General features: G+C 36.2%; 7 protein-coding genes and 1 pseudogene across 7 annotated transcripts; 2 read left to right on the top strand and 6 right to left on the bottom strand.

The window, feature by feature from the left end:
- Positions 1-4,756: 4,756 nt before the first annotated feature.
- Positions 4,757-5,290, bottom strand: LOC112001053 (uncharacterized). The gene has a single exon (XM_024033216.2). It carries the CDS (start codon positions 5,090-5,092, stop codon positions 4,823-4,825), a length of 270 nt encoding a protein of 89 aa, XP_023888984.1. The 5' UTR covers positions 5,093-5,290; the 3' UTR covers positions 4,757-4,822.
- Positions 5,291-17,935: 12,645 nt separating this feature from the next.
- On the top strand, positions 17,936-18,417 carry LOC112001052 (uncharacterized; annotated as a pseudogene).
- Positions 18,418-19,904: 1,487 nt separating this feature from the next.
- Positions 19,905-20,535, bottom strand: LOC112001059 (uncharacterized). Its single transcript, XM_024033222.2, has one exon. It carries the CDS (start codon positions 20,312-20,314, stop codon positions 20,048-20,050), a length of 267 nt encoding a protein of 88 aa, XP_023888990.2. The 5' UTR covers positions 20,315-20,535; the 3' UTR covers positions 19,905-20,047.
- Positions 20,536-26,627: 6,092 nt separating this feature from the next.
- On the bottom strand, positions 26,628-27,072 carry LOC111986378 (uncharacterized). The gene has a single exon (XM_024018004.2). The coding sequence runs from the start codon at positions 26,962-26,964 to the stop codon at positions 26,695-26,697; it is 270 nt and encodes an 89-aa protein (XP_023873772.1). The 5' UTR covers positions 26,965-27,072; the 3' UTR covers positions 26,628-26,694.
- Positions 27,073-28,821: 1,749 nt separating this feature from the next.
- Positions 28,822-29,465, bottom strand: LOC111986377 (uncharacterized). The gene has a single exon (XM_024018003.2). The coding sequence runs from the start codon at positions 29,240-29,242 to the stop codon at positions 28,976-28,978; it is 267 nt and encodes an 88-aa protein (XP_023873771.1). The 5' UTR covers positions 29,243-29,465; the 3' UTR covers positions 28,822-28,975.
- Positions 29,466-30,347: 882 nt separating this feature from the next.
- Positions 30,348-31,438, top strand: LOC112001056 (uncharacterized). Its single transcript, XM_024033218.1, has 2 exons — positions 30,348-30,387; positions 31,065-31,438. The coding sequence occupies exons 1-2, from the start codon at positions 30,348-30,350 to the stop codon at positions 31,436-31,438; spliced, it is 414 nt and encodes a 137-aa protein (XP_023888986.1).
- A 756-nt stretch (positions 31,439-32,194) lies between these two features.
- Positions 32,195-32,695, bottom strand: LOC112001058 (uncharacterized). The gene has a single exon (XM_024033220.2). The coding sequence runs from the start codon at positions 32,576-32,578 to the stop codon at positions 32,312-32,314; it is 267 nt and encodes an 88-aa protein (XP_023888988.2). The 5' UTR covers positions 32,579-32,695; the 3' UTR covers positions 32,195-32,311.
- Positions 32,696-56,365: 23,670 nt separating this feature from the next.
- Positions 56,366-64,487, bottom strand: LOC112004695 (diacylglycerol kinase 1). The gene is given in 14 exon segments (XM_065776617.1): positions 56,366-56,913; positions 57,040-57,156; positions 57,309-57,396; positions 58,738-58,812; positions 59,634-59,701; positions 60,235-60,317; positions 60,672-60,720; positions 61,255-61,378; positions 62,353-62,438; positions 62,927-62,936; positions 62,938-63,053; positions 63,226-63,352; positions 63,475-63,678; positions 64,183-64,487. Coding segments are annotated over 14 exon segments (1,713 nt in total). The 5' UTR covers positions 64,425-64,487; the 3' UTR covers positions 56,366-56,589.
- Between the last annotated feature and the right edge of the window lie 7,420 nt (positions 64,488-71,907).

Genomic DNA, 71,907 nt, shown 5'->3' on the forward strand with positions numbered 1-71,907 from the left:
TTACACGTGGCATTGATCTCGCCTCCAGCTCGAGGCCCCATCTTTTTTATTTATGAAGTGCCCTTTGTCTGTTCGTGTTTCGCGCTGGACGCCTCAGTGCGCGAAACGCGCCTTCATTAATGTCCTCGTGAATTAACACAAGCCCAACGGTCTAAGGCCTCCTTGGAAATTGGCAGCTTCATTATTAGCCCAGCTGATAATTCTCTTTTCGAACTCTGCATAAATTAACTCTCACCAACCCCCAACCCCTATATAAAGTGGGGAGATGGTTTCTCCACAACCCATGGACCTCTCAACACAAACAGAACAAAACACATTCTTCCAACTTCCCAAGCCCTTTTAACAACCCCGCCGGAATTGTTACCGGGATTGACAAAAACCGGTATGGCCGCAGCCCCCACTGGGCTTTCGGTGCTGCAGAGTCTAGGCGTAACCCCCATGGCGCCCTTAGAGGTGTCCCAGAGGGGTGTTGTTAGAGAACCTAACGTCTTTCCTCGGAGCACACCCCTGACGAGGAAGATGTGCGAATTCACCTCATGGGCGATGCTCGAGTGTTGCCGTCTCCAACGGCCAACACTCATGAGGACCGGAGAGAATCGAGGGAACATCATGGGGGAAGGTATCCCGGAGCCCCTGCATCTGCTCCTCTCTTTGTTCCAACTCCGCCTGGCCGAGAAGGGAGTTGTTGGTGGCCTGGAAACATGATTGCCCTTCCCCTTCTCCGCCTTTTGTCAAGCTCTCCCATTCTCTTTATACCAATAAAGGGACGGCTTGACACTTCCCACCGGTTAGTTTTCTCTTAGGGCGGCTCCACCTGGGCCTCTGATTGTAGAAATAGCTGGTAGTATTAGCTTGTAAATTTGTATGTAAAACACACCTGCCTAAGCCTCTGATTGTAACTTGTACTTTTTTTATTCATGAAATAATAAAATCAAGATCTTTCTTTTTTTTTTTTTTTTTCTACTGTCAAATCTTCTATATTTTTTTTTTTCTTTCAACCTACTGTAAAACGAATACTTAGAACACTCGCCTGGTGCGCCGGCCAGCACCCTAATCCTCCCCACAGACGACGCCAATTGTAGGGACTCAATTTGGATTGACCCTGTTTTCAGCCCAATCAAGCCCAAACAATAAATTTATAGAGAGTGGGTTAAAGGTTTAGGCGCTGGCCGTCGATCACCAAGCATGAACTTTCTTTATAAAAAAAATACTAAGAGTTTTCTTTACAAATGGGGGAATGCTCCTCGGCCTGTGGCCGAGGAGACCTTTTTGTTCTCTCTTTCCCCCCCCCCCTCCCCCCCCCCCACCTTTACTTTACTTGCTTTACTTATATAGTCTTCATCTTCCTATCTCCTTCGTCCATCTGTTGATCATCCACTTGCCTCTTTTCTGGTCGTCTGTCCCATCAGAGGCCTTATCAGTACTCAAGTGGTTCACTCTGACCAACATTGCCCTGCTAAGGGGTTATATCCCCATTAATGCAGCCAGAGGGGTTAGGTGAATGCATTAAGTGCGAATGTGACAGCTTGCTCTGAGCTTGTCCCCTCCCAAAGATTATCCTTAGAATGCCGAGGACGAACAGGTCCTCGGCGTGGGTCACAAAAGAGGCTTTGTCTAACTTAGCCTTGACTGGTCAGTCCTCCTCGGCGTTGGCCTTGGGCCTAATACCCGATGGGCCGAGGCTATCAGGCCTACGGGCCCTACACTTCCAATTCCAAATTATTATATCATAAATGATTGAGTTGAAATGTATTAAGAAACAATTATTTGTTTTTTTTTAATATATTTTGTGAATACTAAATAGATACTATATTTATATTTCATGAATTAATTTGTTTTTGAATCTTAATTATTTCTTAATGGCATAAATACACTTTTAGTTCCTACATTTTAGTTTTTTTCCATTTGCTCCCTACATTTTAATTTCACCACTTTTAGTCCCTAAATAAATTAGCGCATGTTATTTTGGTTTTTTCCGTCAGTCAACAGTTGGAAATATCTGAGGTGGTTAACGGAGAACTTAAATATTATTAAAAATTCACATCACCCATGACACATCAGCATATAAATTTAAAAAATTAATCTATTAATTTTAACTAAATAAAAAAAATAAAAACAGAATTAAAAACCAAAATTCACAAGAATTAAGATTTAAAGGTTTCTTGAACAAGAACACCAACCCACATCTATAAGTTTCTCCCATTGTTTCTCTTCTTGCATTTTTTGAGCAACCAAACATGCAAAACACACAACAATCTTCAAATGAGACCAAAACCCAACAATCACAAAAATATCAAAACACAACATCTCAACCAAGACACTAAAGCATCTCTACCGGACCCAACCAACTAAACACCAAACATCAAAACCCAACCAAACACAACAATAGACCAAGAAAATCCTCCATCGATCCACCAACTTCAAACCCCACCAATGGCCAAAAAATCTAGATCTACCAACCACCTATGAGCCCAGTTGACCACTGCCACCTAAACCCATAAAACCTAACCAACACCATTGATCTCCACCTCTACTGAGCTGAGTCTGTCTTTCTCCACCTCCATCACTAGTCTCCAATGTTGATCTGAGCCCCTCCACTACCTTACTACCAATCTGCAACCACCACCTCCACTACTAATTTGCAACCACCACTTCCACCACTACCAATCTAACCCTCATTCTCTCTCTTTAACCCAAATCAAACCCATATAGGAAAAAGAGAGAAAGATAGAAAACTAAAAGAAAGCTGAGAAAGAGATCGAGAGCCAAAGAGAAGGGAAAATGAAAATTAACCCACTACCGAGAGAGAGAGAGAGCAAAGCACCGATCTAAGCAAGGAGCTTGGGGCATTTGGGTTTAGGTTTGGGTTTGAGCATAATCAAGAGCTAAAGAGAATGGGTCAGTCAGAGAAAGAAAAAAAAGCACCACAACCATTTGTGGTGGTGGTGGTGGCGATGAGCAAGGAGGTAAAGCTCGAAGCCTTCGGCCATGAACATGTTTTGGAAGAGACAGATCCCTGTGTTTTGAAAGAGAGAGAGGAAGCTTTGAGTTTTGGAAGAGAGGGGAAGCTTGGAGAATGTTTTAGAAGGGTTGGGGGAATCGGTTTTTAATAAGGAAGTTTTGGGTTAAAGTTTTTATTATGATTGTATGAATTTTTTCTGGGTTTGTAATAAAGTTTAACTCTTATTGATCTAAGAATATGATTCATGTTCAGGGGATGAACACGAGGAACATGAACACGTTCCTTAAAAAAAACAATGAAAGAATTTTTTTTTTTAATTATCTTATTTTGTTTTAAAAGAATTTAGAAAAAACATGAAAATGTCTTTTTTTAATTATTATTTTATGTTGACTTGGAACTTATTAAATAACAAATAAAATTTTTTATTATTATTTTATTCGTCACGTCAGCATTTACTGTATCAACAGTGCACTCCGTTTGCCACCTCAAATATTTTCAACTGTTGACTAGCGAAAAGGACCAAAATAACACGCGCTAAATGATTTAGGGACAAAGTTTAGCTACAAAATTGGTTGTAGCTTAAGGCTACAAACTTATTCAATAAAATAAATATTACGACATATTTTGAAAATCTAACCATTGAATTGCATGTTCTTTACGCCCTTAATACACATGTTGAATTTTGTGTCAATTAGATATCATTTACTATATAATCTATATGCTTATATGTTGTGCATAATTTTAAATTATAAAAACTTACAATTTAAAAAATTTATTGATGATATAGTTGTTGATCTTTAATTTTCTTAAAATTTTGCAAGCATTGAGAATATAAGAAAAAGATGTAATCTAATGGTGGATTTGTCAAAATTCACCATCAATAAAAAGATATTAAATAAGTTTGTAACCTAAGTCTACAGCTAATTTTGTGGCTAAAAATGGTAAAATTAAAATATAGGGACCAAAATAAATAAATTTAAAAAAAAAAAAAAACCAAAATGTAGGAACTAAAATGCATTTTTGCCTTTCTTAATTGTATTATCAAAATTTGTTGTTCTTGTTTTGACTTTCTCCAAGGCAAAATTCTGGTTCCATCCACAGGATGGCCCTCCAATTTTTTTTTTTTTTAATAATTTTTTTCCAGAAGTAATACAAAAAATTATAAATAAAATTCAAAAAATTATAAATAAAATTTTATATTCTTGTCTTTGGCCCCAAATTTTTATGAGCTTTCAAAACGGAAAATGTTTTGAATTTTCTAAAGTTTACTAATATTCAATAGGTGCTAACCTTCAAGAAAGCAAATGCAACACCCTTGTCCTCACCTTTTTTTTTTTTTCTAAACAATACCCTTGACCTTACTGATGACGGACAAGGTGGCTATTTTCATAAAATAATTATCTGCTTCTACAGAAAACCCCCCTTTACAATTTTTTTTTTTTTTTCCCTTTACATTTTTTGATTGCAATTTATTTTCACTGGCAGAAATCAAAGAAAGATTTAATCACGTTTCTGTTAACAGATACTTTAAAATGGCTAAATAAAAATCATTTGAATCTCTCTCAGTTCAGCTTTATCCTGTTCAAATCCGACCAAATTCAATTCATTCTATAACCCAAATATACCCATAAAAAAGGAAGATAAAAACAAAGAGGAACATGTCACAAATATACAAATATTAGCAATTCTCGGCAAAAACGACTATTCAAGTTGAATACTAAAAAGCTCCGACTGCTGTCCTAAATCGACCATTAGTAAAATGAAATTGGTAGGGATAAGTATAACAGACAAAAATTTGGGATGAAGCAATTTATATTGATTCAAAACTTGGCCTTATATTTACAAGAAGTGTAGGGGGGATCAGTTAGGACCCCAACAACTCAAATACATGACATTTCTCAAAGACTCTTCACTCTGCTTTAGCTTCTCGTTGTTCACTTTACTACATATAGCCGAGGAAGACTGGGCTGAGAGTTTCTTGGCTTGATAGTATGATCTGATATTGTTCTTCGCATGCTGTTGCAGTGACCTTAGAGGATAGTTCCATCTGCAAACACCTTGGTCTTTCAAGGCCTCAACTGCACCAATACTAGCTGCCACCATCCAAGAAGCTTTACTTGTTGCACTCATACTGCTTTCTTGCTCTAAATTGGATCTGAAATAAATGGGAATTTGGAAGTTCGGAAGATGTAAAATAGATTTTGGGTTTCGAATTTTGATGGTGCCCAATGTAAGGAAATGGATTTTATATAATGGGTGAAGATAGTGGCGGGTGAGAAGGTTTTGGGAGCAAAACTATAGGCAGTTTTGCCAGCAGTTTGGGAGAAAACCCTGGTATTTGGACTCCAAAACCATTTGCTTAGCTCATACGGCCCCTCAGAACAGACAAAAACGGAGCCTATTCGGACACTAGCGGTAGTGGGTATGACAAATGGATAAAGAAATGATAGGTGGGGTTGCTATTATTCGTTTTATTATGAAGCAGACTTAAAGGGGCCTGCTTTCAAGTTGAAACTTTTAACCCACGGATTCGATAATTTTTGATCTAATCAAATCCTACCGAGAGTCGGGTTAATTTTTCAAGGATTTTTTTTTTTTTTTGGGAGAAACAATTTTCAAGGGTTGATGAGTTGAATTGATAGCAAACTTTTGAAGCTCAAGTTTAGGTTGGCGAGATTTTTAACCCAAGTAATGGACCCAATCCATTCTGTTAATATTTTAAAAATTATATGCTTTTTAAATTTGTTCATTAATTTAAATTATATGTGTGGGGATAAAAGCCCAAATTCACATATTGGGCCTTGGGCCCTATATGAGGATGGGGGTCCGTCCGAGAATGAGTAAATAATTGAAAAAGACTCTAGAGTGGAAAATCACGTAAAGAAGTGATAAAGAAATATAGTCCGAAGAGATTATCCTTCTCGGATATGAAGAATACTGGTAAAGCAAATACTTGGGCAGCTTGGGCAATCTTCCAGGAAGTTCTAACGATAAGGATGAACTTCATACACGTATAACATGTATAAAGGTGATAACAATGGAGAAATATCTAAAGAAAAAACTGTTACCACCGCATTAAATGTACTGCAACAACTTTTATGGTCACATTTATGTGGAAAAGACTCCTGAACAGTGCAGCCTCAGCTACCACCACTCATGGAGAACCAGAGAAGATACCTGATGGGACATATACTCAAGTGAATACTTGGACGAAGAACAAGTGTACGATCAAGATAGACAAAAAGAAAACGATATAAATGTGAAGGGCTTCTCATGAGTGGGGGATCGGGAAAAATTGAAAGTAAAAAAGAAGGAAGATTGATTGTAGTTCTAACTTCTAAGAATCGTATTAACTTTTAATCTCCTCGGACATCAATATATTGAAGTTTGAAGTTTTTTTTTTTTTTGCGTTTATTCATCTTTTAAAACCTTAATTAACTGTTGTTTAGTTCACAAACCGCCCAGTTCTTTCACCCACTCTCTACAAATTTATTGTATTGGGCTTATTGGGCTTACATCCCATATCTTTTGGGCTAGAGCTACAAATCGAGACCCTACAATATGCTTTTTAAATTTGTTCACTAAATTTATTCCCTTCTAATTTATTAGCCATAAGAAAATTGTCATTCAGCAAAAAAAGGCATAAGAAAATTGTCACAACTAAAAATGACACAACTTAATCCAATCACTTCATGTTATGTAGGGTTGGGGATTTACAAACTCAAAGGGTTTAGATTAGGTTGAAAAGTACCTTAAACCCAATCCCCATATGATCAATGCACACCAATAATGTGGGAGAGGATATCTTATGAGACCACCCTTTGATTAAAGCCATATTTTGTTTTTTGTAAGTAATAAGAGGAGGTCTTGGAATGTATAGATGCATTGCTTGTAAAAAACCAAATTGATTCCATCACTGTAATTGAAAATCTATAATCCTAATTAAAATAATTTTCAACGTTTCATTAAGAAAAAAAAATTAGTGAAAAGAATAACCCAGTATAAACTATAAAATCTAGCAGTCAATTTTAATTTTGAAATAGTAAAAGGTTGTATCAAATCATCTCTATTCCTTGGGTCTATTTGTAGAAGAACATTTTTTTTTTTTTAAACACGACATTAAATTTTGCCTTTTGGAAAAGTGATTTTTAAAATTACATATAAGTGTTCGTTCAAACTCATGAAAAATGTGGTATTTTTGTCAAATGAGTATTTGGAGAATGCTTGTCTAAAACTATTGTTTCAGGTGCAAATTACTTAAAAGGACTAAACTACAACACCAATATTTGGTCATAACCAATCTAAGACTAAGTGTTTAATTTAAAAAAAAAATTAAAAATTAAAAATTAAAAAGGTTACACATGGAGAGTGAAGACACCACACCTCGAGAAGTAAGTATTTGACAATTATTTTATAGTTGGAAAATATTTTTTGTCAAACCAAACATGGCCTAAAAGAAAGAAAAGTCAGTGCTTCATTTGGTTGGATCGTGGAGATTGGAGAAAAGATAAAGAGATGAAGAAGTTGTGGTTAAATGCGTCAATTAGCAACTGAGCTTGAGCCATTCAGGCATGAGCAAGTTGTTGGTTAAGTAAGGCAAAGAGAGATCAAAGAACAAGTGCATGACGACAATGATGTAACATAAACATAAGGAGAAGTAGAGGTGAAATAGAGGCAAAGGTACAACAAGAACACTAAGGGTGTGTTTGGTAGGGGGATTTTAGGGAGGATGAAAAAAAAAAACTTTTTGGAGGATTTGGTTGGGAGGAAGAGAGGGAAAAGAAAGGGTAGAGCCCGAGTGTTTACTCCCCGAGTCCACCAGATAGTTTTCTCCCCAAAATGGGGAGAAAACTGTGGGAGGGGGGAGAGTCTAATTTGTTTATTAACCAGGATGCCCATGTGCACTTGCACATAGGCTTTTGTCCAGTATGTTGGCTTTTTTTTTCCCCCTATTTCCAGTTTTAAGTATTTGTTTTTTGTGCTTATGAAAGTTTAATGTTGAAGCTAAAATATGTGGCCTAATATATTGCTAAAAGAGTGAATAATATTGTGGTAACGGGAATCATTTATAGAACCTAGTTAACCTAATCATTTTTCCTCAAAAAAAAAAAATGTTAATCTAATAATAGTCTAATAATAATACTGATACAACAATGTAGTTTGATAGAGATTTGGATTGAAAACTCATACTCCCCTAACCCCCTCCCCCCCCTCCCCCCCTCCAAATTGGAAATTAGTCCCTCAAAAACCAAAAATATTGAAGTGTCCACCTAACCCATATATATGATCCATCGCTCTCTTTCGAAACAATCAAACAAACAAAAAAAAAAAAAAAATCTATCTTTACTCATAGAACTATATGTGTGTGTGTGTGTGTATATATATATATACATATAAACTTTTCTTTATATATAAGAACTATGATTTCATATGATATTTGGTTATTTACTTATTTAGGACCAAAAATTAAAAGTTTAGAATTTTGAGATATGGGTGTTGATGTGCTATCTAACTCCACTCAAAGGATTGTTTAACACTTATTTTTCTCCAATGAGTAAAATGGCTTTATAATTGTGTATTATTATTTATTAGATTTTTATTTTGTAGTAAATTCTAAATTACAAGATTTAAATCTCCAGTTTAGTAAACATAGACTTATTCTTAACTTTGAATTCTCGAGAGGTACATGAATCTAATTAGAATTGATAATATTTGTTTACCAGTTAATAATTTTTATTTGCAAGGATTCACAAATTATGAAAAAAAAAATAGTATTGAAAATGAAACTTCACCACGAAAAGCATATGTAGTAGGACATTTGCACTTCAAAAAAAAAATTAATACTTTTTAAATCGTGCCAATGGCTGCTCAAGAATTGAAAATCAATAAACTATTACTATATTTTCAAAGTGGTTGCATTAGTATTTATTCTTACAATTTCTATTGCAAATTTCGAACGAACATTTTCACTCATAAATATTATCAAAACTAACTTTTCCAATAATATTTTAACAAATCGTTGATTTTGTAGTACATCAAAAGAGAAGTTGTTGAAAATTTTAATACAAAGTTAATCAAATATGATTTTGAGAATTTAAAATAACTTCCAATTCCAATTTATTATGTCATAAATGATTGAGTTGAAATGTATTAAGAAACAATTATTTGTTTTTTTTAATATATTTTGTGAATACTAAATAGATACTATATTTATATTTCATAAATTAATTTGTTTTTGAATCTTAATTATTTCTTAATGGCATAAATACACTTTTAGTCCCTACATTTTAGTTTTTTTCCATTTGCTCCCTATATTTTAATTTCACCACTTTTAGTCCCTAAATAAATTAGCGCGTGTTATTTTGGTTTTTTCCGTCAGTCATCAGTTGGAAATATCTGAGGTGGCTAACAGAGGACTTAAATATTATTAAAAATTCACATCACCCATAACACATCAGCATATAAATTTAAAAAATTAATTTATTAATTTTAACTAAATAAAAAAAAATAAAAACAGAATTAAAAACCAAAATTCACAAGAATTAAGATTTAAAAGTTTCTTGAACAAGAACACCAACCCACATCTATAAGTTTCTCCCATTGTTTCTCTTCTTGCATTTTCTTAGCAACCAAACACGCAAAACACACAACAATCTTCAAGTGAGACCAAAACCCAACAATCACAAAAATACCAAAACACAACATCTCAACTAAAACACTAAAACATCTCTACCGGACCCAACCAACCAAACACCAAACATCAAAACTCAACCAAACACAACAATAGACCAAGAAAATCCTCCATCGATCCATCACCTTCAAACCCCACCTGAACGGTTTTAGACCCCTTAAAACAACCAGATTGGTTAGCCTAGATTAATTAGCCAAGTTGTTACTTAGTCAAATTATGCAATTCTAGGTTAAAGCAATCAAATAATCATATCAAAAAATGGTTGTGGTGCTTTTTTTTTCTTTCTCTGATTGACGCCATTCTCTTTAGCTCTTGATTATGCTCAAACCCAAACATAAACCCAAATGCCCCCAAGCTCCTTGCTCAGATGGTGCTTTGCTCTCTCTCTCTCTCTCTCTCTCTCTCTCTCTCTCGGCGGTGGGTTAATTTTCATTTTCCCCTCTCTTTCGGCTCTTGATCTCTTCTCTCAGCTCTCTTTAGTTTTCTATCTTTCTCTCTTTTCCTATATGGGTTTGATTTGGGTTAAAGAGAGAGAATGAAGGGTTAGATAAGGTGTGGTGGTGGTGGTGGAAGTGGTGGTTGCAAATTAGTAGTGGAGGTGGTGGTTCAGATTGGGGATGGGTTCAGATCGGAGTAAGGTAGTGGAGGGGCTCAGATCGGCGGTGGAGACTAGCGATGGAGGTGGAGAAAGACAACTCACTCAGTAGAGGTGGAGATCAATGGTGTTGGTGGCAGTGGTAGTGGGCTCACAGGTGGTGGGTAGATCTGGATTTTTTGGCCATTGGTGGGTTGAGTGTTTAGGTTTTGAGTTTGTAATGTTGGCAAACCATGACAAAACATGACAAAAACTAAGTCTCATTAGTTTAGAATGGTCTACATTGAAGCCCAAGACAAAAACTTCAAGTTCAGGATAAAAACAAATGAGTTACAAGCTGGTTGGTTCGATCGATCCAATCTAATTTTCGATTGATCGAAAATCGCGTATCAGGAAAATCAGCAAACGTAAAAAGGCCATAACTTATTCATTTGAAGCTCAAATCGCGAGTTGTTTTTTCCAGTATTTAAAGGACATCATAAGCTAACCCTAGGTAGGGTTTTTAGAGCTTTTTAGAGAGATTAGAGTGCCTCTTGTGCCTCTTTGAATTTTTAGGGTTTTGTACCTAAAAGCTCTCTTATGTTTTCTACCAGTGCTATTCCTTGAAGAATCTCAAGATCCGGTATTGTAGAAGTTGTTGTCTTCTCTAGTCATCAAAGGTGTTGATGATCTAAACCTTCAAGGGTGGTATTGGAGTCACAAACAGGAGAGTTTGTATTGATAAACCTTTGAGTGAGATCTCAAAGTCACAGACGTGGGTGTTTGTGTTTTGCAAAGGCCAAAGAAAGAAGGAGTCCGTGGATTCGGCAGCTTGCACGTGGTCGTGTCAGTAAGTTCTACTGGTGGGTAGCATTAGGAAGTCGAGCGGGGAGCTTGTAGTCCTTTTGTTTGAACTTCGATTCTTTCTAGTGGATATGCTTTTTACCTTGAGGATAGCTAGGTCAAATCCTCCCCAGGTTTTTACCGTGTGTTTCCTGAGGTGATCATATCATTGTGTCTTTTATTATTCGCTGCTTTATTATTTTGATATGATTATTTGATTGCTTTAACCTAGAATTGCATAATTACTAAGTAACAACTTGGCTAATTAATCTAGGCTAACCAATCTGGTTGTTTTAAGGGGTCTAAAACCATTCAAGTGGTATCAGAGCAGGTAGCTCTTCTTGTTGTAGATCTTTTGATCTAAGAGCTGATCCTTGACCCTTGTTGTTATGGATAATTTGAATTGTCTTTCTGATCATGTTTCTGCTCATGCTTCTGCTGATTTTATTGATGCCTGTGATGTTTTGAATAAAAAGGACACTATTGTTTCTGTTGATTTTTTTGATGCTTTTGAAACTCTTCGTAAGGAATTATCTAAATCTTTGAAAATTTCTAAGAAATTTAAAGAAGAGTTAAAATTGGCTAATCTTGAAAAGAGGATTTGATTGTGAGATTAGATGAGTCTAATAAAAAGAATGAATTTTTGAGAAATCAAATTTCCTCTCAAGATGAGAAGATGAAAAGCTTGGACATAAGAGTTAGTTGAATCTATAGCTAAAATTAAAGATTTGACTAGTGTCAAGCCTGCTGTTGATAACAGAAGTGTTTCTGTTTTTCTTAAGCCTAAAACTGAGAAAGTTTATATCCCTCCTTTCAAGAGGAATAATAAAGAAAATGATTATTTTGCTAGTTAGACAAAGGTAAAAGTTTTGATGTTAACGCTGAAGTTTCTAAACCTATGTCTAAACCTGCTGCTAGTGTGCAAAAGAAATCTGTTTTTGTGCCTACCTGTCACCTTTGTGGTGTTGTTGGTCATATTAGACCAAATTGTTCTTTGTTGAGGCAAAAACCTAAATCTGGGACTAGACTTGTTGTTAGGAATACTGATGTTCCTAAATTTGTTCCTGTTTGTCACTTTTGTGGTGTCTCCGGTCACATTCGTCCTAATTGTCATAAATTGAAATTTAAGCATTCTGTGTTTCAATCTAGGATATGTGATGATATTTCTCCTGCCATAAGTCCATATAAATTGTTTCATATTCTTTTGAAAAATTAGAGCTTGTTGGCTTGTGAAAAGAATTTGCAGGATTTCAGTCTCTCTCAGAAGTTTGGTATAATCTCTCAATACACTCTGCTTCACATGGATTTTCACCTACAAAGCCGAAGACTCGTGCTAGATGGGTGAGAAAAGATTCTCCAAGGTGAGTGTTACTAACTTGTCCTTGATTTAATTCTTTCAATTATTTGTGGACATGTTTTGTTTTTGTTTTTGTTTGTGTTTTTTTTTTTGGTTGTTTTTATTAAAAAAAAAATCCAAAAACATTGAAAAATTTCAAAAAGACAAAAATATTTTATTTTGTGTCTTGTTTTATTTTTCTTGAGGATTACATGAGTTATAATATCTCTCTCTTGATTTAGAACATGCTTGACATTGTGGAGAAACTTGAATGGTTTGTGCCTAAGCTATTTCTGATTTTGTGTGAGTATGTACTAGTTTGTACATGTACTCAAGGGTTAATTAAGAAATTGATATTTCTTGTTTGTGTACCCTCTATAACTTAGTTAAACATTGTCATGCATTGTATTTGCATTGTTCATTAGCATAATGTGTGCTTTTTGTTTTTGGTCATAAATTTTTTTTAAACCAAAAAGAATTTTTGTGTTTTGTATTTCATATCATGGATTTGAAATCAAGGTTGACCATCTTATCTTTACATAACAAGTTATGTACCTTGTTTAGCTCGGATGAGCTTAATTATTGCACTTTACTAGTTGAAACTTTGTAGTGCATGTTGTGTGGGAAAGATGTTTATGGTGTTTATCACTTTGTCTTAATCTTGAAGTCACATGTTATTTGACTGTCAAACTTGATCCTTTTGAGAAAGGCATAAATAACCATCTCACCACTGTTCACTAGCCAATCATGAACACCTTAGTGCATATCATAAGATTCTGTGCTCGAGAAAGTGTAGCACATGCACAAAAAGAACATAAGGTGTAGCCTCAATTAAATTAAAACTGGTGTTTACTATTAGGCTTGATGCCAATTCACTTAATTCAAACCGGTGTGTACTATTAGGCTAAATGCCATTTCATACAAATAAGAGGCAAAAATGCAAGAAACTTACATGATTGCAAGCTTTTGTTCTAGGAGATGTGGAAGTTATAGGATGTAACTCTTTAGGTGATAGTCTCTTTTAAATTCTATGTGATGGATTGTGTAGACTTTGTGATTAATTGCTATTCACATATCACCTCACATGTATCTCAAGCTTTTGCTAGTTGCACACACTACACAAGTTACTCTTTGTTAAACTTGGTACATTTTATTGTATGTGATCTTGTTGTGGCCATCCAAGATTAAAAGTTCCTTGATTTTAATGCACAATGTGTTTAATGTTTGCGCTTTAAGGACAATTTGATTGAAAATCTTGATTTTGGAAGATCTTGATTGAATTCAAGTATTTTTGAAAAACTTTTCGTCTCATACTTATGCATTTTTTATAAAACAATGTGCTTTGAGGAGTTTCAGCATTAAAATGCTCTGTTTTCCAAAAATCTGATTTTTCCAGATTTTCGATCGATTGAACTTGTTTTTCGATCAATCGAAATTGCAATTAAAATTTTTGGTCTGAGTCTGCCTGACTCGATTGATGTTTGATTGATACTTGATCGATCGAAACTGAAAAATTTTCAGTTTCTGTGTTCTTTACCAAAATTTTTTATGCATCACTTGTGTTTAGGATTCACATGCATTGCATTGATTTTGTATCTATCTTGCAGTTTTACAGTTATATCTCTCATTGTTTTCACACATAGCATGCATACACTTTGCTAAATTGGGTACTCAACTTGATTTAAAAATTGGTTGATTAATTTCTAAGTTTTGTACATTCTAGTATATGCTATTTCTTATGTGTGAATTGTAGAAAATATTTTTCTTAAGAGATATGATAGATAATCAATGTGCAAATATTTTCTCTACTCATGCAATTGTTTATGGGTCAAATAGTGCCATGTTTGCATTTTATTAAAAGAGAGAATATTTTTTCTTCATGTGTATCCTCACCTTGTTTTTAACTTTGGTTTGTGTGTTTTTAACTTTGGTCCTGCTGGTGAGAATGTACCTGATCCTGTTGGTGCTGCTGCTGCTGCTGATTTTCCCCCTCCTCCTTTATTTTTCCCCAAAACTGTTTTTCCCAAAACTTGTTTTGTTTTTCCTATTTTTTTAGGGGGAGAAATTTTTTTTAAACCTTTGTGATTCTTAGGGGAAGTTGTTGCTCTCCATAGGGGGAGTTGTCTCTATTTTCTCTTACTCTGTTACGTATGTTTTCTGTCTATCTTCTAATTAGGTAGTCTTTGTCAATACGTGACAAAAAGGGGGAGCCATAGATGACCTGTTTGTTTTGTTTAGGGGGAGAATATAAAAACATTTTGATGCATCTAACTTAGGGGGAGAGTTAGAATTTTTTTTAATATTCTGTTTGATATTATTGTTTATATGTCTTCTTTCCACACATGCGGTGATGTGTTTGTTGAGTGTTTCAGGAAAGACAGGTACATTCTGATCAAGACCTTCTACCTCTTCTTGCAACTTCTAGGTTAGGAGTCTTAGATTGGGATGTGTGATGTATTTGGGCATTTTATTGTATATGGGCATTATGTTGTATGTGTGTTTTGTCACGGATTGCCAAAGGGGGAGATTGTTAGGTTTTGAGTTTGTAATGTTGGCAAACCATGACAAAACATGACAAAAACTAAGTCTCATTGGTTTAGAATGGTCTACATTGAAGCCCAAGACAAAAACTTCAAGTTCAGGATAAAAACAAATGAGTTACAAGCTGGTTGGTTTGATCGATCCAATCTAATTTTCGATTGATCGAAAATCGCATATCAGGAAAATCAGCAAACGTAAAAAGGCCATAACTTATTTGTTTGAAGCCCAAATCGCGAGCTGTTTTTTCCAGTATTTAAAGGACATCATAAGCTAACCTAGGTAGGGTTTTTAGAGCTTTTTAGAGAGATTAGAGTGCCTCTTGTGCCTCTTTGAATTTTTAGGGTTTTGTACCCAAAATCTCTCTTATGTTTTCTACCGGTGCTATTCCTTGAAGAATCTCAAGATCCGGTGTTGTAGAAGTTGTTGCCTTCTCTAGTCATCAAAGGTGTTGATGATCTAAACCTTCAAGGGTGGTCTTGGAGTCACAAACAAGAGAGTTTGTGTTGATAAACCTTTGAGTGGGATCTCAAAGTCACAGACTTGGGTGTTTGTGTTTTGCAAAGGCCAAAGAAAGAAGGAGTTCGTGGATTCGGAGCTTGCACGTGGTCGTGTCAGTAAGTTCTACTGGTGGGTAGCATTAGGAAGTCGAGCGGGGAGCTTGTAGTCCTTTTGTTTGAACTTCGATTCTTTCTAGTGGATATGCTTTTTACCTTGAGGATAGCTAGGTCAAATCCTCCCCAGGTTTTTACCGTGTGGTTTCCTAGGTGATCATATCATTGTGTCTTTTATTATTTCGCTGCTTTATTANGACGGACCAAAAAAAAAAAAACAAAAGTAGAGAAAATTATCAAATGAAAGAAATAGAATCAACAATCAAAAGCAAAAGAAAAAGGAAAATAATCAAAATACCTGATGAAGCAGAGCACAGAGGACGGACCAAAGAAAAAGAAAAACCCAGATTTCAGAAATTTAGAATCAAGTAATGAAAAATCAAAAGCAAAGGAAAAAGAAGATAAGTTCAATACCTGATGATTGATGAAGCCATTGAAGCATAGAGGGTGAGAACGAGACACAAAAAAAAAAAAAACCAAGATTTCAGAAATTCAAAATCAAGTAATCAAAAATCAAAAGCAAAGGAAAAAGGAAAATAAGTTTCATACCTGATGATTGATGAAGCCACTGAAGCAGAGAGGGCGAGACCGAGACCGAGACAAAGGAAAAAAAAAAAAACCAGAAGCAGTCTAGCAGATCGTGATTATGAGGATGAGAAGCAGAATAGAGGCTATGAGAAGGGGAAAAAAAAAAAAAAATTAGGCCTCACCTTGAGCTTGAGAGTTGAGTGAGGTGAGATTCTCATCATGAGAGTGAGATAGAGGCGTGAGATAGAGATTAGAGAGGCGTGAGAATCTGAATAGGTGTTTAGGATAATTTCTAGGTTTCCTTTGTACAAATGATGCAGTTTAGGCTGAGAATAAGTCAAAAAAACTGTGTAGTTTAAGTGGACAACCCAACTAGCCCTTAACTGATTCGACTGTACCGGTTCTCGATTTTTCTGTTGAACTGACCGGTTTCTGAATTTTCCCAGTTTTGATGGATTTTTGGTTTTTACCTATAACCGGATTGAAGGCCGATTCTCAGTTGAATTGGTTAGACCGACCGATTTGGTCCAGTTTTTAAAACCATGATTGTTTGTGCTAGAGTCGACTAATGCATTGATTCTATGGGCACAAAAGAAATATCTTGGGTTCCAGCTTTCCAGGTAAGTCACTTAATTATTCTATGGGTCCAAAAGAAATATCTTGGGTTCTAGGTAAATCACCTAATTAAGGATGTCCACGAGTTGGTTTTGGTCAGATTTATGCCTAACTTGTGACCATTCGACCAAATCGGGTGAAATGTTTAACACCTGCCGGAGACTGGTGAAGTAGTTGGTTCGAACTGGTCAGATATGCATCAGGTGGTGTCCATCTTGGTTGGAGTTAAGGAGGAGAAGATCTGGCTGGTATTCCCCAGAATTGGACAAAATTCGGTCATATATGGCTAAAATACTCTAAATTTGGAGAGATCTTGTCATATCTCGCAAGATTTGGAGAGATCTCAATGAGGTCTCACTGGATCTACACTAGACCTTGATGGATCTCGGCAAGATCTCGTGGATCTCGCCAAGATCCCATGAGATCCTGGTGGATCTGTTGAGATCTAATCGAATATCTCTTCATATGACGGAGAACCGAGGCTATTGGTGGTGTGGATATCGGTTGGGTTGGTTAGAATCTAATTTTTAAGCCACAACCCGCCACTCTCTAAAATGGAGCTCAAAATCTAAATTGAGAAAAAAAAAATAGTGGGAGTTGAGTGTAATTCTTCAACATCTAATCTCCGTATTTGGTACATGATTGTATTATGAAATCCAAATAGAACTCTAGATTTATTATTATTAATCATTTTAAGATAATTCTAGAGTCTAGAGGTCATGTCTTGGTATGATAGTAAAGGTCTTCACCAAAATACAATAATTTTGGGTGCTGGGAACAACTTTTCTAAATTTGACTCTATTTTTATTTATTTATCAAAAGATTGAACTTTTTTCCTTTTTACTTGGGCTTAAAATTTTTCTATTACTCTAATCAAATAAAAATGTTTTCGAATAGTATGCAGCTATAATTCTAATCCCCCATACCTCCTTTTATTACTCGACAAAAGCAAAAGGCAAAACAAAGCGAGATGAAGCAGCCCCGCCAACCTTTTCAGCGCAAAAAAAAAAAGAAAAAAAAGAAAAAAAAGAAAAAAAAAGGATAAAAGGACATAGCAACCCCACCTATCATTTCTTTATCCATTTGTCATACCCACTACCGCTAGTGTCCGAATAGGCTCCGTTTTTGTCTGTTCTGAGGGGCCGTATGAGCTAAGCAAATGGTTTTGGAGTCCAAATACCAGGGTTTTCTCCCAAACTGCTGGCAAAACTGCCTATAGTTTTGCCCCAAACCTTCTCACCCGCCACTATCTTCACCCATTATATAAAATCCATTTCCTTACATTGGGCACCATCAAAATTCGAAACCCAAAATCTATTTTACATCTTCCGAACTTCCAAATTCCCATTTATTTCAGATCCAATTTAGAGCAAGAAAGCAGTATGAGTGCAACAAGTAAAGCTTCTTGGATGGTGGCAGCTAGTATTGGTGCAGTTGAGGCTTGAAAGACCAAGGTGTTTGCAGATGGAACTATCCTCTAAGGTCACTGCAACAGCATGCGAAGAACAATATCAGATCATACTATCAAGCCAAGAAACTCTCAGCCCAGTCTTCCTCGGCTATATGTAGTAAAGTGAACAACGAGAAGCTAAAGCAGAGTGAAGAGTCTTTGAGAAATGTCATGTATTTGAGTTGTTGGGGTCCTAACTGATCCCCCTACACTTCTTGTAAATATAAGGCCAAGTTTTGAATCAATATAAATTGCTTCATCCCAAATTTTTGTCTGTTATACTTATCCCTACCAATTTCATTTTACTAATGGTCGATTTAGGACAGCAGTCGGAGCTTTTTAGTATTCAACTTGAATAGTCGTTTTTGCCGAGAATTGCTAATATTTGTATATTTGTGACATGTTCCTCTTTGTTTTTATCTTCCTTTTTTATGGGTATATTTGGGTTATAGAATGAATTGAATTTGGTCGGATTTGAACAGGATAAAGCTGAACTGAGAGAGATTCAAATGATTTTTATTTAGCCATTTTAAAGTATCTGTTAACAGAAACGTGATTAAATCTTTCTTTGATTTCTGCCAGTGAAAATAAATTGCAATAAAAAATGTAAAGGGAAAAAAAAAAAAAATTGTAAAGGGGGGTTTTCTGTAGAAGCAGATAATTATTTTATGAAAATAGCCACCTTGTCCGTCATCAGTAAGGTCAAGGGTATTGTTTAGAAAAAAAAAAAAGGTGAGGACAAGGGTGTTGCATTTGCTTTCTTGAAGGTTAGCACCTATTGAATATTAGTAAACTTTAGAAAATTCAAAACATTTTCCGTTTTGAAAGCTCATAAAAATTTGGGGCCAAAGACAAGAATATAAAATTTTATTTATAATATTCTTTTGTTTTTTTTTTTTTTGGTCCGTCCTCTGTAATGTTATTATGTTAAATTCTATAAAAAAAAATGTTATATACTTTTATGTTTGTTAAGGAAACATATTTATTACTATTAGTTTGTTAGTTTTAGTATTAAAAAAAATTATTAATTATTTATATAAATAAAATAAATAATAATAAAATTATTTATAACATCATCGTTTCAACCAGAAATTCAGTAATTAGTTTCTTTTTTGGCTCTTTCCAAGTATCAATTTTTAAAACCATGCAAACAATGTTCTTTTTTCGGTGGATACCATACCACCCCCAACCAATTTTGCCAAGTTTTGGAATTTCGGGTTTTTTTTTTTTTTCCTTTTAAATTAATATCAGTACCGTCTTTCTTTTTTTTCTTTTTTCTTTTTTTTCCACCCAATGAATTAGAAAATCAAGATCTCGTTTTCCCTTTTTTTCCTTTTAACAGAATGATGTCGTATTTAATGACATTGTAATTGAAGCAATTTAGAGTGGGAACCGGATACCCGCTCCATAACTCTTCACAAAACAGGTCCGGAACTTGATAGCCTATTTGTGTCATTACACATTAGGGATATTTCTGGAAAAATCTATTACATTGATCAGGAAATGGTTTCATGATTCATATTTTCGGCACATCTTTAGATCAATCCAACAGAGTTGAAGAACAATGCTACTTGTGATGTGCTTCACACAAAACCATTTTCTCCATCATGGCATTCACAATCACATGGCCAAAAATCTGTCAATTATATGTGTGCGTGTATATATATATATATATATATAAAGAATTTATAGGAGGAATTTATAAGAGAAATAAGAAGTAAAAATTACATGAAACAAAGATGTGGGGAGGTAATTAAGCTCATATAATAGAAATTTGACCATTAATTTGCTTTAATAAGATAAACAATAATGGCAAGTACAGACATTTTTAAAATCTCTAATGAAGCTAGGAATCATCTCACGGAAAAATGGGATTACATATCTTGAAACAACACACTAAAATCTAATGGTATTGGGACCCCAGCAGCTCAAATCCAGGACTTTTCTCATAGACTCTTCCTTGGACCGCATAATGGTATTAGAAATAGCAGAAGAAGACTGAGCAGACAGCTTCTTAGCCTGATAATAAGACCTGATATTGTTCTTGGCATGTTGATGTACTGACCTCATAACAAAATTCCACCTGCACACCCCTTGGTCTTTCAGGGTCTCCACTGCAGCTATGCTTGATGCCACAATCCAAGCTTTGCAAGCTGAATTCATATTTGTTAAGTTTAAGCTTTTTTTGAATTTGGGTTCCTGGTAATGAATTCAATTCAAGGTTGTGTGTAAGAAATTGATGGTTTTAATTTTGTTGTTGTTGTTGTTGTTGTTGAGGGGTTAATAGTAGGGGGGTTTCTTTCCTTATATAGGTAGGGAGGTCAATATTTTAAGGAGGGTAACCTGGAAAGTAGAAAACCACAGGCAGTTGGCAGTAGAGGCCCTGGTATTTTTAATAGCAAAACGCCAAAACCATGGGCTAGCTAAGCTAGAAATGGCAGGTTACATATTTTTGGTGAGCGCACTAGTTTTATTGATTCGGACGCCAAAGTCCTGAAATAGCTACCGCTTGGACGCATTATTAACAGATTTTTTGGCCATTGGTAAGTGTACAGTGTAGGCTAAATTTTCTAAGGGTAATGGGCCAGGCTTTTTATATGTCCTCTCTCACTCTCTCTCTCTCACATATGGGACCACGGAAGGTGAGGGCGTATCAGCCCAGGTGACTTGTACATCTAAAGTGCTGCCTCTGCCTTTTTCTTTTTCTTTTTCTTTTTCTTTTTTTTTGTCGTTTTCCTCAAACCGTGTTCATCCTTGATACAAGGAGGGTGAAATACAACTTACACGCAAGAGGCCTTTATAAATTATATGGCCAACTTAGACCATTTCCATAAATTATATACTCAAGTGAATGCTTGGATGAAGAACAAGTGTACGATCAAGATAAACAAAAAGAAAACCATATAAATGTGAAGGGCTTCTCATGAGTGGGGGATCGGAAAAAATTGAAAGTAAAAAAGAAGGAAGATTGATTGTAGTTCTAAGAATTGTATTAACTTTTAATCTCCTCGGACATCAATATATTGAAGTCTAAAGTTTGTTTTTGCGTTTATTCATCTTTTAAAACCTTGATTAACTGTTGTTTAGTTCACAAACCGCCCAGTTCTTTCACCCACTCTCTACAAATTTTTTATGTTGGACTTATTGGGCTTACATCCTATATCTTTTAGGCTGGAGCTATAAATCGAGACCCTACAGTATGCTTTTTAAATTTGTTCACTAAATTTATTCCTTTCTGTTTTATTAGGCATAAGAAAATTGTCATTCAGCAAAAAAAGGCATAAGAAAATTGTCACAACTAAAAATGACACAACTTAACCCAATCACTTCATGTTATGTAGGGCTGGGGATTTACAAACTCAAAGGGTTTAGATTAGGTTGAAAAGTACCTTAAACCCAATCCCCATATGATCAATGCACACCAATAATGTGGGAGAGGATATCTTATGAGACCACGCTTTGATTAAAGCCATATTTTGTTTTTTGTAAGTAATAAAGGGAGGTCTTGGAATGTATAGATGCATTGCTTGTTAAAAAAAAAAAATTGATTCCATCACTGTAATTGAAAATCTACAATCCTAATTAAAATAATTTTCAACGTTTCATTAAGAAAAAAATTAGTGAAAAGAATAACCCAGTATAAACTATAAAATCTAGCAGTCAATTTTAATTTCGAAATAGTAAAAGGTTCTATCAAATCATCTCTATTCCTTGGGTCTATTTGTAGAAGAACATTTAAAAAAAAAAAAAAAACATTAAATTTTGCATTTTGGAAAAGTGATTTTTAAAATTACATATAAGTGTTCATTCAAACTCGTGAAAAACGTGGTATTTTTGTCAAATGAGTATTTGGAGAATGCTTGTCTAAAACTATTGTTTCAGGTGTAAATTACTTAAAAGGACTAAACTACAACACCAATATTTGGTCATAACCAATCTAAGACTAAGTGTTTAATTTTAAAAAAAAAATTAAAATTAAAAATTAAAAAGGTTACACATGGAGAGTGAAGACACCACACCTCGAGAAGTAAGTATTTGACAATTATTTTATAGTTGGAAAATATTTTTTGTCAAACCAAACACGGCCTAAAAGAAAGAAAAGTCAGTGCTTCATTTGGTTGGATCGTGGAGATTGGAGAAAAGATAAAAAGATGAAGAAGTTGTGGTTAAATGCGTCAATTAGCAACTGAGCTTGAGCCATTCAAGCATGAGCAGGTTGTTGGTTGAGTAAGGCAAAGAGAGATCAAAGAACAAGTGCATGACGACAATAATGTAACATAAACATAAGGAGAAGTAGAGGTGAAATAGAGGCATTTTGGAGGATTTGGTTAGGAGGGAGAGAGGGAAAAGAAAGGGTGGAGCCCAGGTGTTTACTCCCCGAGTCCACTAGATAGTTTTCTCCCCAAAATGGGGAGAAAACTGTGGGAGGGGGGAGTCTGATTTGTTTATTAACCAGGATGCCCATGGGCTTTTGTCTAGTATGTTGGCTTTTTTTTCCCCCCAGTTCCAGTTTTAAGTATTTGTTTTTTGTGCTTATGAAAGTTTAATGTTGAAGCAAAAATATGTGGCCTAATATATTGCTAAAAGAGTGAATAATATTGTGGTAAGGAGAATCATTTATAGAACCTAGTTAACCTAATCATTTTTCCTCAAAAAAAAAATGTTAATCTAATAATAGTCTAATAATAATACTGATACAACAATGTAGTTTGATAGAGATTTGGATTGAAAACTCATACTGCCCCAACCCCCCCCCCCCTCCAAAATTGAAATTAGTCCCTCAAAAACCAAAAATATTGAAGTGTCCACCTAACCCATATATATGATCCATCGCTCTCTTTCAAAAAAAAAAAAAAATCTATCTTTACTCATAGAACTATATGTGTGTGCGCGTGTGTATATATATATATATATATATAAACTTTTCTTTATATATAAAAACTATGATTTCATATGATATTTGGTTATTTACTTATTTAGGACCAAAAATTAAAAGTTTAGAATTTTGAGATATGGGTGTTGATGAGCTATCTAACTCCACTCAAAAGATTGTTTAACACTAATTTTTCTCCAATGAGTAAAATGGCTATATAATTGTGTATAATTACTTATTAGATTTTTATTTGTAGTAAATTCTCAATTACAAGATTTAAATCTCCAGTTTAGTAAATGTAGACTTATTCTTAGCTTTGAATTCTCGAGAGGTACATGAATCTAATTAGAATTGATAATATTTGTCTACCAGTTAATAATTTTTACTTGCAAGGATTCACAAATTATGAAAAAAAAAATAGTATTGAAAATGAAACTTCACCATGATAAGCATATGTAGTAGGACATTTGCACTTCAAAAAAAAAAAATTTAATACTTTTTAAATCATGCCAATGGCTACTCAGGAATTGAAAATCAATAAACTATTACTATATTTTCAAAGTGGTTGCATTAGTATTTATTCTTACAATTTCTATTGCAAATATCGACCGAACATTTTCACTCATAAATATTATCAAAACTAACTTTTCCAATAATATTTTAACGAATCGTTGATTTTGTAGTACATCAAAAGAGAAGTTGTTGAAAATTTTAATACAAAGTTAATCAAATATGATTTTGAGAATTTAAAAGAACTTCCAATTCCAATTTATTATATCATAAATGATTGAGTTGAAATGTATTAAGAAACAATTATTTGTTTTTTTTAATATATTTTGTGAATACTAAATAGATACTATATTTATATTTCATGAATTAATTTGTTTTTGAATATTAATTATTTCTTAATGGCATAAATACACTTTTAGTCCCTACATTTTGGTTTTTTTCCATTTGCTCCCTACATTTTAATTTCACCACTTTTAGTCCCTAAATAAATTAGCGCAAGTTATTTTGGTTTTTTCCGTCAGTCAACAGTTGGAAATGTCTGAGGTGGCTAACGAAGGACTTAAATGTTATTAAAAATTCACATCACCCATGACACATCAGCATATAAATTTAAAAATTTAATTTATTAATTTTAACTAAATAAAAACATAATTAAAAACCAAAATTCACATGAATTAAGATTTAAAAGTTTCTTGCACAAGAACACCAACCCATATCTAAAAGTTTCTCCCATTGTTTCTCTTCTTGCATTTTCTTAGCAACCAAACATGCAAAACACACAACAATCTTCAAATGAGACCAAAACCCAAAAATCACAAAAATACCAAAACACAACATCTCAACCAAAACACTAAAACATCTCTACCGGACCCAACCAACCAAACACCAAACATCAAAACTCAACCAAACAAAACAATTGACCAAGAAAATCCTCCATCAATCCACCACCTTCAAACCCCACCAATGGCCAAAAAATCCAGATCTACCCACCACCTGTGAGCCCAGCTGACCACTGCCACCAACACCATTGATCTCCACCTCTACTGAGTTGAGTATGTCTTTCTCCACCTCCATCGCTAGTCTCCACCGCCGATCTGAGCCCCTCCACTACCTTACTACCGATCTGCAACCACCACCTCCACTACTACCACCAATCTGCAACCACCACCTCCACTACTAATTTGCAACCACCACTTCCACCACCACCACCGATCTAACCCTTATCTAACCCTTCATTCTCTCTCTTTAACCCAAATCAAACCCATATAGGAAAAAGAGAGAAAGATAGAAAACTGAAAGAGAGCTGAGAGAGAGATCAAGAGCCGAAAGAGAGGGGAAAATGAAAATTAACCCACCGCCGAGAGAGAGAGCAAAGCGCCAATCAGAGAATGAAAAAAAGCACCACAACCATTTGTGGTGGTGGCGGTGGCGATGAGCAAGGAGGTAGAGCTCGAAGCCTTCGGCCATGAACATGTTTTGGAAGAGAGAGATCTCCGTGTTTTGAAAGAGAGAGAGGAAGCTTTGAGTTTTGGAAGAGATGGTTTTTAATAAGGAAGTTTTGGGTTGAAGTTTTTATTATGATTGTATGAATTTTTTCTGGGTTTGTAATAAAGTTTAACTCTTATTGATCTAAGAATATGATTCATGTTCAGGGGATGAACACAAGGAACATGAACATGTTCATCAAAAAAAATAATGAAAGAAATAATTTTTTTTTTTAATTTTAATTATCTTATTTTGTTTTAAAAGAATTTAGAAAAAACATGAAAATGTCTTTTTTTAATTATTATTTTATTCGTCACGTCAGCATTTACCGAAAAGGACCAAAATAACTCACGCTAAATGATTTAGGGACAAAACTTAGTTACAAAATTGGTTATAGTTTAAGGCTACAAACTTACTCAATAAAATAAATATTACAACATATTTTGAAAATCTAACCATTGAATTGCATGTTCTTTACGCTCTTAGTACATATGTTAAATTTTGTATCGATTGGATATCATTTACTATATAATCTATAAGTTTATATGTTATGCATAATTTTAAATTATAAAAACTTGCAATTTAAAAAATTTATTGATGACATAGTTATTGATCTTTAATTTTCTTGAAATTTTGCAAGCATTGAGGATATAAGAAAAAGATGTAATCTAATGATGGATTTGTCAAAATTTACCTCCAATAAAAAGATATTAAGTAAGTTTGTAGCCTAAGTCTACAGTTAATTTTGTAGCTAAAAATGGTGAAATTAAAATGTAGGGATCAAAATAAATAAATTTATATAAAAAAAATAAAAAATAAAACCAAAATGTAGGAACTAAAATGCATTTTCACCTTTCTTAATTGTATTATCAAAATTTGTTGTTCTTGTTTTGACTTTCTCGAAGGCAAAATTCTGGTCCCATACACAGGATGGCCCTCCAAATTTTTTTTTTAATAATTTTTTTCCTGAAGTAATACAAAAAATTATATATAAAATTCAAAAAATTATAAATAAAATTTTATATTCTTGCCTTTGGCCCCAAATTTTTTTGCTCCTTTCTTTCAAAACGGAAAATGTGTTGAATTTTCTAAAGTTTACTAATATTCAATAGGTGTTAACCTTCAAGAAAGCAAATGCAATACCCTTGTCCTTAATTTTTTTTTTTTTTTTTTTTTTTGGCTAAACAATATCCTTGACCTTACTGATGACGGACAAGGTGGCTATTTTCATAAAATAATTATCTGCTTCTACAGAAAACCCCCTTTACATTTTTTGATTGCAATTTATTTTCACTGGCAGAAATCAAAGAAAGATTTAATCACGTTTCTGTTAACAGATACTTTAAAATGGCTAAATAAAAATCATTTGAATCTCTCTCAGTTCAGATTTATCCTGTTCAAATCCGACCAAATTCAATTCATTCTATAACCCAAATATACCCATAAAAAACGAAGATAAAAACAAAGAGGAACATGTCACAAATATACAAATATTAACAATTCTTGGCAAAATACCTATAAAAGTTGAATACTAAAACGCTCCTACTGCTGTCCTAAATCGACCATTAGTAAAATGAAATTGGTAGGGATGAGGATAACAGACAAAAATTTGGGATGAAGCAATTTATATTGATTCAAAACTTGGCCTTATATTTACAAGAAGTGTAGGGGGGGATCAGTTAGGACCCCAACAACTCAAATACATGACTTTTCTCAAAGACTCTTCACTCTGCTTTAGCTTCTCGTTGTTCACTTTACTAGATATAGCCGAGGAAGACTGAGCTGAGAGTTTCTTGGCTTGATAGTATGATCTGATATTGTTCTTCGCATGCTGGTGAAGTGACCTTAGAGGATAGTTCCATCTGCAAACACCCTGGTCTTTCAAAGCCTCAACTGCACCAATACTTGCTGCCACCATCCAAGAAGCTTTACTTGTTGCACTCATACTTCTTTCTCTCTCTAAATCGGAACTGAAACAAATGGAGATTTGGGAGTTCGGAAGATGGAAAATAGATTTTGAATTTTGAATTTTGATGGTGCCCAATGTAAGGAAAGGGATCTTATATAATGTGTGAAGATAGTGGCAGGTGAGAAGATATTGGGTGCAAAACTATAGGCAGTTTTGCCAGTAGTTTGGGAGAAAACCCTGGTATTTGGACCCAAAACCATTTGCATAGCTCATAGGCTGTGCCTTTGAAAAGAAAAGGTTGGTGGGGTTGCTAGTCCTTTTCTCTTTTTCTTTTTCTTTTTGGCGCTGAAAAGGTTGGTGGGGGCTGCTTCATCTAGCTTTGTTTTGCCTTTTGCTTTTGTCAAGTAATAAAAGGAGGTATGGGGGATTAGAATTATAGCTGCATACTAGTCAAAAACATTTTTATTTGATTAGAGTAATAGAAAAATTTTAAGCCCAAGTAAAAAGGAAAAAAGTTCAATCTTTTGATATATTAATAAAAAATAGAGTCGAATTTAGAAAATTTGTTCCCAGTACCCAAAATTATTGTATTTTTGGTGAAGGACCTTTACTATCATACCAAAACATGACCTCTAGTCTCTAGAATTATCTCAAAATTATAATAATAATAATAAATCTAGAGTTCTATTTGGATTTCATAATAGAATCATGTACCAAATACGGAGATTAGATGTTGTAGAATTACACTCAACTCCCACTAATTTTTTTTCCTCAATTTGGATTTTGAGCTCCATTTTAAAGAGTGGTGGGTTGCGGCTTAAAAATTAGATTCTAACCGACCCAACCGATATCCACCACCACCAATAGCCTCGGTTCTTTGTCATATGAAGAGATATTCGATTAGATCTCAACAGATCCACCAGGATCTTGTGGGATATTGGCGAGATCCCACGAGATCTTTCTGAGGTCCATCAAGATCTAGTGTAGATTCAGTGAAACCTCGTTGAGATCTCTCCAAATCCTGCGAGATATAACAAGATCTCTCCAAATTTAGAGTATTTCAGGCATATATGATCGAATTTCATCCAATTCTAGGGGAATATGTTTGCAAGGTTAGGGAAACATATTTATTACTTTTGGTTGGTTAGTTTTTGTATTTTAAAAAATTATTAATTATTTATATAATTTAAATAAATAATAATTAAATTATTTATGACATTATTAGTTTGACTAGAAAATCGGTAATTAGTTTCTTTTTCAGTTCTTTCATCGTACCAATTTTTAAAACCATGCAAACAATGTTCTTTTTTCGGTGGATACCATACCACCCCCAACCAATTTAGCCAAGTTTTGGAATTTCGGGGTTTTTTTTTTTTTTTTTTCCATTTAAATTAGTATCAGTGCTGTCTTTCTTTTTTTCTTTTTTCTTTTTTTTTCCACCCAATGAATTAGAAAATCAAGATCTCGTTTTCTTTTTTTTCTTTTTAACGGAATGATGTCGTATTTAATGACATTGTAATTGAAGCAATTTAGAGTGGGAACCGGAAACCCGCTCCATAACTCTTCACAAAACAGGTCCTGAACTTGATAGCCTATTTGTGTCATTACCCATTAGGGATTTTTCTGGAAAAATTTATTACATTGATCAGGAAATGGTTTCATGATTCATATTTTCGGCACATCTTTAGATCAATCCAACAGAGTTGAAGAACAATGCTACTTGTTATGTGCTTCACACAAAACCATTTTCTCCATCATGGCATTCACCATCAAATGGCCAAAAATCTGTCAATTATATGTGTGCGTGTATATATATATATATATATATATAAAGAATTTATAGGAGGAATTTATAAGAGAAATAAGAAGTAAAAATTACATGAAACAAAGATGTGGGGAGGTAATTAAGCTCATATAATAGAAATTTGACCATTAATTTGCTTTAATAAGATAAACAATAATGGCAAGTACAGACATTTTTAAAATCTCTAATGAAGCTAGGAATCATCTCACGGAAAAATGGGATTACATATCTTGAAACAACACACTAAAATCTAGTGGTATTGGGACCCCAGCAGCTCAAATCCAGGACTTTTCTCATAGACTCTTCCTTGGACCGCATAATGGTATTAGAAATAGCAGAAGAAGACTGAGCAGACAGCTTCTTAGCCTGATAATAAGACCTGATATTGTTCTTGGCATGTTGATGCACTGACCTCATAACAAAATTCCACCTGCACACCCCTTGGTCTTTCAGGGTCTCCACTGCAGCTATGCTTGATGCCACAATCCAAGCTTTGCAAGCTGAATTCATATTTGTTAAGTTTAAGCTTTTTTTGAATTTGGGTTTCTGGTAATGAATTCAATTCAAGGTTGTGTGTAAGAAATTGATGGTTTTAATTTTGTTGTTGTTGTTGTTGTTGTTGTTGAGGGGTTAATAGTAGGGGGGTTTCTTTCCTTATATAGGTAGGGAGGTCAATATTTTAAGGAGGGTAACCTGGAAAGTAGAAAACCACAGGCAGTTGGCAGTAGAGGCCCTGGTATTTTTAATAGCAAAACGCCAAAACCATGGGCTAGCTAAGCTTGAAATGGCAGGTTACATATTTTTGGTGAGCGCACTAGTTTTATTGATTCGGACGCCAAAGTCCTGAAATAGCTACCGCTTGGGCGCGTTATTAGCAGATTTTTTGGCCATTGGTAAGTGTACAGTGTTGGCTAAATTTTCTAAGGGTAATGGGCCAGGCTTTTTATATGTCCTCACTCACCCTCTCTCTCTCTCACATATGGGACCACGGAAGGTGAGGGCGTATCAGCCCAGGTGACTTGTACATCTAAAGTGCTGCCTCTGCCTTTTTCTTTTTCTTTTTTTTTTCTTTTTTTTGTCGTTTTCCTCAAACCGTGTTCATCCTTGATACAAGGAGGGTGAAATACAACTTACACGCAAGAGGCCTTTATAAATTATATGGCCAACTTAGACCATTTCCATAAGTGGACGCAAACTTTTCGTCCATTTTACACTAAAAATTATTTTTTTTATTTTATATAATTATTTTTACAAAACACTCATATTAGTTTATTTATTCTATACATTTATTCAATAAAATATTTATTTTTTTATAATTTTTTATTATTTTCTCACTCACTAGCTCTCTCTCTCTCTCTCTCTCTCTCTCTCTCACAGACCCAACCACCGTCATCATAACTACCCTTCTCTCTCACAGACCTAACCATCATCACTAGATCACTCCACACCCAACCACCATCATCACCTACCCAACCAGCATCATCAAGGAAAACCAACTCATTCAAGCCGAAACCCACTCAATTCAAAAGCCAAATCATCACCCACCCAACCCAAAACCCATTGATCAAACAACGAGAAATCAGTGGCGATCGGCGATTAGAGAGGCTTTGTGGCGATGGCGGTGGCAATCGGAGATTTGATCAGGCTTTGTGTTGGTCTGATGATTTGATCGGCAACAATGGTTTGATGAGTTGACCAAATGAGAAAAAAGGAGAGTGAGAGTAACCAGAGACAATGAGAAAGAAAAAATTACTAAAATATTAAATTGAAGTGCTACAGTAACCGTGCATATATGCACGGTTATTATAGCACTTGTATATTTATGCACAATTTTACACATTGATGTAAGTGTTTTTTTGGTCAAAATGTGTAAAATAAATGATTTTTTACATTTTGCAAAACTTTACATCCACTGATGTGAATGCTCTTAGTCCTCAACTGTTATTCTTTTTTTTTTTTCATCTTACTCATAGTGTCATTGCGTTTAGAGTTAGAAAGAACTAGTTTGTCAGTTTTGAAAAATTTTAAACTTGTTTGACTTTCTACTTTGCTAGCTAGAAATCTTAGAAAAAATTGCTAGTTATAGTGTGAATATTTAGTTACATCTCATCCCATATAAACGAAATAGTATCTCATGATACTACAATCTCACAACATATGAGACACACATATAGAACTCACACATGTTGGGAGTCTCATAAGTTTCTTTTTCTTTTTCATATGATCACATGGTGAATCACATCGTAAAATTTATTATTAGGGTTTAGGGTTTAGGATGGTCAGTGGGTTGCTGGTTTTGCAAAAAAGATTGATGTAAGTTCTAGTCTTGCAGCTGAGTTGTGGGGCTTGCGAGAGGGGTTGGCTTTGTGTGTTGATGTTCATGCCCAAGCGGTTGAAGTGGAGCTTGATGCAGCAGCAGCAATCTCCCTTATTTCTTGTAACAGTAGGTCTAATGGAGATTTTTCTGGACTTGTTGATGATTGTAGGGACCTCCTGCTGCAGTTGCCTCAGGCTAAGGTGGTTCATTGCTATAGAGAGGCGAACTTCTGCGCTGATGCTCTTGCTAAGCTGGGAGCTTCTTCCTCTGATGGTGGTTCGCGTTTTGCTGCTTCACCTGTTGTTGTAAACCCCTTTTTGCTTTTTGATTCGCTGGGTTTGTATCGTAATAGGCTATGTCCTAATGTTTGTGAAACTGTCCCAGGTTGATTTTTAATGAAATCCTTTGTTTACCAAAAAAAAAAATTTATTATTAAAACTCACTATTATGTAATAGGACATCATAAATTTATTATTAAAACTCACTATCATGCGATAGGATAGTGTAAGAACTATACTCTCAGACTATTCTGCATTGTTATGTAGGAACAAGTAGGGGATCAAGAAGTTGCCTCAGTCAAGTAATTGGGTGTCCCTCTTTTTTCTTTTTCTTTTTTTTTTTTGTCGAACAATAGATCCAAAGATTTTATTTTATTTTATTTTATTATTCGTTAGAAAGAAGCTGGAAGCAAAAACAAGTGCAAATGCAAGAATTTTTCTTGGATGGATCGAGCAAATTTGATCAAATCAGTGGCCATATGTCCACCCTAATTTAAACATACGAAGGGGCTATGTGAAGATTCGAGGCCAGTAAAGGCTTCATCATGAGCTTGGAAAGCCTTAAAAGGGGTGAAGTCATTGCTTGCAAAAGGGACCAGTAGAATGGTAGGAAATGGGGATAGCATTTTGGCGTGGGACGATCCTTGAACTCCTAGTACTCCCTTCTTACAGTCTTTGTCCTCAGCCAGTGTTCAGTGATGGAATATATCCCCTATATGATTGTGTCTCAGCTGATTAACCAAAGCAAAACATGTCGAGATATGTTTAAGCTTAATTAAATTCGTAAATAATATACGTATAAAGAATTTATAGGAAGATATTATAAGAGAAAATAAGTAAAAATCACATAAAACGAAGATGGAGAGGTAAGCTCATATAATACAAATTTGACCATTAATTTGCTTTAATAAGATAGACAATAATAGCAAGTAAAGGTAGGAATCATCTCACGGAAAATTGGTATTACATTCTTGAATTAACATACTAAAATCTAATAGTATTGGGACCCCAGCAGCTCAAGTCCATGACTTTTCTTATGGAATCCTCCTTGGACCGCTTTATGGTATTAGAAATAGCAGAAGAAGACTGAGCAGAGAGTTTCTTGGCCTGATAATAGGACCTGATATTGTTCTTGGCATGTTGTTGCATTGACCTTATAACAAAATTCCACCTGCACACCCCTTGGTCTTTCAGGGTCTCCACAGCAGCTATACTCGTTGCCACAATCCAAGCTTTGCAAGCTGAATTCATATTGGTTTTCGAGTCTTTTAAGAATTTGGTGGAGAAAAGAGATGTGCGTATGAGAAATTGAGGTTTTGGTTTTGATTTTGATTGTTGGGGCAGAATAGAAGGGGGTTCTTTCTTATATACTAGGGAAGTAGAAGTGGTCATAATTCATAAAGTAGAAAACCACAGGCCATCAGTGGTTTATGGAAAGTGGCCCCTGTATTTGTAGCAAAACGCCAAAACTATGGGCTAGCTTGAAATGGCAGGGCACACTATTTTTTTTTTTTTTTTAAGAAAGAAATGGCAGGGCATACTAGTTTATTGATTCGGACAAGAAAGTCCTGAGATGGTAAGTTTGAAGCGTAAACAACAAATATTTTGGAATCAAAGTGTCGGCCTCATGTGCCTTTAGCCCATTAGAATCTAGAGGTCGACTTGCACATCCGCGTATCAATTCAACCTGACTCAGAGGTTCTGCTTCCAGTGCCGTGTTCATTTTTTTGTTTTCCCTATAACCGGGTTCTTCTTTAACATTAGGAATACTACTATACTAGGAAAACAAAAATTCTAGAAATACAATTTATTCCATACATTTTGCTACAATTTTTCTACTTGACTTTTTACGAATAGTTGAGAAAAAAAAAAAATAGTGGTTTCATGTAAAAGTATCAAGCAACCAATTACAACCTATCATATATAATAATTGTGATAAAGTGTTAAATAGGTTGTAGTGCTAAATTATTCTTAAGAAAAATTATTAGTTGCTAACGGAATACTCAACAATATGATACTCTCTCCTTCGTTTAAATCGTGAATTATATCAGTGGGTTCCAGTTAGCTTAACTGATAAAGTTTCTGATAGTTGTATAAGAGACTTAGGCTTCAATCCCTATCTATACCAAAAACTGATTGATATTTTGGTCTGATAATAAAGAGCTATTATCAAGAACGGATGCTATAAGTTGAAACTTCCTTAAGGTTGAGAGGAGATGAGAGAATAATACATTAACGTTACTCTCAAAATGTTGAGAACATGAGGTAATTAAGTTAAGAGCCTGTCTTGTTCCACTATTTTCAAGGTGTTTTTCTTTTCAATTTTTTAAAACAGTGGGCCTCAATGGTATTTTTGTTTGGGTAGTATTTTCGTTTTCAATTTTTCAGAAAACTAAATCTAGATTTGGGTGAAAAAAAAAATGAAATAGTTCCAACATTCAACCAAGTTGTATGATATAATATGATTTGAACATATAACGTTCATTCCACCATGATAATTACTCTTTATCACCAAGAAAAAAATTAATTAGTTTCTTTTTGGTGGATGCAACATTGGATCTCAAGTTCCTAATTCAACGATAAAATATTTTACTAATTAAGCTAACTGAAACATACTGCCTAATAATATGATATTAGAAAAATGATTATAAATCGTATTTGTAATATTAAAGTTTTATAGACATTACTTGAATTTTTGGTTTTCTATGCCGTATCTCCTACTTGGACAAGTGTTTCGTTCCTCTGCCTATGCAATTTCAATTGTGGAACCACAAGCCAATATTCGCTTACGCTTCCTAGTAGTAGGAATGACCGAATGAGTAACTGAAAATTGGAATTGTGTGCTGTTGATACATATGAATGAGTTCTGCAAGTTCCAGAAGTGAGGGATCAAGAAGCTGTCTCAAGGGGTCTAAGTTTTTGGGTTTACCTCTCTCTTCGTCAAACAACATATTGAAATATTTTTTATTCGTTGTAGAGAAGTTGGAAGCAAAATAAGTGGCTGGAAAGTGGAAATGCAAGAATTTATGTTAGATGGATCGAACAACTTTAATCAAATCAGTGGCCATGTCCCCCGGATCATGTGAAGAGTCGGATGGTTTAGTTAGCAGAATTGTGGAATCCTAAAAAGCCTGGTGAATTCTTTTAGACTTTTGTGTCATAGTTCATAGTGTTGGGTCCCAAACCTAGTCTTTTTGTAAATTAAGAAAATGATTAACGATTTTAATAAATTTCAAAAATTATTGTCAAGCCAAAATATCAATTACACACAAAAATTTACATGAAAAACACTTTCTCCTTGAAGGGAAAAACCATGAAACAAACTCCTAATAAATTCATAATTATAAAAACAGTTACAATATCATCTCAAGTTTTACGTCTAACTTGAGATCCACACCAAATACAATAAACACAAAAAACTCTGGTATAGTCGTGTAGATAGCATTTTATTTGGCACATTTTAAGGGGTGTGGTGGTCCGTTCCCAACAATCTTGGGCTTTTGGGCCTCGACCTCCAATTTACTTGTACTCTAGGTTAGGCTTATCCCACAATGGGAGGTCCAAAAAGTGGCTTCTCAAGTTACTGATGGAGTTAAGATGTTACTTTGGCCCATAACACTCTTGATCTTGTCTCAACCGAGATGACTTCTAGGCAATCGAGCCATTTCCTCAAAATACGAACAAGATTCCTTAATTCTGGGGATGCATTTTTCCTCACTACTCTCGTGTTTCACTTTCTCCCAAAATTTTCAACCCCCAATTCCTACCTCTCCTCTCCTATTTATACCCTCCTCTTAGTGGGGTTATCATGATGAGGGGATCTCCCCCATGTTAGTGGGTCCCTCCATATCGTATTACTGACTAGAGAGGACCCACCTCTTACTGCTGATATGACTTCCTAATAACTTGTGCTTGACGCCGATTATTTCTCGGCAGGCGACTTCTCCCAAGGCATTCGAATGTTCGGCCAGACCCATCTTAGCTCAAATAAGTGGACTGAGAAGGGCTGAGACCATTCAATGAGTGGGCCTATAGATCGGGGCCGGATGCTACTCTTGGTTCGTATAAGGGGCATTTGTATTAGATTAATAGCCATGATAAATATTGACTAGTATGCTATGATAAATATTGACCGGTAGATTACGATATTAATAGCATTGTTCTTTCTTCTTTTTCTTTTTTGCATAAACTTCAATATTATTTATCAAACTAAAATAAGGGAACTACAGTCAACCTCACAAGTTGTCCTTAAGACATAGTATTGTGATGAGAGAGAGAGAGAGACATCCCACCTATTGTGTATTACTAGATTAGTGGCCAGTATGATAAATATCAACTAGTAGTATAGTATTACAACATTGATGGCATTTTTTTTTTTTTTTTGATAAACTTCAATATTATTTAATCAAACTAAAACAAGGAAACTACAGTCAACCTCACATATAGTCCTTAAGATATTGTTTGATAGTAGTGTGACGTGGAGAGAGAGAGAGAGAGAGAGAGAGAGAGAGAGAGAGAGGTCCCACCTATTGTGTATTTGGGTAGCCAAAGAACCAAATATTAGTTCCAACTCAGACTTCAACTTTTTTTTTAAAAGTTAAAAATCTTCTTTTGTATCCTTACATATAATACACGTTCTATTCATTCCTAAAATATTAAAAAAAAAAAAAATTGTTTTCGTCCCTAATCCTTCTATTCACTTTTATTAAACCTATGTTAGGGGTGAAAAAAGAATTGAAACTATATTTTAGATACAATATTGATATAGTTTAGATTCTATTTTTGTCATTGAAATTAGGGGTATGCGCAGGTCGGATTGGGCAGGTAAAGGCTAATATTTTTATCCAATCTACCACTAGCGGGTTGGGAAAATTCCAATCCACTACCAATCCACCAAAGTCTAAATCCGGCAAATTGGTTACAAATTTTGGCAATTTGAACTCAGCGGGTTAGGCGGGTTGGCATTAACAATGTTTTTTTTTTATGATTATCACAAACTACAATTTGTTATTGAATAATCTCAAAATATAACTAATGCACACAAAAAACTAAACGTAGATTTCATTGAATAATCTCAATTCCAACACAAACATCGGGTCGATGAAAAATAGATATATCATCTCTAACAGAAGTAGGCTCTGCCTTACAACTTATGAAATTAAAAAAAAAAAAAAAAAAAAAAAAAAAAAAACAGTTGTCTCTGCCTTACAACTTAGGAAAATTAAATCAACAACTTAAAGTCTTAACATTCCCAAAGTCACATCAAGGATTCAAAATAATAACATACCAACATAACAAATAAACTTCAAAATGGTATGCATGGTCTCAAAAGCCACAATGTAATCAAATTAAACCCACTGAAAATAAACCCAATTCTAACAAAAGTTCTTCACAAAATACACTTCATCAATCAACTTCAAGCTTGGTACCACTCCAAAAATTAAGTCAAACTCCTCCAAAGCAAGTAGCAACCTAATCAATCATCCACAACATAAGATAAAATGAATGTTACTATTATTATATTATTCATGTTATCATTTATAATGTAATCAATCTAATCAAGTTTAAGCAAATGATAATAGAGAAAGGATGTTACTTGCCTAAGCCAAGTTCCTCAAAATCAACTAAACCGATTCTCTACATCTTTTATATTTAAAGCAGCAAATTCTAATATATATATATATATATATATATTACATATAATAAACATGTTACTACAATTAATCAAAACTATCTAAATTAAAGTATCCATGAACCAACTTCTACAAATAATTTTAAAAAAAAAAAAAAATTTACTTGACTCAATTTCTTCATATTCTTCTAAGTCATCCATAACCTCTCGAAGGTTGATTGGAATTGGTGAAGACCACAACCAATTCTGTCCAAAAAGAAGAGCCTCCACCATCTTTAGAGTTAGAGAACTTTGAAATGGATCAAGTACAAGTCCACCAGTACTAAAAGTTGACTTAGAAGCCACTGTAGAGACTGGAATAGCCATGCTATTTGAGAGAGAATTTGATACTTGTGGCCATTAAGCTTCCACCATGCCAAAATATCGAATTCAGCATTGCTTAGACCCTCACAATTTTTTGTTAGAGACCTATCCCCTTCAGATTTATTTTCCAAACTTTCTGCCTCCTCCAAGTATTTCTTATATTGAAAGGCAAATAACTTGTTAGCATCTTCCTCCTCATCATCAACATCCATCTCTTCAAAAGTTTGACTTACACTCGGTTTTGCAACATTAGCACTAGTATCCTTTTGAAGATAGTGCTTATATAATTTTGTTAATGTTGCCTTCACCATTGTTGTTAGTTCTTCTGCCTTGGAATTCTCATAAACTTGTTTAAAGGAAAACATGATATATCTCAATTTATAATGAGGGTCTAGCACAACAGCAACATACAACAAAAAATTGATATTTTTAATATTCTCCCAATATTTGTCATATTTCTTTCTCATGCTAGCAGCCATATTCTTCAACATATTATCCTCACTTGTACTTAAAGTCAACAATTTAGATTGCACTGACACAAGTTCATCGAAAAATGCATTAGATGTGACATATAAAGAGCCTGAAAATTGCAAAGTCGCCTTATAAAAAAGTTTTAGAAATTGCACAAAGATTCTAGCCTTTCCCCAATCAAGCACGTTAGGAGGCCCAATATTCTTTCTCCTCCTCCCTTTTCCTCCCCCATTTTCATATTCAACCTCATTCTCATCATTATCATCATCATTGAAATATGATTCAAATTGTGAGTCTTCCTCTTGTAGCTGCTCAAAAGCATTTTGGAACTTCACAACTCCCTCCAACATCATATAGGTTGAATTCCACCTAGTTGGAAAATCAAGGCATACTAGACTTTTACTAGGAATTTTTTCACGCTCTACACAATTCTTAAAAGTTTGAAGCCTAGATGGAGAAGACCTAACATATCTCACTGCATTTCTAATCTTAACAACTGATTCCTTTTGATCTTTTAAGCCCTCACACACAATAAGATTAATAATATGTGCACAACACCTCATATGCAAAAACTCATTATCCAAAATGGTGGTCTTCCAATCCTTAGTTTTTCTTTTCAGATATTTTGTGGCAGTATCATTTGAACTTGCATTATCAAGTGTGATTGTAAATATCCTATCTTTCCCCCACTCTTGCAAGCACTTCTCAATATGCTTACTAATTGTGACATCCTTGTGATTAGGAACAATACAAAAATTTAAGATTCTTTTATGCAAGTTCCAATCATTATCAATCCAATGAGCAGTAAGACACATATAGCTAAGATTTTGAATTGAAGTCCAAGTGTCAATGGTTAGGCATACTTGTTGCTTTTGAAATGCGTGGGGCATTGATTATAAAGATAATTCTATAAATTACTAGTCTCATCCCTTTTCCCACGACACCCATAGTCTTTACCACTGTAATTACATGATGCTCTAAGGTTATTAGGATCACAATCACCCATCATTGAAAAGTGATCCCAAACTTCAGATTTTTTTCTTTTTAGGATACTTAGGAGGAAGTGCATTGGTATTACCTGTAATTGGAGACTTGGGTTTGTCATTAGGTTTGTCATTGTGGGCATTAGATGTTCCACCCTTCATCACCTATTAAAAAAATTAGACAAAGACAAAGAATAAGATGAACTATAAGAATATGTAATATATAACATATTAACTTGAATATACAATGAACTGCTAGAAATAGAATGGCTTTATATGTACTATATTAACACTTTTTATATTATATAAATGGATAAATGACGGAAACCGAAATAGAAAAAGACAAACAAAAACTAAACAATACAAGACAAGAAAGCAAATAAGCAATTACCTTTTGTGGTTGTTGGTGAAGAATTGAAAGGATATTAAATAGGTTTCAAAAAGTTTAAAGAAGAAAGAGGACGAGAAAAACAACAGCTGAAGGTATAGGCAATGAAAAGAAAAAGTGAGACTTATAGCATATAAATACAAATTGTATAAATAAACTGTATATACGGCTGAAGTAAATAGGGTGGGTGGTAGGTAGGGGTGTTTAAGGTTACAATGTTGACTTTTAAGATTTTGTTTAAGGAATTTTTTGAAGGTCAGTTCTATTTAGGGAATTGATGATTGATTAGTTGTAAAAATTTATTAGGTGAATTAATTAACTTTAAATACTTAACAATCTAAACTAATATTTATTTTATGTATATATAATTATTAATTAAGCTCGCGGATTGGGTTGTAGCAGGTTGGCAATTTTTCAATTCGTAAACCAATCCAATCTGCAATTTTGGAGGTTTAACCTACCCTACCCAAACCACCTAACTTAATGACCCGCACAGGGCGGGTGGGTTGGCAAGTTAAGCGGATATTTTGCACACCTTTACTACATGAGTTAACTATTCATTAGGACGACTTATGATAGTTTTGGAAGTTGGTAAGTATTGTACCTTATATTGCTGAACATTAGGCGATGCTTGCCTTGTACATTTGCTCATTCTAGGATCACTTTCCTCTTCTTGAACCATTTCTTTCCTCCACATATCAAGTGGTAGAGATGGTGTTCTAAGAAAATTTTGACGCATTGCTTGGCCACTCAATTTGGTACTACTGCCATCATTTTCCTTTTCTTTAATTCCTTCTCTCATCCCTATACATGTTGGAGACTGCATTGGTGTTTAAAGCAAAATCGGATCCACTGTTTCCTGATTCAACTTGCTCATAGTGCAATCACTTTCTTTTTCTTTAGTTCCTTCTTCTCTCCCTAAACAAGGTGGTAATGATGGAGAGCGAACCAAATTAGGACTGGCAAAATCATTGTCTTTTGTATGCTTCCTTGTTAAGGAAGTGTTTTCCCCATTTAAGTTCTTCACCAATATCTCTTGACCAAAATTTACAAAGATCAGAATGGCACTTAAACATCCTTGTTTTTCTATAAAGCAAGTTCTCAAAGAACCAACTTTCCTCCAAAAGATCCAATGCTTCTACGTTTTCATCTCTACTTGAAGAAGACTCAAAAAGGTCATCAACATGCTCCATCCTAACCTGCATAACTAACCCCTTAACAAGTTAAAAGCATCCACATGGGCTTTCTTGTATCTTTGATTATATGCTATCTACTAAAATATTCAAAGCCCAAGTGGGATATAAATAAAACCATGTGCATTGGACTTGGAACAAGGTATATTATATGAGGAAAATGGTAAATTGTGAAGATGTTTGATGAGATGCTCAAATAGAGGGATGTGAATTGAAGTGATAAGTATGGTATTTGGAGTCAAAATAACAAATGAAATATGGGAGACAGTAACATTAACATTTGACAATAATAGTGAGAGTGAGCCTTGATAGTTCTCTAGTAGGGAAATAGCTCTCTAGCTATAGCATAAAAGTCCCTTCTCTTTGGAGGAGGACATGCCGTCTCCTCTTAGCAACACAATTGCTAGAAGGATAATAGGGTTTATTTTTCAAGGGTACAGGGAAACAGTTTCATGGAGGAGCTTTCTCAAAGGTGGAAAAAACTCTCTCTGACAAATACAGAGGGATCAAAGCTTGATTTGTCTAAGGAAAAACACTTACCAAGATTTGTTCTTGTGGGGAAGTTCTTCACCCGTAGAGCGATAAACATCGAGGCTCTTGCAAAAACGTTTCGACCCTTGTGGAGAACACAATGAAACTTTGAGATAAGGGCAGCCGGTGATAATATAGCCCTCTTCGCTTTTGAGTTAGAAGCGGACGTGGAGAAGGTTTTGCATGGAGAGTCGTGGACATATGATAGGCATCTGATGGTGTTAGAACGATACAATGGTCAGAAGCCAGTGAATGAACTCAACTTCTGCAACACGACATTTTGGGTAAAAGTCCATGACCTTCCCTTCTCTTTACTGACAAGGGAGGTTGCTTTGAGCTTAGGGTCAACACTAGGAACGGTGATCAAGCCCGTGGATAACTTAGAGATGCAAGGAGGAAACTTTGTGTCGGTACGCGTCGTGATGGGTATTTCTAAGCAATTAAGCAGAGAGCGGTTGGTGTCATAGGACCAAGACAAGGAAGGATGGGTCTCCTACCACTAGAAGAGGCTACCAAACTTGTGTTATTGGTGTGGTAGCCTCACCCATAATGAAAAAGACTGCATGGTATGGCTTAGCAGTCGAGGCAGCCTTTCCACAGAGGACCAACGGTACAAACCGTGGCTTCAAGTTCCTCAATTCAACGGATCAAAGAAATCAGTGGTGGAGGTCCAGGGCTTTAACAAATCGATGAGTGGCAGAGCTCAACACACGTTGTTGTTGGAGCACCGAATAAACACCATGGACACGGTAGCAGAGAAAACACGTAGTAGGGAGCTAGGAAGCGTAACAGAAGTTGAGGCCAAAAACAAGGAGGATCTCACTCAAACCTCTATGGACGTCGAGAGCAGTGGTAGTCCCCAGTCCAACAGTGGTACGGCAAGGTTTGAGGAGACAATGACGCAGCAAAATATCCTGGACTTCGAGGCTTGTGTCAAGGATATTAATGACGCTGAAAATACCACCCTGATATTTATGCTCTCAAGTGTTGGGGATCCCGAAATTCACACTAATAACATAGGAAAAGATTTTCTCATCAACAGCAACACAACTCTGCTTTTGGATTCAGAATCTGGCTCATAGGATTTAAGGAGCAATAAGGGAGAACTTTATGTCAAAGAAGGTGCTAGTGTTTCTCCAGAATCTTCCTTTGTGGTGGGCTGGGTTGACAACATACATGATAATATAGTGGGTTTGCTTAAGCCCAACTATAATAAAAATAAAAGCAAGGGGGCATTAAAAACTAAAAATGGGCATTCACTAAACAAGCCCATTCCAGCCATAAGGAGAAGTCCATGTAAAGGAAATTTCTTAAGTGCATAGGATGGAGCACATGCACGTGAGGGTGCCATGCAATCAGTTAGTGATTACGTAGCAAAAAGGAAACAAGAGCATGCATGCACGTCATATGATAAGAGTTTCAAGATTAAAAAGAAGATGTGTATGGAGGAGGAAACCAAGCAACTCAATGCCTTGTTGGCTAAACACTTGGGACCCGTGAAGGCTATTGGGCAACCCCGCCGGGCACAATAAGTCTGCTAAATTGGAACTGCCGAGGGCTTGGGAACCGCTGGTCAGTTATTGCCTTAGAAAAGGTTGTTCAAAAAGAAGATACTAAATTGGTCTTCCTCATGGAGACAAAGTCAGATAAGAAGAATTGGATGGATATGGTCAAGGATAAATGCAACATGAAGGACAGCTAGGTTATTCCGAGTATTAGGAAGAGCAGGGCCTAGCTTTATTCTGGAAGGGAAGGGTAACTGTGGTGGTTCAATCGTACTCCCAAACACATATTGATGCATTAGTGGATGGGGGGGCAGATGTTGGGTGGTGGCACTTCACTAGCTTCTATGGGAACCCAGACACAGCTAAACACCCTGAGTCTTAGACAAAACTTAAATATCTCAAGGGAGTTTCTACTCTTCCTTGGTTGACAATTGGAGATTTTAATGAGATTACTGGTGCATTTGAGAAGGAGGGAGGCAACGACAGACTGAGACAACAAATGGTGAATTTCAATGAGACTATAAATTCCTGTGGTCTTCACGATTTAGGGTACAATAGTCCTAAGTTTACCTGGACCTATGAGAGTGCAGATGGTGTACGAATACGTGAGAGGCTAAACAGAGTGCTAGCAACCCTCGGATGGGTCAGGTTGTTTCCATTGGCAAAGTTATACCACTTATCATCATCGATGTCAGATCATACTCCCCTAGTGTTACGTATGGTCCTAAATCCGAGGGGCAGAAGATAGAAGAAACTATTCCAGTTTGAATCGATGTGGTTCAAAGACCAAAGATGTGAGCAGGTGGTGAATGATGCATGGCAAAAAGGGTTGAGTTCAGTGGAAGGCAATACTTTACAGAACTGCCTAGATCAGTGCAAGTCTAGTCTGGATGATTGGAATAAAAAGGTTTTTGGACATGTGGGTAAAAAGGTGGCTGAGCTTCAAAAGAAAGTAGAATGGTTAGAGTTTCAACCTTCGTCAACTGAGATTAACCAAGTCTTGAGAAGTACTAGGTCCAAATTGAACAGTTGGCTTGACAAGGAGGATGAAATGTGGAGACAACGATCAAGGCTAAATTGGTTCCAAGCTAGGGATAGGAATACAAGTTTTTTTCATGTGAAGGCTTCCTCTCGGTAAAAGAAGAATCTCATTACAAGTATGTTAGATGAAAAGGATGTATGGCAGGAAGAGGAGATGAAGGTTGAAGAAATTGTAGTGGGATACTACTAAAACCTTTTCCAAACAAACAACCCCACGGAATTCACGAAGCTGCTCATTGCCGTCCAAAGAAAGGTAACCCCTACCATGAATCAACAACTCACCAGAGAATACAATGAGAAGAAGGTAAAGGCTGCTCTAAAGCAAATGTATCCGCTTAAAGCACCAGGCCTAGATGGGATGCCACCCCTGTTTTTTTAGCATTTTTGGCCTACCTGTAGGAGTGTGGTCTCTAAAACGGTACTGGACTTCTTAAACCAAGGTATCTCTCCACCCAACTTTAATGAAACTCATATTGTGTTAATTCCTAAGGTTAGGGAACCTAAAAGAGTGACTGATTACAGGCCTATAAGCCTGTGCAATATTGTTTATAAGATTGTATCAAAAGTTATTGCAAACAGGCTGAAAAAGATCCTACCCTCTATCATCAGTGAAACCCAAAGTGCATTCGTGCACAACAGGTTAATCATCAACAATGTACTTATTGCTTTTGAAACTATGCATCACATTAGCAATAAGAAGACAAGAAAAGTGGGGGAGATGGCGCTTAAACTAGATATGAGTAAAACATACAATAGGGTAGAATGGGGGTGTTTGGAGAAAATTATGGAGAAGTTGGGCTTTGACGAGAGGTGGAGGGGGCTAGTTATGAGATGTGTGAGGACTGTCATGTATTCTATCAAAATCAATGGTAGCCCTAGGGGCCATTTTATTCCTTCAAGGGGCATCCGTCAAGGAGACCCTCTATCACCATATCTCTTCTTGTTGTGTGCAAAGGGGCTTTCAGCTCTTATAAAAGCTTCAATGGCTTGTGGCAACATGAAAGGAGTTTTGGTGTGCCAGGGGAGTCCCAAGTTATCTCACCTATTTTTTGCAGATGACAGTCTCATATTTTGTAAAGCTTCCTTGGCCGAATGTGATGCACTTCAGAAGGTCCTACAAGTGCACGAGAAAGCTTCAGGTCAACAACTTAACAGAGCAAAAACCTCCCTCTTTTTTAATAGCAACACCCCTACCACTATCAAGGAAGACATTAAAGGGCGATTTGGAGCACAAGTGATTAAATAACATGAGAAATACTTAGGCTTACCTTCCTTGGTGGGCAAGAATAGGCATAGCTCTTTCAACGACATAAAGGAAAAACTAGGTAAGAAGTTAGCAAGTCGGAAGGAGAAGATGCTATCCAAGGTGGGCAAGGAAGTCTTGATTAAGGCAGTGGCACAAGCAATCCCCACCTACACAATGAGCTGCTTCAAAATTCCAGATGTCCTTTGTGACAACCTAACCAACATGATAAGGAATTTCATCCGTCAAGGAGACCCTCCCATACAAGACTAGACACTTCGCATGGCAAGCTTGCCGCGACATACTACCCACCAAGATAAACCTTCTAAAGCGTAAGGTAATGCAAGACAGCCTCTGTGATGGATGTAGGTTGGAAGTTGAAACAACGAGGCATGCTTTCATCACTTGTCTAAGGGTACAGGAGGTGTAGGCTTGTTCAAAAATAGTGTTGCCAGGTGGAGCTTTCTCTTTGACTTCCTTTTATGATCTATATGGAAGATGCTTATGGTGGACCAAGTAGATGTGGACATGGTGGCTCAGGTGGTCACCTTAGCATGGGCATTGTGGCATAATAGAAACAAAGTTAGACTGGGAGCCTAGAGAAAACCAGGTAACGTGTTGGTGAGATAGGCGGCAACCTACATAGAGGAATATAGTACTGCCATTGCAACACAAACAAACTTAGAGCCTATCATGTAGAGAGCCGTGGCATGGTCCCCACCACCACGGTCTTTGTTCAAAATAAATGTTGATGGTGCAGTAGCTACAACAACGAAAAAGGCAGGTGTTGGTGTGATTGTTAAAGATGAGTTAGGTAGTGGAGTCTGCAATGTGCAGGAATTTGAATGCCCCTTTAGGTGCCATTGAGACCGAATCCAAGGCTATTGAGCCTGGGTTACTGTTTGCACAAGATATCAGCATACGGGGACATTGTGGTGGAGAGTGACTCTTTAGTCATTGTCCAAGCTCTGAATGGAACATCTGTTCCACCATCTGTAGTCTTGGTAGTTGTACAAGATATTATGGACCTTAGTAAGAGCTTCCATAGGGTGGAATTTTCTCACGTTAAAAGACAAGGGAACTGGCCGACTCACGTACTAGCAAAACATGCTCTTGGCATTGTTGATTTTATTGCATAGATTGAAGAGACGTCTTGCTTTTTAGAGCAAACTCTTATCCATGATGTAACAACTCAATCGTTTTAATATTATCATTCTCAGTATTCCTATCAATATATATATATATATATGGGGGACGGTTGGTTGCTTAGACGACGAATGATGTTGTCATGACAGCAAATTTCCCATGTGATGGCCTATTTGTTTAGGCAGCTACTCAAAAGGGTCCTTGTTCTTTGATTTTTTTTTTTTTTTTTTGCGTTTTTTTATTTTGCATTTCTAACAGCTAAGTTTCTAGACTTCTAGGTGTTAATATATTGGAAAAATAGCTGCAAAGAAATTTCTTTTATAAAATTGTTAAGCGGTTTTGACTAGGAAGCTCTCTGACTTGTAGAGAATTGCAAAGAATCCATGTTTTTTAGGGGAAATAGGGGCATTGACCTTGAACGTTGCCTTATTCAACATGATGTTGAGTTTAGGGCCTAAGTCATGGTCACAGAAATGTAGTCATAGACCTTGGCCCAAAAGGCACCACATGGCTGATCTTAGGCCCAGTCAGTGAGGAGCAAATATGAATATTTAATTCCATGGATGAGCAAATAGGCTTATCCGGTACCCATGGATGAGTGTACTCATACTGGAGAGGTTAGTGAGGTCACCCCTACTCCTACCATGACACCGTCTATTCAAAGGGGAGCCACCCCTCCTGCTGTTACTCAGATGGAGGCTATTCCTGTTACACCTCTTGTCATTTCCACCAGTGACCCCTTTACTGCTCTTTCTCAGGCTGTGAAGGACGGTTCTTCTCTGGTAGTTACTCCCTCTTCTATTCCTGTTTTTGCCACACGTGGGCTTGATGCTGACTTGTCCTCAGAGGAGTCTAAGGAGATCTTTGAGGATCCTGAGGATGAGCACGTCCTGGGTAGGAGGATTTCTGAATCTGAGGAAGAGGAGAGTATTCCACCCGAGACAATGGGTATGTGCTTTCTTCCTTCCTTTCTCTTCTTTCTTTGTTAAGTTTACTCTTCTCCTCTTTTTTGCTAAGTTCATTCTTCCTCTTTATTTGCATGTCTATCTCTCTGTTTGCAGAGACCTTTGAGGGGTTAGGAATTACAGCAGACGTAGGGGTGTCTGCGGTAGCTACTCCTGCCATGCCCACAACACCTATTCCTACCACATCTTTTGTACCAGTTTCTGCCGTATTTACAACGTCCGTTTCTACCTTTCCTTCTGTGCCTATCTCTATCTTTCCCACAGCCCCTATTACCGCTGGCTCTGGTAAATTTTCTTCTTCCTTCTTTCTTCCTTCACTTCTTCCACGTAGGTCTATCTTTTTTTTTCTTTTTTTACTAAGGTTTCTCATTTCAAACCTTGTGCCCTTTTGACAGGTCCACCTCCTACAATGCCTTCTCAGTTTGAAGTGGGCAATGGTTCCAGCACTATTCCAGATCTTGTGCGCGAGGTTGCAGCCTTTTTTGCACGCTTTGACCAACCTAAAGTCAATGATCTTGGACCTACAGATTTTTGGGGCTCCGAACCTCCTTACATAGATTTCCATGGCTTCAGAATCCCTAAGGACTGCGCTTCTCGATTGGTGACACTCTATAGCAACCGTGGGGGTTTCATGCAGGGATTCCGACTTGGTCGCTCTGCTAGAGAGCATTTTTGAAGATGTTGGGGAGTGTGCTAAACGATATTGAACACAATTTTGTTGACATAGTCTCCACCGAGAGGATCCTGCAGTGGAGAGCTACGGTGCAGGAGCTCATTAGTGTTGGCTTTGCTGTGGAGTTTATCTTCGACCACCTTCGAGAGATTGCACGGGCTGTTTTTATGAGGAGAGTCTAGCCTACTGTTGATGCTATTGACTCACGCCTCGAGATTCTGAGAAAGGAAGTGGCAGACTTTGAGGGCAGTCATGAGCACCTTCTTTCTAACATTGGCGAGTCCAGTCATTTTGGAAATCAGCTACTCATTTCTGGACTTGATTGATGATGATGCAATTTTTTCTTTATCTTGTTGTTTCCTTCACCTTATTACTCTGTTTAGTACATTATATTTCTTATAGTACCTATTTGGGCTAGTTTGCCATAGTTTGGGTTTGTAACTTATGATGCTACACTTATGATGGTACACTTTGCTACTGTTTTTGCTTTTGCTATGACATATGATAATAAATACTTCGTGCTTTTCATTGCATCCTTATGAAAGTAAGTTACAAAATTTTGTCTTGTGACATAGTCATTGAAAGACGAAAAACAAAGTAAAAGGAAACATAACGGTTTTTTCAACAAAAGAAAGGGATAATCACATGGCTTTTCTTCTCAGGCGTAGTAGCGTTTCAACCATTTCCCATTGATGGGATCCATTAAGTCCCTGCCATCCATCTGAGTCAAGCAGTAATATCCACTTGGATGTGCCTCTCTTATCACAAGGGGTCCTTCCTACTTCGGTGCAAACTTTGATGGTCCTGCCAGACCTCTCCTAACATAATCTGCCACTTTTAGGAGTTGTCCTTCCACAAATACTCTCTCTTAGTCATCCTGCCGTAGGCTTCAGTCATTTTTTGCCTGTATCTGTGGCTGTGTTCTTAGGCTTTTTCTCTTTTTTCATCAAGTCATTCCAAGTCTTCGCACCTTTCTGCCGCAAAGACTTCTTCTTTATTCTCCTTTTCTTGCATCTGCATGACTCTCAGGGATAGGGTCATTTTCTCTGTTGGGCTCACTACTTCAGTTCCATAGACCAAGAAAAAAGATGAAAGACCTGTGGCTGACTTAGGTGAACTTCTATAAGCCCAAAAAGCGTCTGGCAGGTGCATTGCCCATCCTCCCGTATACTCTTGGCTCATTTTATTGATAATTTTTATGAGAGTTTTGTTCGTTACCTCTACTTGCTCATTTCCTTGAGGGTAATACAGCGATGACCGGTGATGCTCGACTTGGTAGAACTCTAGCATTTTCCTCACATCACTATTGACAAAAGGTGTGCCGTTGTCATTGATGATCCTATGGGGAACTCCAAACCTTACAATTATGTTTTCCTTGATAAAGTTTGCCACTACTCCTCCTGTAACTTTACGAAGTGGTACTACCTCTGCCCACTTAGTAAAATATTCCGTAGCCACTAGTATCCATATGTATCCTCACGACGGCAGATTCACCGGTCCAACCAAGTCAAGCTCCCAAGTGTGGAAGGGCCATGGTGGGACTATACTATGCAAATTCTGCAGATGAATGTTAATCAAATTGGCTTGTACTTGGCAATTGTGGCACCTTTTCACAAATTCTGCCGTATTCTTTTTCATGGTAGGCCAATAGTAGCCCATTTGCAGCAAGCATCTGTAAAGCCTTTTCTTTCCCTGGTGTTTCCCACACTCTCCTGAGTGTGCTTCTTTTACCATTTCTCTCACCTCCTTAGGGCCCAAACACCTCAAGAGGTCTACATCATACCCTTTTTTGAAAAAGACCATATTATGCAAAAAATAAAGCATTGCTAACCTCCTGAGCTTATATTTTTCGCTGTGCTTTTGCGGCAGGATGCCTTCCTTTAGATACTATATAAATGGGCTTCTCCAGTCTTTGCTGACGAATGCAGCGTAACTTTCTTCTCTGTCTGCCACAAGTTGGCAGTTCCCACACTGGGTTTGGACTTGGTCTGCATCTTTACCTATGGTTAGCCAATAAAAGCCTGCCCTTTGAAGTCTGCGGTAAAGGCTGACCTCTCTGCAGGATCTGCAAGTCTTCACATGTACTTCTTTTAACTTCCTCTGGGCCTCCTTTTGCCCCACACATCTGGACAAGACTCCATCTGGCATCCTGCGGTACAGTTCTCCCTTCACCAGGGCATAGTCTTTGAGTATTTTTAGTTCCATGGCTTCTTCTTCTCCCGTCAAAGCTTCCCTCATGGCTATCCGCCAATCTCCTTCGCAGTGTTCCTCCTAGATCCTTTCTTTCAACATTTCAATTATGGATTCTTCTCTCTTGCTGACCTCTACTCTGGTGCTCCCCCCTTCAAACATTATTTGCGAACCTAGTGTGGCCAACACATCGGCAAACCGATTCTCGTTCCTCGGAGCATATTCTATTTCAAAAGTTAAGAACTTTTCTTCTATTTTCTGGACCATTGCTCTGTACGAGGCTAGGCTGGGTTCTTTTAAGGAGAAACTCCCTTTGGTCTAGCAGACTACCAAGTTTGAATCACCCAATACTTTCAAATACTTAACTCCCATTTCAAGAGCTGTGGCCAGCCCAGTTAAGTAGACTTCATATTTTGCCGTATTGTTTGAACAGGGGAACTCTAACTTGAATGATAGTGTTACTGTTTTATCTCCTTCATGATACAAAACTACTCCAACCCCTCCAGACTGGGCAGTAGAAGACCCATCAAATTTTATTACCTACTATTCTCTGAGCTCCTCCACGATGGCTACTTCCCCCGGAATTTCGTCGTCCAGCAGAAATTCTTCCTCTCCTAGAAACTGTGCCAATAAGTCTGCTATAGCCTGGCTTTTCACTACTCTAGGCACCCCCATTCTCAAGTCATACTGCAACTGGGATATCCTGCCAGAGAGGATTGGCTGCTGCAGCAAAGCTTTGATGGCATGGGACTTGGTCATCAGCCATACTTCGTAGGCCAAGAAATAATGGCATAATCTCTGTGAGGCATACACAATAGCCAAACATGCCATTTCCGCCCTTGGGTAACGAGTTTCTGCATCTTTTAGGGCGCAGCTGATGTAGTATATTGGTTGCTCAACGCCGCCTCCATCTTCTTGGGCGATTAAGGCACCAATGGCATATGAATTGGTGGCCATATAAAGTAGCAATGGTTTCTTGTGAATTGGGGCCTCTACTGTGGGGAGGTTCATCATGATCTGCTGCAGCCTCCTGAAAGGGGCATGTACTGTGGGGAGGTTCATCATGATCTGCTGCAGCCTCCTGAAGGCCGTCTGCTGTGCTTCTCCTCATTCAAAACTTTGTCCTTTCCAAGCAACTTAGTGAAAGCCGCAGTGATTGATGCCAACCCAGAGATGAATCTCTGGATATATGAGACTTTTCCTAAGAAGCTCTTTAGTTCCTTCACCGTGGTTGAAGGCCTCATAGTTGCAATGGTCGTGGCTTTGGCTGGGTCTACATTTATTCCCCTGCTGTGTAATAGGAAACCTAAGAATTTCCCGAAGGATACACCAAACACTCATTTGAGGGGATTCATTATCAATTTAAAGGCTCTGCATCTTTCGAATACTCTTCTCAACACACGGAAATGTTCTTCTCTCCTCTTTGACTTAACTACTATGTCGTCCACATAGTCTTCTAACTCCTGATGCATCATATTGTAAAATATGGCCGTCATTGCCCGTTGATAAGTCGCACCTGCATTTTTCAACCCGAAGGGCATCACGGTGTAGTAGAAGTTCCCCTTGGGCGTTCTGAAAGCAGTTTTCTCCACATCTTTTGTTGCCATCCTGATCTAGTTGTATCCACTAAAACCATCCATGAATGAGAACATGGCGCTTCCTGCCATAGAATCTATCAATAAATCCATATTTGGCAATGGGAATTCATCTTTCGAGCATGCTTTGTTGAGATCTCTGAAATCCACGCAACACCTTATCTAGTCATTCTTCTTCTTTACTGGTACTATGTTGGATAGCCAGTGGGGATGTTGAATAGGCTTAATGAATCCTGTGGCCAGCAACTTTTGCACTTCTTTGACTATCTGCCCTTATATTTCTGTGTGAAATATCCTGGCAGGCTGAGCTACTGGCTTAGCCTGCGGGTCCACATTTAACGTATATGTAACTAACCTAGGATCTAGCCTTGGCATTTCACTGTAGTCCCATGTGAATACGTCTTTGAATTCTTCCAACAACTGTACCAGCTCTGTTTTTTCTTTTTTTGTCAAACTTGCACTAATTGAGATGGGCCTTGGCCCTTGCGAAGTAGACCCCAAGTCAACTTCCTCCATTTCTTCTTCTGCTGTAACTTGTAACTCCTTTTCTGCCGCAACTCTTTCACTTTCCTCATTATCACTTTCTTCCTCTGAACTCTTTTGGACTCTGCAACACATCAAACTCTCGTGCTGCCCTTCATAGGTGGGACCCGTCTATGTTTCAACCGCAAGCCCTACGCGCCTTCATAATTTGTATACAATTCTGCCATCAGGTCCTCGGATCCTGACATAGGGGGTGTGTCATCAGATCCTGCGACGGGCGCTTCTTTCCTTTTCCTCTTTCTTGCCAATAATTCCCTTAGATCGGGTTTTGTGTCATTCTGGACATTTTCCCACCTAGGCACGAAGGTACCTCGTGACTTTGATATTGAACTTTCCCCAGATGAGGCCCATTGGTCGTAAAACATAGTTTCTACTAAGTGGGCTTCTACCTACTCGAATGGTGAAGGGTTCGCGGCTATGCATATCATCCTGCCATTCAATCTTCCTTTCACACATTGGTGATAGGTGGATAGGACCAGTCGGTGTTTGTGTAACCATGGCCTCCCCAAAAGCACGTGATAAGATACTTCTGTCTTCACCGCATGAAACCATGCTAAAAAAGCTATGGGGCCTACTTTCAACCACAGCTAAATGTGGCCTGCTGTGTATTCGCCCCTTTCGCTAAACCCTGTCACTTCCATTGGGCAACCATGAATCTTCCTTTCTAAAATTCCTGCTGCTTGTAGAGTGTTCAACGGAATAGGTTCACAGAAGCACCTATATCTACCAAATCTCTTTTATAGGGATTTGATTTATGGACACCGCCAAGTATAAGGGCCTCCTGTGATCTGGGTGTCCCACCTCCATATCTTCTTCGCTAAAAGTGATTTCAATTGACTCATGTAAGAGAGCCCTATCATCTGATATTTCTGCCGATAGACGTTCTACTCCTGCACCGGAGGCAATGCTCACCAAAGCCTTTGTAGCTACCTTTCTTTCCTTTGCTAAAAGTCCCAGCTAATCGAACAAATTTTTGAACTTGGAACTCTGTTGTAAAGTGGTAATAGCCGCTGCAGGCAAAGCCATGTTTTCTTCTTCGTCTTCTCCTGGGTCTGCGCAAATTACCACTGCTGCAACTCCCTTCCCTTTGTGGTTTGGGAGTGGATTTCTTTGGACTTCCTGCTGGGACAGTTCTAAAGTCCCTTCCTTTATCCTGCAATGCACTAGTCTGCGGAGTGCCCAACATTATGCGGTAGAATGTTGGACATAATTGTGTAAACGACAAAAACGTAGGTCCCTCCGTTCCTCCTCTGTGGGCTCCTTAGCAACCTGTTTAGGTTTGAAAATTTCATCTGCTATCCATTTGTCTAGCAGTACGTTTAGCTCTTTTGCAATGCATGGTATTGGTAGGGGAGTATCGTACTCTCTCCCGTCGGTCTTTCTCCTCTGCTCACAGGTGGACACCGCCATGGCTTGCGGGGCACTTCTTTTGTCCTTGCTTGGCTTTATAGGCTGGGCAGTTTTTCTCGCCTTTTGCAATAACTACGTGAACTGGGAGATTTCAAGGTTTTCTAAAACTACCCTGTACTCCCTAATCATATTCGTCATACACATCTCCACCAGCGTCCTTTCTTCGCAATGGTCATAGCAGTCGAGTGCTATGTCCCTAAATCTCTTGATGTACTCCATCAAGTTTTCACCATTCCTTTGTTTAGTCGCTTGCAGAGTTGCAAGTGTCACCGTTTCCTCTCTATGAAAGTATTTGGTACAAAATACATCCACCATATCATCCCATGTTAGGATCGATCCTGGCTTTAAGCCGATGTACCAGGTGTACACCCGGTCGCATAGTGATTTAGAAAATTCTCAAAGACATAAGTCTTCGTCTGCAGCATAAGGGCCAAGCGTATCAATGAACTTGCTTACATGCTCAACAACACTTCCCTTCCTGCCATCATATTGGGTGAAAACTCACGGTTCATACCTCTTAGGGTATGGTTTACTAAGCACCCTTAATGGATATGGGGGCCTACGTGCGTAGAATATCTCCTTTGGTCCTCTGGCCCTCTGGCTCTCTCCTGCTCCAAGAGAGCCACTACTTCAGCCATGGTAATGAAACGTTGATCCGCGTTCTTCGAGACACCTCCTACTAATGTCTCTTCTGCCGCATGCTCTAGATCATGCTGGCTTCCTTTTTCCTTTGTTCTGTCCATCTTTAGTTGACGGATTTCTTCCATCATTTGCTGTTGTGAGTGCTATAAGGCCTGCAACACCTCAACAAAGGTGTTGGCGTTTTCTACAAGGATCCTTAGAGGAGGTTGAGGTCCAGCCCCCATCCCGTTGGCACCTTCCGTCTGGTTAGGCTGCTGTTGGTGAGGCGTCGTTGGCCTAGACTTTGCTTGTGAGGGCACGGCACTCATGTTTCGTGTTGTCCTGGACTTTGAAGGCATTTGTTTGCGAGGGCTCTTGTCCCTGAACTATTTCTCAACTCCCCAGTGAAGTCACCAATTTAATGTAAGGGCCTTTTTTGTGTTATCCTTTAGGCTGGGCTGCCTCCTGCGGTGATGGGCCTGGGTATTCTGAGTAGGAGAGTTGAGACCAGCCCAACTGCAACTCACTTTGGGCCGGCTTGTGCACAAACTTGGCCTCGTCTGCCAAGAGAGTACTTATGGCAGGCAGAGCTGTTTTTTTAATATGTCACGTCAAGCAGATATAATAACAAAAGAAAACAGGATATAATGATCTTTCCTTGATTGAAAATAACCAAGTAATCTCTATTTTTTATGACAATCACAATAATGACAATGGCTTTATAAAAGAAGTGAAAGATTAAATGAAAATATGAATTAATCAAAGAAATAATATCAAGTTAAGTTTGAGTCCGTAGTGGCAAAGACCAAAGAGGAAGAATGCTTCCTCTCAATGAAACTAATCTCCCAGGAAAATATCCTGCCATAGGGATTAATGACTTTGAGGGAATCGGACCTAAATGATTAGTGCCTAAAGGAATCACTATTGTTTAATCGTCTTTAAGAGAGTGGGATTTTGAGGGGGAAAGAAGGGAACCGACCTACTGGTGCATGCCCATTACACTTTTTCTCTTTGTTTTCTGTTTTCTCTTTTATCTTTTCTTCTTTCTTTTATTTTTCTTTTGTTTTCCTTTTACTTCGAAATACCTCTGTTTTTTTATCCCTTTTACAGGGCACGGCAAGGGTCCTTTTATAGGGCTTGCCGTGACCGAATTTTACCACTTTACCCTCTTAACCGCCTTTGTCTGGTCTGGGTGTACTTGCCGACCACCCAGAGGCTCGTCTGTGTACCACTTACCCTTGCCAGACAAAGGCAAATTTGTGAGGTCTGTTAGTCCGCCGTGGCATCCTCTCTTGCCATGACGTAAATGCTTTTTCTCTTTCTCCATGGCATGCACCCAATGGTTCCCCCCTCAACGTTGCCTCTTTTGGGCAGTCTATCATTCCAGTAGGACGTACCTCCCAAAAGGGCTTAGGCAGGAACTGCAAAATAGATCTTTTCTCCTCTTCCCACCACCAAACCACACCTCCCTTACCTCTTACCTCTGACCCATGGCCCCACCACGTCCCATATTGGCTGGCTACAAGCTGATAGTGTCTGGGCCTTGCACATGCCTTTCTGTTATGTATGTTCAAAATCTGACTGCTGCTCATGCATTTGCCGCAATCTAGAGCTTTGTTTGCACAGTTTACTGCTCTTCTTTGTTCTTTTACGTGGGCCGTTTGCATAATTCACTGTTCCCTCTAGGGACTGGGCTTTAATTGGTACTAGGCTTCTTATTTCTTTCGGCTCACTTCTTAATTATCCTGGCTTCCTACCACATTACTTGGCATTTCCTGCCGCGGCGATTTGCTCCTGCTGGGCCTCTTTTTAGGCCAGCCATTCCATTCTTTTCCCTAGTGGCTTAATATGGCCACTGATGTTCTTACTTATGGGCTCCAGTGTCCCTTTCGTTTTCCCTTGGGCCTGCGACCCATTTACTTCCTTTGGACTTCCTCGGCCCACTCACTAACTCTGCATTCCCATGGGCTTTTACTAACTTGATTAGGCTTCCCCGGCCCAATTTCCTTATTCTCATCCTTGGGGTTCATGGGCTTGCCATCAACCCCTACTTTTGTTTACATTGCCTTGGGCCTGCCGCAGCCCATTCTCACTTTTCCATACCATATACTACCCATGGGTGTCATTTCTCTCTTTCCGGGCCCTTTAGGCTCATTTGCTTCCTCAAGACCCATTTGTTTATGTTATGGGCCTGTGATCCATTATTTCTGCCGTTTGGGCTTAATGGTTTTATTCTATGCTTGCCACTTCTATTTGCTGTCTGCGTTGCTGAGTTGGGCCTGTTTTACAAAAATAACCCTCAACAACAATCTATTATAAGAAAATTTTGACACAACTTTTATGAAAAATTAAAAAAACTGTCAAAATATTAATTGTTTTTTTTCTTTTCTCATAAAAACTTTTTTTAAATTGATTATTAATCATTGCCCTAAAAGCATCCATTCACATTTTCCTTTAAAAAAAAAAAAATGAGAGAGAGAGAGAGAGAGTCTCCTTGGATGATTCGGGATCCACTTGTATGTTTTCAAAAAAGTATACATGTATATGACTGTAATTCTGTAAAAGAATTTCAAATTTACGGAGGCAAGAAAAGCTGTTTACAAGAATGCATACTGCCAATAGCATACCAGTATTGGCTGCAGTATACTTAATTGGATCACATTCGCATCTACTACAAATAACTCAAACGCAATAAGAAAATGAAGGCTAATGAAGTATAAGAAAGAAAAGATATATGTGCAAAAGAAGAATGGGTCAGGTCTTAGGTAATTAACTGAGATGAGCTATGTCAAACTCATCGGGAAATTTAAAGGTGTCAGCTGCACCAAACTTCCTTCGTTCTTCCCAATCTTCCATGGCTTCTTCAGCACTATCCTCTTCTTCATCAAGGTGACCAACAGGTGAAGTGGGGTCATACACACTTTTAGATCGGCAATTTGGGGTGGCAAGCATGCTCACTTGGCCAAGGTGTGAGATTTCTACCACAACCGTATCATCATCAACTGGGAGGGGTTGTTTCCATGGCTCCCCATCAATTCTCATGAATGTATGGTCAGCTGCACCCTTATGGAACTCAAAACGGATTCTATTTGCCTACGTGCAGACAGGACAATAAAGCTTAAAACTCAGAGACAGGAATTTGATTTGTGTTTGAACTAAAGAGCAGAATAAAACATATGCAACAAATTTTACTTTGACAAAGCTTAATCGAGCTCCTACCTGTGCAAGACGAGTCCCATGTCCATTTGGAGAGAGCAAAACAAGCCCATGCCAAGCATCTCTAAAACCGACAATCTCAATTACACCATCATCCACATACGGGGGAGTTAGGTCCCTCTGCAAATTTATTCAGAAATAGCAGTTCAAATGTATTGCTTAGAGATATTTCTGAACTGTTAGTTTTTGCCTTTTTGGACAAAGACTCTGTACAGTAATTTTTTTGTTTAATAAAAAATTTAAAGAGACAAAGAGAGAGAATCAGAACTAACATCATGCGATTTCTTCCTATGTGGAGTTCCCCAAGGATTAAGTCCACCAGAAAAACTGGGCAAGTTAAGGCAAACAATAGACCTAATGCTGCAATGAAAGAACGTGTGTTAGTGAAATGAGGAGTCAACCCTTAAAAAAACAGAAAAAATAAATGAGTCAAATATTGCATCAAGAGTTGATGGGAATCATGGAAAGGGAAGGGTGAAAGTACAAAGAATCTCACCAATAATTAATTTGGGACATTACAGATTATCCCATGTTTACACGTATTTCATTTACTTCGTCACCCTTTTGAAACAATCACTAAAATGCCCTGAAGTTTGGCTTTGGACTAAATTGAAATCATGAACTTCTATCCAAGCTAACAGATGAAAATACTCAAATCTCTACTAATCAACCACTCCTCTCTTTGTTCTGTCCCAATTGCACCCAAAAACACACAAGCAGGATCATTTTCTTTCTTCTTCATCACCACCAATCCACTCATTACTCCTAGATTCTTTAAATGTCACTTCTACTCCTCTTCCTCCTCCCCCAATGAAACCCAAATGATGACATCTCTTCCAATTCAATTTAGCCCACCTCCAAGAAACTCAACTCCATCCTCCAATTCCTCAACCACAAAGCTCTCACATGGCTCCACAACCTCCCAAACCAACAACCACATTTGCCATCCACCTGGTTGCCTGCCGTACCTCTAGCTCTGGCCCCACCCACTTCATGAAACCCAAATTGGCTGATTTTTTAGGACCATTACCTATATGGAATCCTAGTTATGGTTATGGGGCTGAACCAAGTGCAATGCTGGGGTTTGAGATTTCAAGGACTTGTACAAGCCTGGGATTGGGGAGGTGAAGACTGGAAATGAGGATGCAGAAAGTAGAGTGGTGTGAAGTGTTGTGGGAGTCCACATCCCCTTCATCCACCATGTTTGGTTGAGGATGTGGAGAGTGGAGTGGTGTGAAGTGGTCACATTGATGGGAGGATCAGGTGCTAGAAGATGACAATGCTGAAAATGACAGCTGGCAGGGTCCTACTTAAGGGGTATATATGTCTACAACATCAGATGTGCATCTCGCACATGCAGAATCTATTCTATTGGATTGAAACTTAATAATTTCAATTTACTCAAAACTTCCCGGAGTTTGGTAACACAATAGAAAAGTCGGTGAGTAAATTGCAAAAGATGTTACCAGCAGGAGGTGGAGGGGGGTAATCTGCAATTTTCTCTAAATTTTTTTTAATAGGGCGTTTCGTACGAAAATACACACGCACACAAATACCGTTAAATCAAAAGGCTTGCACTGAAATATCATTAGGTGCACTTTTTTTTTTTTTAAAGAAAAATACAACACAACTGTTAACCAATGATAAAAGCACATGCAAGGATACTAAGAGCAAAACAGAACATTAGTATATATGTCTTACCTGCGAGGTATTTTAAGATCCTCCCATTGACCTTGTCTTTTCATGATCCTAACCTTTGTCAGATGTGCAATGTTCCTGAAAGAAGATTAAGCCATTTTCACTGTCAAAAAACAACGGACAGAAGACCAGTAAGTTGAAGACAAATTTAGCCAGGCGATCCAGACATGTGGACATATTTCATATTAACTACCGTTCTAGACAGCAGACAGGTAAGACTGTAGAATCAGAATTAAACTGTGCAATACATACACCAAATCCATATTCTTAAGTGTCCCAGCAAATTACCCTGAAGACCCCACATGAGAATATCTGAAGTTCTGAGTCAGACAACTTAGTTCAAAAAATAAACGTAAATAAACTCTATTTGTACCCTTAAAAGAAATTGCAAATTAAGGAGACCTAGGCCTGAAAACCTTTAAATAATTTCATTAAAAAAGTATCTATACACTTCATAGATTAGACAGAAACAGGTTAAAACACAAGGTCTGAGCTCCCACCACTCAAATGAACCAAGCAGGAGCTGCTTGGTATGTCAAGTAGTTTAAAGTAATTGCAGTACAGTGGAAAAACATTAACAGAATTTTCACACATAAATAATGCAATAAAAAATGTATTAAACAAATACGGATGTATTTTTCAAAGAAGATTATGGGTCCAACATCTTAATCTAACATAACAAGACTATTGAAAAGACAGGCAAACTGTTATCTGGAGAACAAACAACATAGTCAAACAATTATAAACAGAACAGGAAATAAGCTAGAAACAGAAACCCACAGGCTTCAATATTAATTATCTTTGCAAAATATAAAACCTTTGATCATACAAATGTCAAGAAAAGTAGCAAATTTTAGTTTATTCATATGCAAATTTCAATCACCTATCAGAATACTCACCGTGAAGAAGGATGAAATAGAGAAGCACAAAACCATCCTTGAGTGCATCCAAGCTTCAAATAAGTACTCTGACCCATCAATAAAATATAAAATGAAGGGAAATAATTAGTGACTCTTGTACAGAAGCGATCAGGAAAAGGGACTAGTTACACCCAGGTCATAACAAATCTTTTTTCTTTTGATTATTCAATAGTTAAAGAAATGTGGGAGAAGAGATTCTAACAATAACTCTCCTAATAAAGGATGGCAGGCTATGACAGTGATCTACAAGGCTCTTGGCGTTTCTAACAAATTAAATGTGTCTTATGATAAATCATCTATTTCTAAAATCTAAAACAGCATGCAGACGACAAATAAGTTAAGTTTTGTGCATCATATATTCAATGAGGGTGGTTCAAGAAACCAAATATTAAATCATAGACAATCACCTTTTTCTCTAGAAAATTAATTTTAGAAAACTAAAGAATTATGTCATGACAAGTTTTCTCATATTTAAATGCTTCATATCACAATGTGGATGAGTGGAGGAGCGGGAAGGAGGTTGGGGTTGGCACTTGGCAATTTCTAGTGATTACTAATTGCAGAAATACAGTAGTAATACCTGATTGACTAACTGATTTTTAAATTTTTCTGGGTGCAACTTTCTCTCAGAGTGAAATGCATACGATACTTGAGCATCCATTCCTGAACATAAGAAAAAGTATATTGGTTAAGAAAGTCAGCAACAACCTTAAGTGTGAAGGTATGGCAACACAGATCATATAAACCTTTACTAAGTTAAATGACAAACAACAATATTCTAAAATCTAAAAGTAATTAAACTGAGACAATGAAGAAATTTGCATGGGCACAGGCAACAAGAGCAATCAGAAACTTTGCATTATATTAGATATTTGTGGAAATTTTGTTACTTTTCATGTTTTCTTAATATTTTGTTTTCTTTTATTTTCTTGGATTGTGATTTATAAATCGTTCTTTGTCACCATATGCCTCTGAAAGATCATGAGAAACCTAGACAAACATTCTAAAATTTCATACCTATGCTGAAGTAGTTCCAAAATCCCCCACGAAATGTATGGTAGCCCTCCTGAAAAAAGCAAATAGATAATTTTCCATTAAGCATGCAAGTCAATACCAAATTCAAATGAAGCAAAATTTAGAACACATGGGAAATCATGGATAACAAAAGAAAGATATACAAGCTCCCTGCATGGTTTGAGTTGTAAATGTAACATGATACAAATATAACCCAACTTTGAACTTATATTACGGTATCTAGACTAGAAGGGCCTATTACTGCCTGCACATGAGAACCCAAGGACTTTATTTAAAGAATTAATAAATTTTAATTCTTTTAGTACTTGGAAGTTCACATTTTGACAGAGTTCAAGAGTTCACCTCTGGTACCACAGAGTTTATTTGAAGAATTACTATAATGGCCTATTACTATCTAGAACAATTTAAAGAGAGATTCCCAAACAAGATCATACAGCAAGTATAGTATTGAGCATATATCTTTTTTCTTCATATGCAGGCAGCAAATTTAGAATTAATTATAAAAAATAAACAAAGGAAAAAAGAGCATGTGAGTACAGGGAAGAAAAGTAATATGAAAACTCACCTTATTCAATGTATCTGTTTGGGAGACACGATGAAATGCATGCAAAGAATGGGGTAGCTCAAGAGGTGCAATAGGGTCACAAGATCCTTCTTTTGGAGCCCTCATCCTCATGATAATATGCCAGCTGAAAAGCAGGAGAGAGAGCACACAAATGCAAGAAAAGGTAAATAATAAAATAGGATCATCATTCATTTATTCCAAATATAAAGATTATGCAAAGCTATTTATGGTCTCAGTTAATCATAGCTATTAATATGAACATGCTCAACCAGTAGTTAAAGTGCTCACTAGTACATCATCATGTAGTCCATTTTTAAGAAATCATTTCCGTATAATTATTTCCTTAAAAAAAAAATAATTAAAAACAAAAGATTGTTGAGAGGAGTATGGGGAAGATGATGATAGCATGGCACTGAGTTTTGAACCTAAATCAAAATATTAAAATTTCCAATGACTAGAGCTTAGGAATGGATGTATTTCATGCATTGCATTTGAATGAAAATTGTATGAAATATTAGTATCTACATGTCTCATCTATATTTTGACAAAAAGGATTTACTTTTCCTTGTTTTCCCTCTCACTGAAATTCCAAAATTTCTGGCCAGATTCTCCACTTCATGTTTGTTTTGATACAGCATATTAGGTTTTAGTCTCATTCCCTCTGTTCAGATCTACTAAAGCTCCAAAGAGACACTTAGAAATGCCAAAAAAGTGGGAGGCAAGGTTACATGCAAAGACATTACAACGATTTTTCCACTATCAAATTGACCTAACATGAATGAAATCGCAGCATAGATTCACATAGCCAACCAAGAATGGTATATACTAAGCATGCATCCAATCAAATGTCTATAAGTAGGCATTACAACTGGACGAACTCTTTGTGGCAAAGCTCCTTATCACAAGTTATTCTAACTTGTCGAATTCAAGTCTTACAATAATCAGCCACATTGAGGCAACACAGCAATTTTAAACATGCCTGGAATCCAGGAGTGTCATTAGTACACCATGCAATGATGCTAAAAACATTTATACTTTTGTGAGATTGTGTGTTTGTGTGCATGTCAAATTTAAGTCAAAGCTTGAAGTAGAATGTACCTGTCAATTTTCATTTCCTTTGCAATCTTAACTTGATTCAAGAAAAACTCCACAGATTGACAGTCAGTACCTGGATTTTTCTTTCCCTGTAAATTACGAGTGACCATGTCAACAAAGCTTTTAATGCTCCAAATATATGAAACGATGTTTCTCAAGAAGAAGATTAACAGAACACATTTATAATCAGTCTTATTAGGGGGGGGTGGAAAAGAAAATAAAAGGCTAAGCAGCCCCAGGATTTTGCATTTTCATGCATGACTAAAATATGTATATTAGCATTGTTACCAGGTGAGACGTAGAGTAAAGCTTTCTTTAAAATCAATATATATATATATATATATATATTATAAAATAAAAAATTTAAAAAAAAAAGAGGGTTGTGTTTTCTCCTATGACAAGTATTAAATGTAGCTACAATTGCAGATAATTGTTATATGCAACAAATATTCCATGTCATTAGTAGCAGTTCCTGATCTATGCTATCAAGAACTAAAATAAGAAAATTAATCCAGAATAACCATCATTACAATTCAATAATTTCATCTTCCCAGAACCAGTAAGCATTGAATCTTACCCATCCAAAAGAAATGGTAGTTGTTTCCAGTTCCCAATGGCACTGTTGCGATTGGAGGTGGCTGCGGTAGTTTGAGATCACTTACTACTCCAAGGAGCCAGCTGGCAGTACCATCTCCACCAGCAACCTAATGATCAATATACATATATTACAAATAAAAGAAAATAAACCAAGGTCATTGCAGACATGGTGAAAAAATATAAGCCATAAGTATGTGCGCACACTTATGCGTGCGTGTGTGTGTGTAAGGGAATTGGGGAAGGAAACAACACGAGCCATACTTTAAAAATTCAACTCACAATTATTCTCAGTCTCTTTTCAATTTCAGTTGCCAAAATATCTCCACTGTACTTAAGAGTTCCTAAAGTAACATAGAGCTGATGTAGCACCTTATCAGGGGCCTTTTCTCCCAAATCAAAAACCTGAAAAAATTATTCACTGCAATTATTAATCACATCACTGAATGAATTTCCTAACCACAACTGCATATCCTATCCTGAGATGTCGTTCACCACGAATTCAACTTGTGAGCAAATCATAGAATTACCTTTTTATTTAGTACAGCTCGATACGTAACAAGAAGTTCCCCTCCCAACTGGCCTCCGCTTTTAGAATTAATGAAAACTATCACTGGACAGGCAGGTACATGGGAAACATATTTTACCTCTGACCCGGGTACAAGTATGTAATTTGGAATGTAGAAGTCCTTCAAACTATTATCAGATATAGTATCACCCATTACGAATTCCCAACTGCAGATCAAACAAAATCATCATCTTTGGCAATTAAGTAACAACTAATCTATTTCAAAGTTCACTAAAACCACGCCGATGCAATTAGACTAGTATGTTTTTTTTTTTTTAGGAAAACAATATGTATACTCCTCGATCAATTAACATACTTTACAATGCTAACAATTTACAGGAAACACAAACATATTTAATCTATGAAACGTATTCAATGTTAGATTAAACTATGATTACATAAAATTAAAATACACTAAAATAAAAACATAACCATTCGACTTACACATGAATTTATGGAGTAGATTCGAAAGTGAATTAATACATGGACATACCAAATTCTCATTGATGCATAATATAGTCAAAGAACTCTAGATTTATAAACTAAGGAGCAGAACACAATGTCACAAAACTTTCATACATGCTTGCTTACACGTCACATTTGATCAAAAAAACAGGAATTATGAAGAACCAAAAAAAAAAAAAAACAAAAATTGTAGAAAATTCGTACACCTCCTAGAAAGAAAATCGCAAAATGAACCCCCGAAATCTCTGGCTAAACTTTGAGAAATCAACGAAAATTCACGCAATCGATTCCCCGAACGGATCGAAATCCTGTTCAGGAATTCCATTTCCGTTTTACGCTCCGTTTGGTCGACAAGAACTTCCAAACAAAAAATTTTAGGAGTGTTTTGGTTTTCAAATAGCTTGGATTTCCCGGCAACCGAACAGGTTCTCCACTTATAGTTATTCATTCACCGAGACTATTAATATAAAAACGATGACGTAAAGAGAGTATAGATTAAGGGTAGAAGATGCTTTACCTGTAGAGATATCAGATAATACTCTCAAAAAAAAAAATGAATGAATGAATGAAAGAAAGAAACAGATTCGAAGCGAAGAGAACAGTGTTAGGTATCGCAAGCGATTCTCCGATTCTCTCTGATTGGGATTATATATTATAAATTTGATACTTTTAATTATATGGTTTTTTTTTTTTTATCAGAAACGCGTTGGCTGAGAGTTCGAAAATTAAGAAAGCGGTGAGAAAGAGGAAAAGCAATGGGAAGCTGCTCTGCTTATTCCTCACCTAAAAGTCTAATAGGCAAAATTAAATTTGGCCTAACCACATTAAAGTTGTGTGGTTGGGACTGTTGAGTTCTTTTTTTTTTTTTTTTTGTTTTCGTCTGGGGTTCTGACTCTTCTGAGAGTCTGAGACTCAAAAAGAGTTTTTGATTTGGGCTGGTTTTTGCGCCAAAAGAAAGAGTGTTGGATTTAAGATGGGATCAGAGCACTTGAAAATTGGGAAGGAATGGTGGGGTCTTTATTAGTGTTGGGTGCGCGTAGAGTTTACGGTTGCTCTACACAGAAAGGACCTGGATGGAGTACGCTGTACGCCGCGTGTCTATACACTAAAAATACTGTATGATTTATCAGCAAATGATTTTGAACATTTTTGGACGGATGCTTTTTAAATTTTCAAATCTAAGGCGCGTGGTTCGCAATGATCGCGCTTTATTACACCAATATATTATTATTTTGATTTTTTTTTAATGGGTAGATAGAGATTAAATTTTAAATTTATTATTTTCACGAGAAGTGGCTTTATCAATAAATAATTTATTAGTAACTTCTTTTTTTAGCAGTAAATTCTACTTTCACCTAAATAGAAAAGAAAAAAAAAAAATATATATATATATATATATAATCAAAATAAAAATTATATTGTAAAGGGGTTTATATTTATAAATAATGTGAACAGGTGTCCTTAAAATAATTGTTAAAAAATCATATCAGAAAAGTTTTTTAAAACTACTTCTATAGAAAATATAAAAAACTGTTTTGAAAAATTAATTTTTTTATTATTTTCCTATAAAACGTTTTTAAAAATAGTTTTTAAATCAATGTCTTTAAGGTATTTGCTAACATTTTCTTATATTTATCTAGGCTCTAGGAAGTATCATTTGGTTGATCTAGGCTCTAGGAAGTATCATTTGGATGTGTGCTGCTGCTCTCCAAGAACTGGGGACATATTTTTCTTAAATGTGTCCTTTTTTCTTTTCCTTTTTATTTTTCTCTTTTTTTTTTTCCTTTTTTATAATTCATGAAGTGACTCGTGCACCTTGCCAAATAGTAGAACTTAATCAACTTATACTAGCTTCTAACTCTATAAGCACTCACGCGTGCTCAGAGGCTCTTCTATTTTTTTTGGTAAAAAATAATAATTTGCATTTATTTTAATTTAGGGTTACTACACAATGTGAGTTGTGTAATCAAATAAGGATAATATCCAAATTTTTAGCAACTTCCTCTAGCATCTACGTGCAAGTTACGCTTTAGTGAGAGTTCATTCGAATTCCAAATAAAAATGGTAATTTAGAAGAAGGAATGCCTAAAATTTAGGAGCTTGTGAGTCTTATTTTATAACTTAATCAAAAAAGGATAATGTCTTAATTTTTAGCAACTTTCTCTAGAAACTATGTGCAAGTTGAGTTTTAGTGAGGAAGAAGAAATGCCTAAAATTTTAAAAAATTAATCATATAAGAATAATGTTCTAATTTTTAGCAATTTTAAAGTCCATGGCTTAGAATCCAGCTTAGAGTCCACGGCTTGAAAGCCCTTAAATAGTAATATAGATAACATACACTCTCACTATCAAAGATGGAATATCATTAGACTTTTGATCTCTCATCACCATTATTCAAGAAATATCATTTAGGTTGTAGTTTCTCAAGCTCAACCAAATATCTATCAAACAAAAGAAAGAAAGAAAAAAATCTCAACCAAATATCTCATATTCTAATATATAAAAGCTTAAAGTTCAATCAAGAATTTTTTAAATCATATTCTAATTGATTTTAATCTGTATCAAGCATCATTCTAATTATCTTATTATATGATATCAAGTGTCTCTATATATTAAACACACTTTAATGCTAAGTGTCCTACCGATCATTCTTTAATTATGTGTCAACTATTTCTATATGGAAATTCATGTATTTAAACTTATAAAATATAAAAATACTCAATTCAAATTTATTATATTTTTATGTAATAGTATGACTATGAACGTGTACATTATACTACTTATTAAATATAAATTATGTAATAAATATAAGTGCTTGTGAGATGTAGGGAACAATGAGTGGGGTTCAAGTCTCCAAAAAAATATTTCACACACATATATACATAAATTAAGTTAGAGTAGAATTTTATCTTCCTAAAAAAAATAAAAATGGTATGTGTGTGTGTGCGTGCACGTTTTGAGAGGGGGGTGGGGGTGTTGCACTACCACACAAATAAAATTGTGTTTTTAAAACACAATCTTACAAATTTAAGTTTAAATTGAAATCGTGTTTTAAAAATACGATTTATAAAGGCAATGTGTATGGAATATGCAATAATGAACATGTAATAAGATTTTCGATGGTTTCTCAAAAAAAAAAAAAAGATTTTCTAATAAATTATGCACATGAACTACAAAACAATGAATTATTAACTAGTCTATTTTTCTTTTTAAAAAATATGTGCATTACAATTTTTTGTTAGTGTGATGTACATTACAATTCATAATTGTATATTTATTATTTAATGACAATTAAAGGATACTCGTTAACAAACCAAAATAACAATCGGTTTTTTATATAGACAGGAATTAAATTTCAAATCTTTTATTTAACTTTTAAAAACTTTACTAGTTGAACTATCTAGAACCTATCATATCAAATGTTAATATTAGACAAAGGACGTTATTAGTTTATTGGTAGTGCAAGTGCAATTATGGAGGCTTTCGCACTAGATGCATACTCGAGTAACGGCAACAATGTTCTTCTACGAAATGACGCGGCAACTTCCTATGTGGTCACCATTTGAACTTATGAAAAGGCGAGGGCTTTTTCCTGGGAAATGACAAACAAATGTCTCTCTTTTGGGTCTGAAGACAATTTCGGTTGCCTTGCAAGCTAAGTATATTGACTCAACATGGGCCTACATTTACAGGCTACGAATTATTGTAATGTTGTCAAGGAAAGTGGGCTGGGTAAGTTGGATTGTATATGGTCTAAAACTCTTGAAAGAAATCAATGGGCTTTTTTTTTTTTTTTTTTTTTTTTTCCCCAAGTGAAAAACTTTGAATAAGAGGAGGAAAAAGAGAGAGAGAAAAATCAAAATTGGAGACCAAGAGCTTCCTAAGGAGGACTCTTTATTTTCAAAAGGCCATTTAAAGCACAACGAAGAACCCATTTTATTAGTCTACGAGAAGTCGGGTTTTATGTTACTCATATTTTACGTTGGCTTTATTTAGTGGCAAAATTTTATATGTAATGTATTTTTTTGATAATTTATTATGAGAAATGATATGTCTACAACATTTTTACAACAAATTTTAAGTGACAAGTTGTTACTGGTTGTTATTGTTGGGGCGAAAAAGTAATCTTAGTGTTAATTTCAAATTTGAACTAATAACAACTAACTACCTGTAATTTGTTATAAAAATATCATAAAATTGTTGTAGATGTAGCATCCTTCATTTATTATTGTCTGAATTTTCACGTAAGTTGGAGTGGTGTATTTGAACCTCTCTTTGAAAATTGAAAGCTACATCAACCCAAGATCTCATGGCCATTGCAATTGCGACTAAGCCAACAAAATGGAAAATCACCACGCGGATAGGAGAAGAAAACAAATTTCAAATATTTCTCACTAACTGGTTCTACAATCATTTCAGCATCACTTGGGGAAGGAAAAAAATAAAACACAAGTCTAAGGCTCCCCTTCCCAAGTAGCTTGTAGGTTGTACTTGTAACACAACTTTTCTAAATGCCAAAAAGCTTCAGCAACTTCAGGAGAAATTGCATTAACAATTTAACATGGAATTTCTGGGCTTGTTCATCATAATTCCAGTCAAGCAAGTTTTTCCTTCCACCCGAGCAGTACCAACAAAGACTTTTTATACCCGTTGATTAGGCCTAGCAATTGGCTCAGGAACCTTCGAATAGTTCAAACTATTATATATATGGTGGCTAGCCTTCAAAACTGAGGACACTCGGCTGGACTCTCTTTATCAAAACAAAGGGGGTCCACTAAGTAAACAAACATAATTTCTAGCTAGCCTTCCAGACATACATTAACAATAACTGCTGCCAGCATAGTGTGGATTAATTCTACGGTTCTACCACTTAAGAGCTCAGATGGAGGATTAAGAAATAGATCAATTAGATATAATCTTGTGGTTAACATTAATTGCATCTAGGTTTTTGTCCACATTGTTCTCAATAGAGAAAGTCTAGCGACGCAATAAAATCTCATAACATTTTCATAACAATCTTATTTTAAGTTATTTATTTTTACTTTATTTCATCTTATTTTGATTAGGATGAGTTGACATTTCACTTATGAAATATTGTGAGATTTTGTTGTAGTGGTAGAAAAATTCTTCTTTTATGTATATATGAGAAAGAGATAATTTATTCTACTACCATTAATAACTTTCTTAAAGTGTGTTTGATTGGGATGAAAATTGGGTGGATAGAAAATGAGGGAAAAAGTAAGAGAGAAAACTAAAAATTGGTGTGTTTGGTTGGGAGGGGAGAGAGGGAAGAAAATGGTGGGGCTTGGCAGTTTTCTCTCCGAGCCTACAAAATTTTAATTCCCCCAAAATGCGAGAAATTATAAGGCCTTCATGATGGAATTACCAATTTACCCCCAATCCTCCCCACAACAATGTTACATTGATTTCTTTTTTTCTTTTTCTTTTTTTCCATTTTAACACGTTTGGTTTTACTTTTTTAGGGTCCATTTGTTTTTGGTGTAAATGGTTTCAGGAAATCATTTTCCGTAAAATAGGCTATTTGGTTGGTTTTGAAAATAGAATTTTCCGGAAATCATTTTCATTTGATCGTAAAAAATGAGCTTTGACCACTGAAATGCATTTTCGTTCCTATTTTGACTTCAAATGATTTCCGAAGAGAGAGAGAGAGAGAGAGAGAGAGAGAGAGAGAGAGAGAGAGAGAGAGAGCGAGAGCCAGAGGAAGAAGAGGAGCCCAGATCACGCCTTCGATGTCGTCGGCGAACCCCGAGCTCCAGTCCAATGATCGCACGCACCAGATCGCACCAGTCTCGTCGATCACAGCACCGCGCCGATCGCACCGCGCCTCTCGATCTCGCTTCCGCCGCGCAATCTCACCTTCGACCCACTGATCTTCGACCCAGAGCCTTCGACCCACGAGCCTTCGACTTCGCCGGCGACCAACGAATCGATCTCTCTCTCTCTCTCTCTGTGATTTTGATTTTTGTTGTTGTTGTGGTGGTGTGGTGGTGTTGTTGTTTTGGTGGTTGTGGCTTTTGATTGCCAGAGTTTGCTGCCGTGGGTTGAATTGGAGTTTCGGTGGTGTGTGGTGTTGGGATTTAGCTGTGATTTTGAAATTTTCTATAATAAAATTTGTTTGGATGCTTAGAAAATAACTGAGAAAATGTGAAAAATTTGTAAGAAAATAGCATTTTCAGAATAGAACCAAACACATAAAAATATTTTCTACAACAATTTTCATAATGCAATCAAACACTTAAAAATATTTTCCTTTTCTGGAAAATATTTATTTTTCGGAAAATATTTTACAAGAACCAAACATAGCCTTAAACTCAACTTTGGTGTTTTTTTTTTTTTTTTTTTTCTAATAAGATATATATTTTTAAAAATTATCTACTAGGACATGAGAGTAAATTTATATAATCTATATAAACATAGCCTTAAACTCAACTTTGGTGTTTTTTTTTTTTTTTTTTTTCTAATAAGATATATATTTTTAAAAATTATCTACTAGGACATGAGAGTAAATTTATATAATCTATAATCTCTACGTTCTCATTTTTTTTTTTCAACTAAAAAAATATTTTTTTCATCACTCCATTTTTTCATCCCTCTAACCAAATAATATGAGAGAAAATTAAAATCTTTTCTATTACCTCATTTTCTCATCCCCTTTCTAGTTGCCCCATTATTTCTTAGCTACATTTTGTTGAGTGTGATATTATATTATATTTGTGGAGTAAGATTTAGGTACAATATTTAGATACTGTTCTTTATGTTCTCCTTTTAAAATTCTGCCATGTGGATTTTTTCTCATAAGATGGAAGTGTATTTTTTTAATTAAATAGTCACATGGCTGAATTTTAAGAAAAAAAAACCTAAGGAATAACACTTAAGATACTATACCTAAATTTTGTCTTATATTTGTGATCGGGTTGAACCAAAGTATGTAGCTTTGAAATAAAGTACTTAGAAATGGGGGATTTTGCTAATTCCAATGGCTTTGATGTGAGTGTAAATGTAGTCTTCGGACTTTTAATTTGAAGAATTATTCCCTTACTTTAGGTTTATGAAAAATTAAATACTCTGTTATTATTTTTCATTAAAACTTAATGGATTTACTTAAGTGTTGTGCAAATAACAAATTAACAATGGCATTTTAAAGTTATTGACAATGAGGTAAACATTTAAAAATCATTTGATTAAATCCATTAATTTTTAATACTAAATACTAATTGAAGATTAGATTTGTTACAAACTTAGTGTCTTAGGGATTAGTTGCCCAAATCGAATGTTCATGACTAAATTGACTTTTATAAATCAATTTATTACTTATTTTTTCTACTATTTGCAAATCACACGTGAGCTAATTTTATTTAACTTTTACATTTTATTTATAGTACTTTTAATTAAAAGTTTTAAGCAAAAAATTAAATAAATTATTCTCAAAAGGATACTTGACTAAAAGCCTAAAACTTATAAGATTTGCTTTTAGTTTTTATCTTTTATATATAGTTTTTTAAAATCTTACTTTTAAAAAGTACAAGTATACTTTATTAGTATACTTTTAGCAAAAAGATTTCAGTAAAAAACTAAATAAATTGTTGCCAAATATATAGACACTTAATATCAAAGTTCAAAATGATTTAGGAAAGTTCAAGATGAATTTCTCAATAATAACACCCGTGTAAGATAGAAAAGATGGATTTCTTATTATAATTAATAGGATGATTAAGGTGCAATATACATACGCGGTTAGTGGCGGTCCACATATATTTCAAGGCGGTCACAGGACCACTCTCACTTGCCAAAAATTTATATATATACTTGAAATTAAAAAAAAAAATTATATACTAAAATAACCTATTTTGACTATCCTAATAATATTATTGAACGCTTTGACTTGAGAATTACAAAAATTTAGGTTCAAC

Source organism: Quercus suber, unplaced genomic scaffold, assembly GCF_002906115.3.
Source record: "Quercus suber isolate HL8 unplaced genomic scaffold, Cork oak 2.0 scaffold_137, whole genome shotgun sequence".
Lineage (NCBI taxonomy): Eukaryota > Viridiplantae > Streptophyta > Magnoliopsida > Fagales > Fagaceae > Quercus > Quercus suber.

What these genes read in the sequence shown, in the direction of transcription:
- LOC112001053 (XM_024033216.2), bottom strand. Translation starts at nt 5,092, where the DNA reads ATGAGTGCAACAAGTAAAGCTTCTTGGATGGTGGCAGCTAGTATTGGT.
- LOC112001059 (XM_024033222.2), bottom strand. Translation starts at nt 20,314, where the DNA reads ATGAATTCAGCTTGCAAAGCTTGGATTGTGGCATCAAGCATAGCTGCA.
- LOC111986378 (XM_024018004.2), bottom strand. Translation starts at nt 26,964, where the DNA reads ATGAGTGCAACAAGTAAAGCTTCTTGGATGGTGGCAGCAAGTATTGGT.
- LOC111986377 (XM_024018003.2), bottom strand. Translation starts at nt 29,242, where the DNA reads ATGAATTCAGCTTGCAAAGCTTGGATTGTGGCATCAAGCATAGCTGCA.
- LOC112001056 (XM_024033218.1), top strand. Translation starts at nt 30,348, where the DNA reads ATGGCGGTGGCAATCGGAGATTTGATCAGGCTTTGTGTTG. An exon ending in TTTGATCAGGCTTTGTGTTG is followed by an intron (nt 30,388 to 31,064) that starts GTCTGATGATTT and finishes CTAGTCTTGCAG; the next exon opens with CTGAGTTGTGGGGCTTGCGA.
- LOC112001058 (XM_024033220.2), bottom strand. Translation starts at nt 32,578, where the DNA reads ATGAATTCAGCTTGCAAAGCTTGGATTGTGGCAACGAGTATAGCTGCT.